Raw genomic sequence first — 72,089 nt, forward strand, 5'->3', positions numbered from 1 at the left:
CAAGATTACATAATATATTAGAATACATGTATAATACAATATAAGTTAGCTAGGATATGATTAATATAGATTTGTTACCAATTTTCACGTTGCTACAACAAGAAAAATTATCCAATCTTGTTTTACCCATAACTTCTTCATTTTAAATCCGTTTTGAGTGAATCAAATTGTTATGGTTTCATATTGAACTCTATTTTATGAATCTAAATAGAAAAAGTATAGGTTTATAGTCAGAAATATAAGTTACAAGTCATTTTTGTAAAGGTAGTCATTTCAGTCGAAAGAACGACGTCTAGATGACCATTTTAGAAAACATATTTCCACCTTGAGTTTAACCATGATTTTTGGATATAGTTTCATGTTCATAATAAAAATCATTTTTCCTAGAAGAACAACTTTTAAATCAAAGTTTATCATAGTTTTTAATTAACTAACCCAAAATAGCCCGCGGTGTCACTACGACGGCGTATGTCCGGTTTTACAGTGTTCTTCGTGTTTTCAGGTTTTAAATCATTAAGTTAGCATATCATATAGATATAGAACATGCGTTTAGTTGATTTTAAAAGTCAAGTTAGAAGGATTAACTTTTGTTTGCGAACAAGTTTAGAATTAACTAAACTATGTTCTAGTTATTACAAGTTTAAACCTTCGAATAAGATAGCTTTATATGTATGAATCAAATGATGTTATGAACATCATTACTACCTCAAGTTTTCTGGATAAAGCTACTGGAAATGAGAAAAATAGATCTAGCTTCAAAGGATCCTTGGATGGCTTGAAAGTTCTTGAAGCAGAATCATGACACGAAAACAAGTTCAAGTAATATTTCCACTCAAAATAAGATTGTTATAGTTATAGAAATTGAATCAAAGTTTGAGTATTGAGTATTACCTTGTATTAGAAAGATATCTTACTGTAATAATAAAGATTTCTTGAGGTTGGATGATCACTCTACAAGATTGGAAGTAAGCTAGCAAACTTGGAAGTATTCTTGATTTTATGAAACTAGAACTTGTAGAATTTATGAAGAACACTTAGAACTTGAAGATAGAACTTGAGAGAGATTAATTAGATGAAGAAAATTGAAGAATGAAAGTGTTTGTAGGTGTTTTTGGTCGTTGGTATATGGATTAGATATAAAGGATGTGTAATTTTGTTTACATGTAAATAAGTCATGAATGATTACTCATATTTTTGTAATTTTATGAGATATTTCATGCTAGTTGCCAAATGATGGTTCCCACATGTGTTAGGTGACTCACATGGGCTGCTAAGAGCTGATCATTGGAGTGTATATATATCAATAGTACATACATCTAAAAGTTGTGTATTGTACGAGTACGAATACGGGTGCATACGAGTAGAATTGTTGATGAAACTGAACGAGGATGTAATTGTAAGCATTTTTGTTAAGTAGAAGTATTTTGATAAGTGTCTTGAAGTCTTTCAAGAGTGTATGAATACATATTAAAACACTACATGTATATACATTTTAACTGAGTCGTTAAGTCATCGTTAGTCGTTACATGTAAGTGTTGTTTTGAAACCTTTAGGTTAACGATCTTGTTAAATGTTGTTAACCCATTGTTTATTAAATCAAATGAGATGTTAAATTATTACATTATCATGATATCATGATGTATTAATATATCTTAATATGATATATATACATTAAATGTCGTTACAACGATAATCGTTACATATATGTCTCGTTTCAAAATCATTAAGTTAGTAGTCTTGTTTTTACATATGTAGTTCATTGTTAATATACTTAATGATATGTTTACTTATCATAATATCATGTTAACTATATATATATATATATATATATATATATATATATATATATATATATATATATATATATATATATATATATATATATATATATATATATATATATATATATATGTCATCATATAGTTTTACAAGTTTTAACGTTCGTGAATCGCCGGTCAACTTGGGTGGTCAATTGTCTATATGAAACCTATTTTAATTAATCAAGTCTTAACAAGTTTGATTGCTTAACATGTTGGAAACATTTAATCATGTAAATATCAATTTCATTTAATATATAAAAACATGGAAAAGTTCGGGTCACTACAGACATAATCTGTACGCTTTACAATGGTTTGACCAAAGATGATAAGTCTTTCCTAGACATGGCCTCGCAAGGCAATTTCATGTCCCGAACAGCAGACTAAGCATGGAATCTCTTGAACACAATAGCTGCACAACAGGAAGATTGGAACAATGAAGCTGCTGAGAAGGATGACGTCTTCGCTCACACGGTAAAAATAATGGAAACCAGGTTACAAGATCTCACCCTCACTCTTCAAAATTTACCAATTCCTATAAACTCCGATGCTACTAGAACCAATCTAAGGTATCCTTACCCTAGATAGGCACATAAACAGCAAAATAGCTCGGATCATAATATAATCTTCCCGTTGCACAAACCTACTCTCCACTCTAGGGAAATTTTAGTTGAATTTATGAAAACGCAATACACGATAAACCTTCAAGTCATAAAATGTCAGAATAAGTTCGACACTTTGATAAAGACTTTTGAAGAATTAATCACCAATTTTCAACTTTCGCTTAAACGATTAACCACTAAAGTTGATATATAGTGTAGTGAGTTTGATGCCCTAGTAATTACTAGAGGAGGGAAGGAAACGACTGTCAATATACCCATACAAGATTTTTCCGATAAGGAACCTGTGTCAATTGACCCAGTTGTCAATCCACCGAAACCTATCTCTCCTAAGGCCCCGGAGATTATTCCGCGCGCCCACATATCTTTCCCAGGTAGGCTTAGGAAGGAAAAACAAGAAGTGCAATTCGCTAAGTATTGGGATATTATTAAGAATTTGCATTTGAATGTACGACTAGTAGATGCTTTAGTAGAAATGCCAAACTGCGCTAATTTTTCAAAGAACTGCTTTCAAACAATGAGAGATTAAGAGAGATAGTTAGCTTGCCCTTAAGTGAAGAATGCTCGTTAGTGTTACAACATGGAATTCCCCCTAAGTTGGAAGATACAGGAATATTTACGGTACCTTGCTACCTGCAAGATGTCCAAATTAGCAATGCATTAGCAGACTTAGGAGCCAGTGTAAACCTAATGCCCTATTCGTTATTCAAAAAGTTAGGATTAAATGACTTAAGGCCTACCAGAATGACTATCCAACTCGCGGATAGATCAGTTAAGATTCCTCGGGGAATAGCTGAAGATGTCCTAGTTAGAGTGGATAAGTTCGCGTTTTCCGTTGATTTCGTCATTATGGATATTGAGGAAGACACGAAGGTCCCACTCATTCTTGGCAGACCATTCCTAAATACTGCCAAGGCCTTAATTGACGTTCACGAGAAGTTATTGAAATTAAGGGTTGGAGGAGAAGAAATCACATTCAATGTTGATCGCCTCATGAACCATCCTAAAGAAGAAGATGTGAATCTCTCTGATTCGTTTCAAGAACTCGTCAACGAATACCTGGAAGAGACTATGGCTATATGTAGTCAGGATCAAATTTCTAAGGATCTATTCTTTACACCTCCTAAAGGAAATCTCGACAACCATTCAGCCATAAACTTTAGTCAACACATATTTCCCCTCTCTGAAAGTAACTTTCTTGGCAAGACTATTCAAATAGCACCGCTAGGACAAGGCATTCCTTTACCTCTACTAAGGAGAAGACCGAATGAAGAAACAGACTTCATTTCGGTACATCAGGAACCCCAGTCAAAGGAGGACTGTGAGGAGTTTCCCGAACCTACCTTCGAAATTAAAGAAGACGTTTCTGAAGAGGAAGCATTAAGAAGGACAATTTCCAGAAATAAAGAACAGATAGCACAGTGACCGTTACCGAAGAATCAGAATTCCATGAGAAGTATGACTCATTAGACCGAATGGAGATAGCTAGGATGAAGCCATCTATCGAGGAACCTTCGGAATTGGAATTAAAGAAGTTGCCCGACAATCTGGAGTATGCATTCTTAGAAGGAGACTCGCAACTCCCTGTAATCATCACGAAAGACCTCACGCCACAAGAGAAGGAAAAATTGATTCAAGTATTGAAATCAAATAAGAAGGCAATTGCTTGGAAGATCTCCGACATCAAAGGGATCAGCCCCAACTATTGCACCCATAAGATCTTCATGGAAGATGATTTCAATCCTTCAGTTTAGAGGCAAAGAAGGGGCAACCCTATGATTCAAGAAGTCGTCAAGAAAGAAGTAATCAAACTTCTGGACGCTGGTCTGATCTATCCTATCTCTGATTCGCCATTGGTTAGTCATGTTCAAGTGGTACCCAAAAAAGGAGGGACAACCGTAATTCAAAATGAGAATAATGAGCTTATTCCAACTCGGGAAGTCACCGGTTGGAGGGTTTGCATAGATTATCGTAAACTAAACGATGCAACCCGAAAGGATCATTTTCCATTACCTTTCATCGATCAAATGTTGGAACGTCTATTAGGATATGAATACTACTTTTCCTTGACGGTTTTTCCTGGTACTTTCAAATTCCCCTCGATCCAAAGGACCAAGAAAAAACAACCTTTACTTGTCCTTATGGAACATTTGCTTATCGACGCATGCCCTTTGGGTTATGCAATGCGCCAGCTACATTCCAGCAATGCATGGTAGCAATATTTCACGACATGATTGAACGTTGTATGGAAGTATTCATGGAGGACTTCTCAGTCTTTGGTAGTACCTTTGATTCATGCCTTTCAAACCTTGACAAGATGCTCACCCGGTGTGAAGAGTCAAATTTAGTTCTGAATTGGGAAAAATGTCACTTCATGGTTAAAGAAGGGATAGTTTTAGGACATAAGATTTCAAAAGCAGGAATAGAAGTTGATAAGGCTAAGATTGAGACCATTACTAAACTTCCAGAACCTACCACAGTAAGAGCGGTAAGGAGTTTCCTAGGACACGCCAGTTTCTACCGATGTTTCATTAAGGATTTTTCAAAGGTCACACGACCTCTCACTCATCTCCTAGGAAAGGAAGTCCCGTTTGTCTTCGATGGAGAATGTCGGATAGCATTCAACTATCTGAAAGAACAGCTAACACGTGTGCCCATCATAATAGCTCCTGACTGGAGTCTACCATTTGAAATCATGTGTGATGCGAGTGATTTCGCAGTTGGATCTGTGCTTGGATAACGGGTAGATAAGCACTTTCACCCAATCTATTATGCAAGAAAAACCTTAACCAGAGCTCAAGAGAATTACACTACCACAGAAAAGGAGCTGCTAACTGTAGTATTCGCCTTTGACAAATTCCATTCCTATCTCATCCTGTCCAAAACTAAAGTGTATACAGATCATTCAGCCCTCAAATATCTATTCACTAAGCAAGACGCGAAACCAAGACTCCTACGATGGATCTTACTCCTTCAGGAATTCGATATTGAGATTAAAGATAAGAAAGGAGCAGAGAACGTCGCAGCAGACCATCTTAGTCATTTGGAGAACCCAGCGATGGAAAGACTTGCTGAACAAGATATTAGAGATAAATTTCCAGAAGAACAGCTTATGAATTTAGGACAACCTCACATAGGATCACAATTTACTGACACTTCTTGGTATGCTGACATGGCCAACTACCTAGTTGCCGGAGTAGTACAAAAGGGAATGAGTACCTCCCGAAGAAGGAAGTTCTTCAGGGATGCCAAGTACTACTACTGGGAAGATCCTTACTTGTTTAGAATTTGCCCTGATCAGATAATCAGGAGGTGCGTAGACGAAAAACAAGCAGCAGGGATTCTTCACCAATGTCACCATAGACCAACTGGAGGTCATCATGAAGCAACCTTAACCGCAAGAAATGTCTACGAATCAGGATTCTATTGGCCATCTATATTCCAAGATGCGCAAGAGCTTGTAAAGCATTGTGACGCATGCCAAATGCAAGGTATTATCTCTATGAAGAATGAGATGCCTCGGACTAATATCCAAGCTTGCGAGATCTTCGATATATGGGGATTAGACTTCATGGGCCCATTCCCAAAGTCTAATGGGAAAGAATATGTCCTCGTAGTAGTAGATTACGTCTCCAGATGGGTCGAAGCCCAAGCATTTCCAACTAATGATGCCAAAGTCGTCACCAACTTCCTGAAGAGACTCTTCTACAGATTTGGAGCTCCCCGTGCTATAATAAGTGATAGAGGCACCCACTTCTGTAATACTCGATTTATGAAGGTGATGCAACAATACGGAGTTACCCACAAAATCTCCACTGCCTATCTTCCGCAGACCAACGGACAAGTGAGGTCACAAACAGAGCACTCAAAAGAATCTTAGAAAGAACTGTCGGCTATCATGGAAATAAATGGGCCGAAAACTAGATGATGCTCTGTGGGCATTCCGGACTGCTTACAAGAATCCTCTAGGAACTACACCCTACCGCATGATCTATGGAAAAGCCTGTCACATTCCGCTGGAACTTGAATATAAAGCTCTCTGGGCGCTGAAGACCTGCAACCTCGATCCCTCAGTTACCGCAAAAAATCGGAAGATGCAAATAAACGAACTCGCCTAATTAAGAGACCATGCATACGAAACGTCATACATCTACAAGGAACGGATGAAGCTTACACATGATGCAAAATTAATTCCTACAAAGTTCGCCCCTGGAGATAAAGTTCTACTCTTCAATTCTCGGTTCAAGAAGTTTACTGGAAAATTTAGATCAAGATGGAGTGGCCCATACAAAGTTGTACATGCTTTTTCACATGGAGCCGTGGAATTGGAAGGACCTACTAGCAACTTCAAAGTCAACGGCCAGTGGTTGAAAGCTTATCTAGAAGACCACGATAAGAAGGAGCATCTCTTCTCCTTCGATCCATTCTAAAGATCTGACAAAGAAAAGTTGAGCTGTAACAACTTGATAAACAAAGCGCTCTTGGGAGGCACCCCTTGCTTATCCTTTTACTTTTATTTATTTTTTTATTTCAATTATTTTCAGTCTTAAGATATTATCTCTGTGTACTAACAACTAAGCGCCGTACTTGCGCTTAGTACTTACAAGTTTGTTGAATGTGTTCAGGCAAAAATGCCAAATTCAGGCGCTTCAGTTTACATCCCATTTCGCATGAGGAGGACTCCTAGTGTTTACTCATCTGGAAGCAGTGCTAATCAGAACATGCCATCAACAGGGCAATTAGGCCCAAGGTGATTGATATTGGAGAGCGTTGAGGAGGATATCGGCGCAGCACCACCAGCTCCTCCCGTTCGACGATCTAGACGTTTAGCCAGGAGACCAGCCGAGCACACACAGCTACCAGAGATACATGAGCCACAGACAGTGATACACTATGGAGCCACTTTAAGTGACCCTGATGTTTCATGGGCACTACTCAGAGACTAGCAGAGGCTCTACCGAGCTCTTAGAGCATACCTTCAGCGTAAGGGGATGCCGCGCAGTATTCTGGGTCCGTCTTCATTTAGGCTAGCGTGCCGTATTCAGCCGACACGACAAGCTACGCCCAGGCGTTCCACACCGGCCTCAGTTCACTCAGTTACCTCAGCTGCCATGCCTGCACATGCTACTCCTATTCCCATCACGCCGCCTGCTCCAATTACCGAGCCAGTTCCAGTCACTGAGCTACCTGAGGGTTGTCACTTAGTCATTATTCCCATTTCAGTTGAGCCACCAACGGCCCAGGCATTTGAGATCACTGGGAGCATACCTGACGAGGAGCCTTTCCCGAGCCCATCCCATCTGGAGTTGTCGTCAGACCTATGTCTGGATTCACTACTAGGCCCTGAATTGGATATAGGGAAACCTGTCGAGTATTTGCCGAGACTAGAGGATGATGATGATATCTTCAGATACTTCGCAGTGCCGACTCAGCACATTGACCAGGATAGTATCCCATAGACTACTTCACTTTACTTTTAGTTTTATCTTTTTCAAGCATTGTACTAAAAAAGTAATATATATATATATATATATATATATATATATATATATATATATATATATATATATATATATATATATATATATATATATATATTGGAAATGCGGCCTTTCTCTTTTTGTTCTTCATGCAGAAATATTATCAAAAGAGACTGGTCCCTAGAAGATTGACCGTAGGAAGGCCCAGCACTAGAAAAGTAACACGATCATAGGGGAGTAATCCTTCCTCAAACCTATTTCGATTATAACGCACTAAAATCTCTAAGTTTGGGGTAACCCCCGCAACTAACTTAGAATTTTAGAAGTCAATGTCCTTAATTTATAAAGTATTAAAATATTCTTTCTAGAGAACATTAGGGACAATGTTCTTCTAAGTGTGGGTTAATGGGTAAAGGTTTTAAAGGTCAAAGGTTTTAAAAGTCGAGTAACCATAAAACGCCAAGTTTTGAAAAATTCTTTTGTCCAAAAGTAATTAAGCAATGGATATTGGGTAATTTTGAAAAATTCTTACCTTGTTTTTGCCCAAAAGATCTAATAAAATTGCTAGAAATCGGTTTTCAGAACATTTATTAGAACGGAACAATTAAGCTGAAACTTATGTTTTGTGTCAAAAGATTTCTTTTAAGAAAATATGTAAAAGGCTACGCATGATCAATCACGACCCCTACTCCCCAAAAGGTAAGGAATCTTGGACCCAAAGTATCTGTATGACCCATCAAATCTACAGTACTTTGTTATTTCAATTGATGAGCGTGCCAGTGTACGGTTCAAGTTAGAACTTGGTTCAGACATACATTTCAAGACCAATGGTTAATGAGCGCCATACGTGGTGCAGGTGCGATACTCCTTCCGAAATCATTCTGAATAGAGAAGACAAAAAGCCATCTGTTTCCGTTTCCACTCCACGCAATTTAAACCGACCAATTCAGATAAAGAGTTGATGAATCAGAAATATTCACTCCCAAAATTCACCATTTACCATTCACTTCCCTTTCCATTCATCAAAAGATCCAGAGATTAATAAAGAGATAGATCGATCAAATTCTCTTCAAAAGCACTTGTTGAAAGATTCCGAACCCCTGATTGTTTTTGATAGGTCAAAGACCTATTTTCAGTGGATTATCACTTCCTCTCTGGACACCAGGAACGAAAGACAAAAGTTATGAAGAAAGAGTATGCCGGAAAATAAATTATGAAATAGCAAAGTCTCTATGAATAAGGCAAAGAAAAACCCGAGAAGTTGCCCTAAAGAAGGATGCCGAAAGAGCCAAAGAAAATTCTAGACAAAGTCCTAGCAAAATCCGCCTCTTTCGAAGAAAACTTTTACGGAATTCGAGCCGTTCTCTATCCAAAATGGATACTCTGAAAAATCAAAGTCTATCAAATCTCTCAAAGAATCAAAAGATCTGGATACCTTTCACCGATCTATAAATTTCCAACCAAACTCTATAACCCGTCCTCCTCTTGAAAGAATGCTTAGGAAGAAGATCAGTGACGTCCTTACTTAACCGATGGAGATATCGATGCTTTACCAAGCCTATGATGAGAACTGTTACACGACTGGCTTCTGAGCGACAATACAATTAGAATAGGACACCCTAAACACTTGAGTAATATGAGTGATCCACTAGTGAGGAGCCTGATCATGTATACTCTACATCTGAGAGTTGGAAAGTACGTATTTTTCACTATGGACACAATTGAAATCTAGCGACCAAACCATCGAAGCTCGAAACTTTTTCTAATACGTTCAAAAGATGTGCCGACTTCTGATAAAGGCATAATAAAAAGATCTACGAGTGGGGCAAGGGAGAATCTATTAGAAAGATCCTTATATTCCCGCTTTTTGCTTGAGGACAAGCAAAGCCAAGTGTGGGGTATTTGATATCGGGCAAAAAGTCACATTTTATCCCCAATATTAAGCCCTAGAACAATAAAGATTTAAACTTTGTAGGCAAAATTATCACTTTTTCGATTGATTTTGTAGATTAAGTAATTACGAAGGCGATGCAAAAAGAATCAAGTAAAACGGAGCTAAAACGAAGATTCTAGAGCGAAAACGGTGAAAAGGCAAGAAATCAAGTTACGATCCAGTGAAATCAGGCTGACCAGGCCAGCAAACGGCCTGCCAAACGGCTTGCCAAACGGCCTGCCAGTATGGCAAACGGCCTTCCAAACGGTCAGAGCAAACGGACTCGATAAACGGCTTGCCTTAGCAAACGGCCTCCAAAAATGGCCTGCCAAACGGCCTGTCAGCCGTTTGCAGACAAAAATCAAGTCTATTTAAAGGGCTCTCTCCATCCATTTCAACACACACTCAAATTGTAATTCATTTCATATTTTTAAACGTTTAGTTAGACTTTAGTAGTAGTTAGCTTAGCTTTTATTTTCCGGAGAATATCCCGGCGAGTCCCTGCGATCTCAGTCAGATTTCTTCAGCCTTTTTAGGTTTTTATCCGAAACGCTTGTCTTTTGTATTAAACATGTGTTCTTACTTTTTATGTTTAATAATGCGTTCCGATATTACCATGATAGCTTAATTAATCTGTATGTTGCCATGATAGAAGTTTGGGTTAGCGTAATTATGTTAATTTAGTACGATTACTGTTATAATACTGAACTAGGAAGTCTGATAGATTTGTATGCTAGCATCTTAAGGATTGACCAACCTAGGTTGTGATCAGGACTTGTCCACCTATATGAAATTACCTACTTTATAGGAATAAGACCCCTGGTTATACTGTATCTGAAGATTCTATGAACTCGGTATGGCCGGAGTTCCCGAGAGGCATATAATGCACTTTTAGGACACGAAACTTAGGAATTGAGACATGAATGACCTAGTATGCCTATTGACTGTTCCAAAGAGACCTCTTAGGAGCTGTTAAGATCTAGTTAGTGTCTTTACTGCGTGACCCAAGCCTATTGCATGTTCTTGTTTGATTGTTGCCTTAGGTTTTAGTCATATCAACTGTTTAGGTATTCATTAGGTTTCTATCTGCTTTACTATCAGTATGCTAACTGTGATGCTGTATAATGCTTGAATTGTTATGATCTCATTAGTATGATGGAATGGTTGTTAGTTTTCATTTAAGGTTTTGCCAACTTAAATCGACGGATTCCTTCCGTTTGTGATCAGTGTTCAATCAACACGGCACGTTGTTATTCAGTTACCTAAACTGATAACGAGGGTTAGGATTAGAGCTTAACTCACTAATAAACCTAGTACTTTACTGAGGATAACCTCCGAGGTATTGTTACCTTTCAATTATACGACCAAGTGACATACTTCTCACTGCTCAAAGAGAACTACGAGAGTTCAGAGATAAGTAGGTCTGTGTAATTGGCTCATCCAACCAGATCTACATCATTCCAAGCATAGTTTTAACATAAGCATAATTACCTTTCCCTAACCCAATACTGATATCTTGGTCAACATTTCCCTGATCTGCATACTCCGAATATCCTTCCACTTTATTTACTTTTCTGCATTTAGGACCTTTAGCTAAAATCAACTATTATCTTTTATCCAGGTAATTTAACTAAAAGATAATTATTCACTTGATCTTCAATTCGTTAATCAGCAAAAATTCGACACTAGGTTAACTTACACCTTCTACACCTTAGAAAGTAAAAGTAAATTTAGGCCCCGCACAATATAAATAAACAAAACCACTGTGTGCTACCTTGATCAACTGAATCAGACGTCCTGCGGCTTAACGACACCGCATGAATAAAACCGTCCGTTTCGGCCATATCAACTACCAAATGGTAGGCTTTTGCAGATTATGTCTTTTTTTCTTATTGGCTAATTTGTATTTGTTTGTCCTTTTTGTCTCATTTTCCTGTTTATGTTTTGTCTTCTCTAGAAAGTAGCTGTTATGCTTCTCCTATAAATAGAGAGCTCTTGTAATTGTAAAACTTGGTTGATTGATGAATGAATGAAAGTTTGATAGAGTTTATCTACTTAAAAATCTATGTGTCTTTACGAATCTTTGATTCTGGTGACTAGGAGTGGTTTCTTTATCAGTGCTTGTGGTGTTACTTTATCAAACATTGTGGTGAAATCCAAATCTTCATATCTGATATTATAGTTGTGGTGGAATCTTTATTAGCTATAATTGAAGGTTTGGAGTGTATCTAGATCTCTAATTGTAGTTGTATCTTTATCAATTGGGGTTTAGATTCTTTATCCTTTTGTGTTCTTATTTTCAGAGTTTTATATGTTGTTGTTACAAATTGATTTGTTCTAAACTGTATTTTTAAAGTCATAATTACGCATCTATATAACAAGGGCCATATAAGAGGGACTATAAAGACTAGAGTATTTTTTTTTTTAAAAGCAAACAAGCTTCATTATATACTTAATCAAGGAACAGTGACAGCAAGAAAACTTGGGCATTGAGCCCATGAGAATACCTGCTACCACTAAACAATAACAACACGAAATGAAAACTACACGAAGGCTGTAGAGATTGCAGCCACTAAATACAAAAGACTATAAGCATTTAAGATCATAGGTTAAAGCTTACATTATACAAATTACTCAACATAAGAAACTATAATTTTTAACAACGCAATAGTTTCGCTTTAACATTTAAGAGTTCACCAATTTTACACTCTCGGGACCGGTACCAAACCCGGTAAATGCTGGTACCGTACTAAAAGTACCGCATTCAAATTTTTTTAATATTTAAGTACCGAATACCATACCGATTGTAGCGGTAATACGGTATCGGTAATTCGGGTACTAATGCTCACCCCTACTGACACGAGTGATTTAGTTCACTCGACACGAGTACTAAAGTTTTAATAGTTGAAGGCAAGACAACTATGTGTCTTTACGAATCACCGATTCCAGTGACTAAGAGTGATTTCTTATCAGTGTTTGTGGTGTTCGCTTTATCAAAATTTGTGGTAAAATCTCAAATCTTCATTTCTAATTTTAAAGTTGTGGTGAAAACTTTATCAATTATAATTGAAGTTTTTGGAGTGTTTCTAAATCTTTGATTGGGGTGAAAACTTTATCTATTAGAGTTTTGATTCTTTATTCTTCGTGTTCTTATCTCTTAAGTTTTATACTCTGTTTTTAAGAGTTTTGCTATACAATTTAGGAGTTTCTGTTGAGATCTGGTTAAAGAAAGCTTTTTGAAATTGTTGTTTCTTGGTGAGAAATACGCATGACTTGATTGCTAACAGAAATACATATAAAGTAGAGATTTAATTCGTACTGGTTTTGTTAGTTTAGCCTCAATGTAAGGAAACCTTGTCAAGTACTTAAAACATCATTTCTTCTTTTATCAATGCTAAAATTTGATTCTGTTTTCACCTCCATAACTCATAAAATGCTACTTAAATATTGAATATATGGATGGATAATCATGTGTACATTCAATTTAAGTGAAGATCAAAATTAAGAGTGCAATAATGCGGTCATGAAAATTGTTAACCACAAAATAAAAAATTGAAGACTTGCAGCATTCAAGGTAAACAAGAACAAATTACAAGTAAGAGAAGTAGCCATTTGAACAGTCAAACTTTCAATTACATAAACAAAGATCATGTCGGCTTGTAATATTTTGTCGCCACAAAGGGCATTTTAGTAATTGAACCATCATACGTTTTCCCTCTGATTGCAATCTTAACTTTAGTACCTGGTTTGTGCAACCCAGACTTAACATACCCCATAGCTATGTTCTTCTTCAAGCACGGACTGAACCCTCCACTAGTAACCTCACCAATATTCTCCCCATTCTCATTTTGAATCTCACTATGACTACGGCCTGGTGGGCCCACTGAAAAAATCCCAACCCGCCTAATAGCGGGCCCATCAGCAATTTGCTTGAGGATGACATCAGCTCCAAGAAAACCACCTTCGGCCCTTCTTCTCTTACCTATGGCCCACGTAAGCCCGGCCTCCACAGGGGTTATATGTTGCTCCATATCATTACCATATAGGCACAACCCGGCTTCAAGACGAAGACTGTCACGAGCACCAAGACCCGTCAACCGTACTTTCCCTTCAGATTTTTCAAGAATCGCCTTTGCAAGATCAACTGCGTTTTCGGACGGAACCGAGATTTCAAATCCATCTTCTCCGGTGTACCTATATAAGAGCAGAATTAAGGGTGTGTTTGGATATGTAACTAATTATTGTAACTTCAAGTCGCAGTGTAGGGAGTGTGACATACAGATTATCGAGCAAAATGTAAAAGTTACTAAAGGATTTTTCACTATAAGCAACCTACCCGGTTCTAGTTAAAAAACATTTGGAGCCATTGATATCAATGATACGGAAGTCCCCAAAGTACATTTTACTCAAATCCTCTTTTGTCAAGTACTGAAGTGTCGAACCTGCAAGAGGACCCTGCACGACAAAAACAAAACGGAAAATGGAATAGTCATATGAATAGATAATAATGTGGATCTCAACACATTCATTAACAAAAGCTAACTAACCACCCAATAATAAAAATGACTTTTTTAAAAACAACATGTCATCATACGGTTAAAGTTGACTTTTTACATGACGGTTATTAAAAAGGTAAAGTCTTTTAGGATGTCATTAGAAAAATCCTAATAAAAATCAAAGATTTTAAGAAAATTAATTCTCAAGTTTGAAGTATTAACCTGAAGAGCCAAAAGAGATCGCTCATCATATATTTGCCAGCTTACATCTCCACCTTTAGATTTAAATGCCTTCATATGTTCTTCAATGTGAGCCAAATCCTTATCTCTACATCCCGCATTAACAACCAAGTAAATATGATCATCAGTCACTTTAGTGATAACCGAATCATCAATAGCTCCACCTTTCTCATTTGTGAATACGGTCAGTGAGCCAGTACCAGGGGGAAGTGATGCCACATCAGCAACAACGAGCTTTTCAAGAAACGTAACACAATCTTTCCCTTTAAGACTTAGGCCACACATATGAGAAACATCAAAAAGACTACCGTTTTCCCTGCAGTTTAGAGTGGATTCCATGATTGAATCTTTGTATTGAATAGGCATACTCCAACCGGCAAAAGGAACCATCTTTCCACCATGGGCAACGTGGAAATCGTACAACACGGTTTTCTTTAAGTCAGCCTCTGATGCGTAACATCTACGAACGATGGTCTTCTTATCAGATTGACCAAGGCGACGAGTGATCGATTGCCCTAGTTGCCATAGTCCTCCCCTCATTGTGCTTTATGCTTCCCAAACAAATAGAAAAATAAAAATCATAATTAGGTTAAATCAAAGTCTTGTGAATTCATCATTCTTAACTAAAGGTGCCAAAGATTAACCCTTATTTGCTTGTGAACAATATAATCAAATTAATAATAACTTTAGATTGATTATAGGGAGCAGATTCAGAATCACAATCATGATTTTCATTGATCAAGCACAACTGGATCGATAAAGATCAGCATGCCATTAACGAATCATATAGTAGCATTTAAGGATATACACATTGGAAAAAATCTATGATTATCAGCAATCACCAGTTAACAATTTACAGTTTACAAGCCCTGCAATAAAAGCAAAAACTACAACCCTCCATCCTTCTTCCCTTACAAGTATACTTTATGAACTTTTTTAACGTTGAAAAAACAATCACTAAAGCTGTGAACTTTTTATATCAATCCATTGTCTACCAAGACATGTGACAAATTTAAAAAAATGTCGATCAGAACATCAAATCCTCAATCAACAAAGATACAATCTTTTCAACTATTCGTAAAAAGGTTTTGTTCCAGATGAGCAAAGATTCAATCTTTTCATAAAATTACAATCGAGAAACACTTTTTTTACCCAACCCACACAGAACTTATACATTGAATGACCAGAAAAGAGGAAAGAAAAAATATTATAAAAATGAACTTACAATTCAACTCAGAGAGAGTGCACTAAAAAGAAAAGCAAATCTGGATGAGTTTTGCAAGTGTTTTTAAAATTTATTTGTACATATGCGGATGAATAATTTGATAGCATGTAAAAGTTAAAATGAATAACAATTAAAGTTGACGAAAATATAAATAAAATGAGACGGATTGGTGGGTAAAAAGAAATGGGTGGAGGAGGGCTTCTGGTGACAAATCGAACCCCATCGTTGGTGAGTGGTGCTGAAGTTGGTAAGCCCTTGTCGTCGATAAGGGTTTGTGGAATTGTGGGATGTCGAAAATACATTCATTTCATATTTTATTTATTTGATTATTGAATTTGATTTAATTATTAAATTTTATTTTAAAATATATTTATATTTATACTTATACTTATATTTAATTAATATTTATATTTATATTATATGCTTTATTCTCCAATTTCAAATAGGCCAAATAGTTGTCGGGCAAATACTTAGCCACAATTTTGAGTCTTGGATGCTCATATCCTTAAACCAACGTAGGAGAAATTCTTTTAAGACCGTAGGAGAAATCTTTTTAAAGACATAATAGGTGAAATGTCTCGTTCATATTGATTATAAACGTTCCATATTAATTGATTTCGTTGCGAGTTTTGACCTCTATATGAGACGTTTTTCAAAGACTGCATTCATTTTTAAAACAACCATAATCTTTATTTTATCAATAAAGGTTTCAAAAGCATTACGTAGATTATCAAATAATGATAATCTAAAATATACTGTTTACACACGACCATTACATAATGGTTTACAATAGAAATATATTACATCGACATATGTTTCTTGAATGCAGTTTTTACATAATATCATACAAACATGGACTTCAAATCTTGTCCTTATTTTAGTATGCAACAGCGGAAGCTCTTAATATTCACCTGAGAATAAACATGCTTTAAACGTCAACAAAAATGTTGGTGAGTTATAGGTTTAACCTATATATATCAAATCGTAACAATAGACCACAAGATTTCATATTTCAATATACATCCCATACATAGAGATAAAAATCATTCATATGGTGAACACCTGGTAACCGACATTAACAAGATGCATATATAAGAATATCCCCATCATTCCTGGACACCCTTCGGATATGATATAAATTTCGAAGTACTAAAGCATCCGGTACTTTGGATGGGGTTTGTTAGGCCCAATAGATCTATCTTTAGGATTCGCGTCAATTAGGGTGTATGTTCCCTAATTCTTAGATTACCAGACTTAATAAAAAGGGGCATATTCGATTTCGATAATTCAACCATAGAATGTAGTTTCACGTACTTGTGTCTATTTTGTAAATGATTTATAAAACCTGCATGTATTCTCATCCCAAAAATATTAGATTTTAAAAGTGGGACTATAACTCACTTTCACAGATTTTTTACTTCGTCGGGAAGTAAGACTTGGCCAATGGTTGATTCACGAACCTATAACAATATATACATATATATCAAAGTATGTTCAAAATATATTTACAATACTTTTAATACATTTTGATGTTTTAAGTTTATTAAGTCAGCTGTCATCGTTAGTAACCTACAACTAGTTGTCCACAGTTAGATGTACAGAAATAAATCGATAAATATTATCTTGAATCAATTCACGACCCAGTGTATACGTATCTCAGTATTGATCACAACTCAAACTACATATATATTTTGGAATCAACCTCAACCCTGTATAGCTAACTTCAACATTCACATATAGAGTGTCTATGGTTGTTCCGCAATATATATATAGATGGGTCGACATGATAGGTCGAAACATTGTATACGTGTCTATGGTATCTCAAGATTACATAATATACAATATAAGTTGATTAGGTTATGGTTGGAATAGATTTATTACTAACTTTCACGTAGGTAAAATGAGTAGTTTTTATCTATCTTGTTTTACTCGCCATTTCTTCGTTTCTAATCCGTTTTGAGTGATTCCAGTGGCCACGGTTTCGTATTGAACTTAACTTTATGAATCTAAATAGAAAAAGTATAGGTTTATAGTCGAAAATACAAGTTACAAGTCGTTTTTGAAAGAGGTAGTCATTTCCGTCGAAAGAACGACATCTTGATGACCATTTTGAAAAACATACTTTCACTTTGAGTTTAACCATGATTTTTGGATATAGTTTCATGTTCATAAGAAAAATCATTTTTCCAGAAGTATAGCTTTTAAATCAAAGTTCTTCTTAGCTTTTAATTATCCCAACCAAAACAGCCCCCGGTTTTACTACGACGGCGTATATCCAGTTTTATGGTGTTTATCGTGTTTTCGGGTTTTAAATCATTAAGTTAGCATATCATATAGATATAGAACATGTGTTTAGTTGATTTTAAAAGTCTAGTTAGAAGTATTAACTTTATTTGCGAACAAGTTTAGAATTAACTAAACTATGTTCTAGTGATTACAAGTTTATAACGTTGAATAAGACAGCTTTTTATGTATGAATCGAATGATGTTATGAACATCATTACTACCTCAAGTTCCTTGGATAAACCTACTGGAAATGCGAAAAATATATCTAGCTGCAAAGGATCCTTGGATGGCTTGAAAGTTCTTGAAGCAGAATCATGACACGAAAACAATTTCAAGTAAGATTTCCACTCGAAATAAGATTGTTATAGTTATAGAAATTGAATTAAAGTTTGAATATGATTATTACCTTGTATTATAAATATAACCTACTATAAGTAACAAAGGTTTCTTGATCTTGGATGATTACTTGGAATGGATTTAGAAAACTTAGAAGTAAACTTGCAATCTTGGAAGTATTCTTGATTTTATGAAACTAGAACTTTTGGAATTTATGAAGAACACTTAGAACTTGAAGATAGAACTTGAGAGAGATCAATTAGATGAAGAAAATTGAAGAATGAAAGTGTTTGTAGGTGTTTTTGGTCGTTGGTGTATGGATTAGATATAAAGGATATGTAATTTTGTTTTCATGTAAATAAGTCATGAATGATTACTCAAATTTTTGTAATTATATGAGATATTTCATGCTAGTTGCCAAATGATGGTTCCCACATGTGTTAGGTGACTCACATGGGATGCTAAGAGCTGATCATTGGAGTGTATATACCAATAGTACATACATCTAAAAGCTGTGTATTGTACGAGTACGAATACGGATGCATACGAGTAGATTTGTTGATGAAACTGAACGAGGATGTAATTGTAAGCATTTTTGTTAAGTAGAAGTATTTTGATAAGTGTCTTGAAGTCTTTAAAAAGTGTATGAATACATATTAAAACACTACATGTATATACATTTTAACTGAGTCGTTAAGTCATCGTTAGTCGTTACATGTAAATGTTGTTTTGAAACCTTTAGGTTAACGATCTTGTTAAATGTTGTTAACTCAATGTTTATAATATCAAATGAGATTTTAAATTATTATATTATCATGATATTATGATGTACTAATATATCTTAATATGATCTATATACATTAAATGTTGTTACAACGATAATCGTTACATATATGTCTCGTTTCAAAATCATTAAGTTAGTAGTCTTATTTTTACATATGTAGTTCATTGTTAATACACTTAATGATATATTTACTTATCATTTAACATAATTAACCAAGTGTATCAATATCTTAATATGATTCATATGTACCTAGTAAGACGTTATAACGATAATCGTTATATATATCGTTTTCGAGTTTTTAATTTAATAGTCTCATTTTTATGTATATAACTCATTGTTAAAATACCTAATGAGATACATACTTATAATAAAATCATGTTAACTATATATATAACCATATATATGTCATCGTATAGTTTTTACAAGTTTTAATGTTCGTGAATCAACGGTCAACTTGGGTGGTCATTTGTCTATATGAAACTTATTCCAATTAATCAAGTCTTAATAAGTTTGATTGCTTAACATGTTGGAAACACTTAATCATATAAATATCAATTTTATTTAATATATATAAACATGGAAAAGTTCGGGTCACTACAGTACCTACCCGTTAAATAAATTTCGTCCCGAAATTTTAAGTTGTTGAAAGTGTTGACGAATCTTCTAGAAATAGATGCGGGTATTTCTTCTTCATCTGATCTTCACGCTCCCAGGTGAACTCGGGTCCTCTACAAGCATTCCATCGAACCTTAACAATCGGTATCTTGTTTTGTTTAAGTCTCTTAACCTCACGATCCATTATTTCGACGGGTTCTTCAATGAATTGAAGTTTTTCATTGATTTGGATTTCGTCCAACGGAATAGTGAGATCTTCTTTAGCAAAACATTTCTTCAAATTTGAGACGTGGAAAGTGTTATGTACAGCCGCGAGTTGTTGAGGTAGCTCCAGTTGGTAAGCTACTGGTCCGACGCGATCTATAATCTTGAATGGTCCAATGTACCTTGGATTTAGTTTCCCCCGTTTACCAAATCGAACAACGCCTTTCCAAGGTGAAACCTTAAGCATGACCATTTCTCCAATTTCAAACTCTATATCTTTTCTTTTACTGTCCGCGTAGCTCTTTTGTCGACTCTGGGCGGTTTTCAATCTTTGTTGAATTTGGATGATTTTCTAGGTAGTTTCTTGTATTATCTCCGGACCCGTAATCTGTCTATCCCCCACTTCATTCCAACAAATCGGAGACCTGCACTTTCTACCATAAAGTGCCTCAAACGGAGCCATCTCAATACTAGAATGATAACTGTTGTTGTAGGAAAATTCTGCTAACGGTAGGTGTCAATCCCAACTGTTTCTGAAATTAATAACACATGCTCGTAGCATGTCTTCAAGCGTTTGTATCGTCCTTTCGCTCTGCCCATCAGTTTGTGGATGATAGGTAGTACTCATGTCTAGACGAGTTCCTAATGCTTGCTGTAATGTCTGCCAGAATCTTGAAATAAATCTGCCATCCCTATCAGAGATAATAGAGATTGGTATTCCATGTCTGGAGACGACTTCCTTCAAATACAGTCGTGCTAACTTATCCATCTTGTCATCTTCTCTTATTGGCAGGAAGTGTGCTGATTTGGTGAGACGATCAACTATTACCCGAATAGTATCAAAACCACTTACAGTCCTTGGCAATTTAGTGATGAAATCCATGGTAATGTTTTTCCATTTTCATTCCGGTATTTCGGGTTGTTGAAGTAGACCTGATGGTTTCTGATGCTCAGCTTTGACCTTAGAATACGTCAAACATTCTCCTACGTATTTAGCAACATCAGCGTTCATACCCGGCCACCAAAAATGTTTCCTGAGATCCTTGTACATCTTCCCCGTTCCAGGATGTATTGAGTATCTGGTTTTATGAGCTTTTCTAAGTACCATTTCTCTCATATTTCCAAATTTTGGTACCCAAATCCTTTCAGTCCTATACCGGGTTCCGTCTTCCTGAATATTAAGATGCTTCTCCGATCCTTTGGGTATTTCATCCTTTAAATTTCCCTCTTTTAAAACTCCTTGTTGCGCCTCCTTTATTTGAGTAGTAAGGTTAGTGTGGATCATTATATTCATAGATTTTACTCAAATGGGTTCCCTGTCCTTTCTGCTCAAGGCGTCGGCTACCACATTTGCCTTCCCCGGGTGGTAACGAATCTCAAAGTCGTAATCATTCAACAATTCAATCCACCTACGCTGCCTCATATTCAGTTGTTTCTGATTAAATATGTGTTGAAGACTTTTGTGGTCAGTATATATAATACTTTTGACCCCATATAAGTAGTGCCTCCAAGTCTTTAATGCAAAAACAACCGCGCCTAATTCCAAATCATGCGTCGTATAATTTTGTTCGTGAATCTTCAATTGTCTAGACGCATAAGCAATCACCTTCGTTCGATGCATTAATACACAACCGAGACCTTGGTTTGATGCATCACAATAAATCACAAAATCATCATTCCCTTCAGGCAATGACAATATAGGTGCCGTAGTTAGCTTTTTCTTCAATAGCTGAAACGCTTTCTCTTGTTCATCCTTCCATTCAAATTTCTTCCCTTTATGCGTTAATGCAGTCAAGGGTTTTGCTATTCTGGAAAAGTCTTGGATGAACCTTCTGTAGTAACCAGCTAGTCCTAAAAACTGGCGTATGTGTTTCGGAGTTTTCGGGGTTTCCCACTTTTCAACAGTTTCTATCTTTGTCGGATCCACCTTAATACCTTCTTTGTTCACAATGTGACCGAGGAATTGAACTTCTTCCAACCAAAATGCACACTTTGAAAATTTAGCGTACAATTCTTCCTTCCTCAATACTTCTAACACCTTTCTCAAATGTTCACCGTGTTCTTGGTCATTCTTTGAGTAAATAAGTATGTCATCAATGAAAACAATGACAAACTTGTCAAGGTATGGTCCACACACTCGGTTCATAAGGTCCATGAACACAGCTGGTGCATTAGTTAAACCAAACGGCATGACCATAAACTCGTAATGACCGTAACGTGTTCTGAAAGCAGTCTTTGGAATATCATCTTCTTTCACCCGCATTTGATGATACCCGGAACGTAAGTCAATCTTTGAATATCAGACTGTAACATCCCGCCTTTTTCCGTTTACTTTTCCGTTATACTATTTTAAACTCCGTTATATGCTTATAACATCTCCCGTTAATACGCGTTTTAAATTATCTCGTTTAGGTAATTCACGCACCCGAACGAAAGTTGAGGGACTAAACTTGACAAGGGATCAAACCCTTGACTAGGTCAAAGGGTCAAAACCCTTTCATCCATTCATTTTCATCCTCATCTTTTACTACTTCCAAATCCTCTCAACATTCAATCCTTAATTCATCATCTAAATTCGATTTTGGAGGCTAACATCAAAACAAATTACATATTTGGAATCCTCTCTTCATTCTCTACGTTTTGATACTAATTTCATCTCGATTGGGTAATTTTCTAAAAACTCTAAATTTCATAATCTTAGTGTTCTTGACTTAAAAGTGTGTTAATTAGTGTCTATGGCTCATTGTGATGTCGTATATGTAATTTGTATGCTCGATCTTGTGATTTGACATAACTAGCATGAACTTGAAAAAGTGTTTGTTAAATCTTTGATTTTGGATGATGAAATGTGTTTAGATGTTAATGTTTGTATGTTCAAAGTGTTAGTTACTTCATTAGCTTCGTTTTGGTATGTTGTTTGACATGAAAACCTTACATTAACATGATTATTGGTTTTGAGATTTTGGTTAGGGTTTGATAGGCTTTATATGAACTTTTGATGCATCAAATGCTATGAGATGTTTTTGATAAGTGTTTGGTTGCAATGTGTGTTTGATTACCTTCAAAACGGCATATCATATGTGTAAATTGGTTTCCCGAAACTTAAAATGCATTTGATGAACTTGAAACATTGATTTTGAACGTTTAACGATCATTCGACGAGGTTTTTGTTGTCTTAAATGATGAACTTGATTTAGAAAATGTATCAACTTGTGTTCCTTGTCAAAAGAGATTTCCGATGATATAAGATACATGTTTTGGTTGTTTGCGGATCATAAAATGTGTTAGTTTGGTTTTTGGTTCGTGCACTTAGGAGTTTTCTGCATCAGACTTGAATACCAATCTGGACGCCGTCCCGATCTTTGGACGCCGTCCCAGATTTCAAAGCTGGACGCCGTCCAGATCTTTGGACGCCGTCCCAGCCTTCAAAGCTGGACTCCGTCCAGACAATCTGGACGCCGTCCAGATACACTGGCAGGCTACTGTCTTCGTTGGTCATTTTACGGAAAATGTTTGCTATGCTATGGACCTCCGATTCACATGTAACTTGTTCTAACATGCTCATATATGATTAAAAACCTCAGAAAAATAGTTCGGGACCCGACCCGAACGTGTTGACTTTTTCATTGACTTTGACCCGGCCTAAGTTGACTTTTAATCAAACTTAACCAAATGTTTGTGCAATCGTTCTAACATGCTTTTATACTTGTACCTTGCATGAAACATGACAATTTGATTCACATGCTATTATGATCGAGTCTTAACGAGCCATAGGACTAATTGAACATCTTTGACCAATCGTAACTATCGTTATTGATACAACCTATTTGTTTAGGTCAAGACTAGCATTGTTCTTTGCACACGTTACTTGTCGAAGTACTTATGTGCCCTTGCTCTCAATGTGAGATCATAGTCCGACTTTTACTCTTTTGCACTTACATTTGGGATGAGGAAACATAAACGTTTCTTTTTACTATGTGAACACAAGTACAGGAAAACAAACATTCTACATACGAGTTTGAACAAAAATCCTCAATTCGATTATCATTAGTTACACTTGCAGGGTGTAAGCGAGAACTTATGTTATATGGCCATATGGGTTTGACAAACCCTCATTCAAACGGTTCGCTACCGTTTACGAATGAAATATATTTTCGAGAAACAGTGTATGTTCTAACACTATTGTGATGGGGTTCTATGGAAGGAATGTTAAGCATTGATAATTGGGTGCTCGTGAAACAAACTTTTGAAATGTATTACTATTATATCATTGTTGCAAATCTTGTGGTTCACTTGTACTTACTTACTTAAACCTATGATTTCACCAACGTTTTCGTTGACAGATTTCTATGTTTTTCTCAGGTCCTTGAACATTTGTGTGATACATGCTTCCGCTCATTACTTTGATACTTGCTTGGATGTTGAGTATACATGCATACGTGGAGCGTCTTTTGGCTACTTTTAAATTGTGTCACATATGTTTAAATTGTACTTTAAACTTTGTAATGTAACTAGTTGTTGAACTACTTTGTAAACCTTGAAACATCTTTACTTTTGAAATGAATGCGACATACTTTTGGTCAAACGTTGTTTTAAAGACTTATGACCACGTAACGGGACCTAAGTAGACGGCGCCGTCAATGACGATTTTGTCGGGTCGCTACACAGACGAGCCTTGTAGTTGATCAAATAAGTCATCGATTCTCGGTAGTGGGAAGCGGTTCTTGATGGTAAGTTTGTTCAACTCTCGGTAGTCGATACACAACCTGAATGTACCATCTTTCTTCTTCACAAACAAAACAGGAGCTTCCCACGGTGATGTGCTTGGTCGAATGAAACCACGCTCTAAAATTTCTTGTAATTGGCTTTGCAGTTCTTTCATCTCGCTGGGTGCGATTCTGTAAGGAGCACGAGCTATTGGTGCAGCTCCTGGTACAAGATCTATTTGAAATTCAACGGATCGATGTGGGGGTAATCCCGGTAATTCTTTCGGAAATACATCGGGAAATTCTTTTGCGACGGGAACATCATTGATGCTCTTTTCTTCAGTTTGTACTTTCTCGACGTGTGCTAGAACAGCATAGCAACCTTTTCTTATTAGTTTTTGTGCCTTCAAATTACTAATAAGATGTAGTTTCGTGTTGCCCTTTTCTCCGTACACCATTAAGGGTTTTCCTTTTTCTCGTATAATGCGAATTACATTTTTGTAACAAACGATCTCTGCTTTCACTTCTTTCAACCAGTCCATACCGATTATCACATCAAAACTCCCTAACTCTACTGGTATCAAGTCAATCTTAAATATTTCGCTAACCAGTTTAATTTCTCGATTCCGACATATATTATCTGCTGAAATTAATTTACCATTTGCTAATTCGAGTAAAAATTTACTATCCAAAGGCGTCAATGGACAACTTAATTTAGCACAAAAATCTCTACTCATATAGCTTCTATCCGCACCCGAATCAAATAAAACGTAAGCAGATTTATTGTCAATAAGAAACGTACCCGTAACAAGCTCCGGGTCTTCCTGTGCCTCTGCCGTATTAATATTGAAAACTCTTCCATGGCCTTGTCCATTCGTGTTCTCCTGGTTCGGGCAATTTCTAATAATGTGGCCCGGTTTTCCACATTTATAACAAACTACATTGGCATAACTTGCTCCGACACTACTTGCTCCGCCATTACTCGTTCCGACACCATTTGTTCCTTTCGTTCTGTTAACCCCTAGTCCGTAGACCTCATACTTCGCCGTGATATGACGATTTATTTTACACTTGTTGCAAAATTTGGTGCAGAACCCCGAATGATACTTTTCACACCTTTGGCATAGCTGCTTCTGATTGTTGTTGTTGTTGCGGTTATTATTGTTGTCGGGATGATTGTTGTAGTTGTTGTTATTGTTGTTGTTGTTGTTAGGCTGTTTGTTGTAGTTGCGATTGATGTTGCGATTGTTGGGATAGTTGTTGCGATTGTTGGGCCGTTTGTCCCGTTTATATTGATTATAAACGTTCCATATTAATTGATTTCGTTGCGAGGTTTTGACCTCTATATGAGACATTTTTCAAAGACTGCATTCATTTTTAAAACAACCATAACCTTTATTTTATCAATAAAGGTTTCAAAAGCATTACGTAGATTATCAAATAATGATAATCTAAAATATACTATTTACACACGACCATTACATAATGGTTTACTATAGAAATATATTACATCGACATATGTTTCTTGAATGCAGTTTTTACATAATATCATACAAACATGGACTCCAAATCTTGTCCTTATTTTAGTATGCAACAGCGGAAGCTCTTAATATTCACCTGAGAATAAACATGCTTTAAACGTCAACAAAAATATTAGTGAGTTATAGGTTTAACCTATATATATCAAATCGTAATAATAGACTACAAGATTTCATATTTCAATATACATCCCATACATAGAGATAAAAATCATTCATATGGTGAACACCTGGTAACCGACATTAACAAGATGCATATATAAGAATATCCCCATCATTTCGGGACACCCTTCGGATATGATATAAATTTCGAAGTAATAAAGCATCCGGTACTTTGGATGGGGTTTGTTAGGCCCAATAGATCTATCTTTAGGATTCGCGTCAATTAGGGTGTCTGTTCCCTAATTCTTAGATTACCAGACTTAATAAAAAGGGGCATATTCGATTTTGATAATTCAACCATAGAATGTAGTTTCACGTACTTGTGTCTATTTTGTAAATCATTTATAAAACCTGCATGTATTCTCATCCCAAAAATATTAGATTTTAAAAGTGGGACTATAACTCACTTTCACAGATTTTTACTTCGTCGGGAAGTAAGACTTGGCCACTGGTTGATTCACGAACCTATAACAATATATACATATATATCAAAGTATGTTCAAAATATATTTACAATACTTTTAATACATTTTGATGTTTTAAGTTTATTAAGTCAGCTGTCCTCGTTAGTAACCTACAACTAGTTGTCCACAGTTAGATGTACAGAAATAAATCGATAAATATTATCTTGAATCAATCCACGACCCAGTGTATACGTATCTCAGTATTGATCACAACTCAAACTATATATATATATATTTTGGAATCAACCTCAACCCTGTATATCTAACTTCAACATTCACATATAGAGTGTCTATGGTTGTTCCGTAATATATATATATATATATAGATGGGTCGACACGATAGGTCGAAACATTGTATACGTGTCTATGGTATCTCAAGATTACATAATATACAATATAAGTTGATTAGGTTATGGTTGGAATAGATTTATTACTAACTTTCACGTAGGTAAAATGAGTAGTTTTTATCAATCTTGTTTTACTCGTCATTTCTTCGTTTCTAATCCGTTTTGAGTGATTCCAGTGGCCACTATTTCGTATTGAACTTAACTTTATGAATCTAAATAGAAAATGTATAAGTTTATAGTCGGAAATACAAGTTACAAGTCGTTTTTGAAAGAGGTAGTCATTTCCTTCGAAAGAACGACATCTTGATGACCATTTTGAAAAACATACTTTCACTTTGAGTTTAACCATGATTTTTGGATATAGTTTCATGTTCATAAGAAAAATCATTTTTCCAGAAGTATAGCTTTTAAATCAAAGTTCTTCTTAGCTTTTAATTATCCCAACCAAAACAGCCTCCGGTTTTACTACGACGGCGTATATCCAGTTTTATGGTGTTTATCGTGTTTCCGGGTTTTAAATCATTAAGTTAGCATATCATATAGATATAGAACAAGTGTTTAGTTGATTTTAAAAGTCTATTTAGAAGGATTAACTTTATTTGCGAACAAGTTTAGAATTAACTAAACTATGTTATAGTGATTACAAGTTTATAACGTTGAATAAGACAGCTTTTTATGTATGAATCGAATGATGTTATGAACATCATTACTACCTCAAGTTCCTTGGATAAACCTACTGAAAATGCGAAAAATGGATCTAGCTTCAAAAGATCCTTGGATGGCTTGAAAGTTCTTGAAGCAGAATCATGACACGAAAACAATTTCATGTAAGATTTTCACTCGAAATAAGATTGTTATAGTTATAGAAATTGAATTAAAGTTTGAATATGATTATTACCTTGTATTAGAAAGATAACCTACTGTAAGTAACAAAGGTTTCTTGATCTTGGATGATTACTTAGAATGGATTTAGAAAACTTGGAAGTAAACTTGCAATCTTGGAAGTATTCTTGATTTTATGAAACTAGAACTTTTGGAATTTATGAAGAACACTTAGAACTTGAAGATAGAACTTGAGAGAGATCAATTAGATGAAGAAAATTGAAGAATGAAAGTGTTTGTAGGTGTTTTTGGTCGTTGGTGTATGGATTAGATATAAAGGATATGTAATTTTGTTTTCATGTAAATAAGTCATGAATAATTACTCATATTTTTGTAATTTTATGAGATATTTCATGCTAGTTGCCAAATGATGGTTCTCACATGTGTTAGGTGACTCACATGGGCTGCTAAGAGCTGATCATTGGAGTGTATATACCAATAGTACATACATCTAAAAGCTGTGTATTGTACGAGTACGAATACGGGTGCATACGAGTAGATTTGTTGATGAAACTGAACGAGGATGTAATTGTAAGCATTTTTGTTAAGTAGAAGTATTTTGATAAGTGTCTTGAAGTCTTTCAAAAGTGTATGAATACATATTAAAACACTACATGTATATACATTTTAACTGAGTCGTTAAGTCATCGTTAGTCGTTACATGTAAATGTTGTTTTGAAACCTTTAGGTTAACGATCTTGTTAAATGTTGTTAACTCAATGTTTATAATATCAAATGAGATTTTAAATTATTATATTATCATGATATTATGATGTACGAATATCTCTTAATATGATCTATATACATTAAATGTCGTTACAACGATAATCGTTACATATATGTCTCGTTTCAAAATCATTAAGTTAGTAGTCTTATTTTTACATATGTAGTTCATTGTTAATACACTTAATGATATATTTACTTATCATTTAACATAATTAACCAAGTGTATCAATATCTTAATATGATTCATATGTACCTAGTAAGACGTTATAACGATAATCGTTATATATATCGTTTTCGAGTTTCTTAATTTAATAGTCTCATTTTCATGTATATAACTCATTGTTAAAATACCTAATGAGATACATACTTATAATAAAATCATGTTAACTATATATATATATATATAATCATATATATGTCATCGTATAGTTTTTACAAGTTTTAACGTTCGTGAATCACCAGTCAACTTGGGTAGTCATTTGTCTATATGAAACTTATTCCAATTAATCAAGTCTTAATAAGTTTGATTGCTTAACATGTTGGAAACACTTAATCATGTAAATATCAATTTCATTTAATATATATAAACATGGAAAAGTTCGGGTCACTACAATAGGCATGACCAGGGGCGGAGCCATGTTGTGCTTAATGGGGGCCCGTGACCCCACTAAACAGCCCATAAGTACACTAGTTAAGCAGTCCTTACACTTGTCTGATGGTTGGACTTTTATTAGTGACCCCATTAAAACTCCAGCAGCCCAATAGTTGGTGTCCTTAAAGCCCAGTTGTAATCTATTAGCAACCTATATAATGAGTCTGCCTAATAATAATCTGGACTATAATAGAGGAAAAGTAGTAAATGAAGAAGTATAACTAATTTATTTACTTTACGATAAAGGATCTTGACATTTAAAATACCCATTTATTTTATTCTAAGTTAGCTTACAGTGCCAAATCTTAAACTCTCATATATTTTAATTTACGTTTAGGGGTAGGTCTATTTGAAGAATAGTTTAATCAACATTGATGAATTTATTCATAGATGTAAATTTAAAAGTTCACTTAAGGTAATTATTTATAAATTTATAATCACACTTATAATTTTGAAAGGTCACTATGGATTGATGGTTGAAACTAGTTATTAAAGCTTGCTTTCCGGTTGCAACTGCAATGGTTGAGAGCTATTTTTGACAATGAAGCTTGTCTAATCAGATTTGCGTAATCAAATGAATGATGAATTTATGGACGATCGTCTTTTTGGCATAAAAAAAGAAGCACTTGCTAGTGTTACGGGTGAAGCAACTATGGATCATTTACATTGAAAGAACTATCGTCGAGAACATTTATGTTCGAAGATAACTTGTATTTTTAAGTTTATAGTTAATTATAGTTTGTCAATTGAATTTTTCGGTACATTTGTGACCCCAATGACATAGATTTCTGGCTCCGCCCCTGGGCATGACCCATGTTAAGTTTCGCCGTCTGAATAACGCTGTACAACTTTTAAACACCAAGACATTGGAGAAGCAAGTGGTCCGTTGATCGGATCCAGTAAGGCCTTTACAACTTCAGCAACTTTCTGATCATATTCATTTAGATGATGTATAGTATCCAAATTCCAACGACACTGTAGAATTAATTCCCCATGATAAAACTTGTTGGCGTACCGATCTTTCTTTGGTGAACTATGAAAAAAAATTGGCGCATTGTGCAACCAAATATCATTGCAAAATGAAATGAGTCTACCATTCCCAAGCCTCCATCTCTAATTTTGAGGTCCTAAAATTTAATACTGATTGTTCATATATTGTAACGCGACCAAGTGTTTCCATATAGAAAAATCCTACGAAGACCTTCAAGGAGTATTATAACCGTTTTTGGAGCTTTTATATAAAGACATGAACCATTACTATAAATACCCTTCAAAAGATAGACATCCTCTATTTCATCCTGATAACTTTTTTTGAGCTTGTCAATGATCAAATTAAAAGTAGAAATTTGTTTGCTGTTAGAACCAACCGGGTAGAACTTTGAAAAAAACAATAATAAAATATATATATATATATATATATATATATATATATATATATATATATATATATATATATATATATATATATATATATATATATATATATATAGGTTGCCCTTGCAAAGGAAAAACTCCGAAATGATCAAGTTGGAAGTCCTAGGCACAAAATAACAAGTTCTAAGGTTTTCTTTTGGGCTATTACTGCTAAACTTTGTTTTAGTCACCAAATTTTCACCGGAATCGAATCTATGATCTATCCGAAATGCTTAGCCTAGTGTAAAAAGATCATATGTAATGTTTTGGTTTGCTTGATAGAAGTCCTAGCTTCATTGGTTTCTGATGGAGGTACATTCGTTGTAATTGATTTATTGTATTTTGATTTAGTTAAGGATGACACCCACGAACGACACACACATACTTTATACACGTACCTACCCTCAAGATTGTATTTCACCCATCAAGGCCTAACTACCCGCCAACGGCCAAATTTTTTCGCCCATGCCAATTACTTGCAAATACCCACGACTCACCGACAAAATCGTGATTTTAAAAAATATACATATAAAAAAACAAAGTTTAAGTATATGAAACCCAGCATTTTTTTTAAAAACATATGTAAAATGTAGTTTTGTATCATACTACTATAATTTATCAAGAGTCTCTTCACATATCAAAAATAAGCCATTTTTTCGAGATTCTTTTATCAAACGCAGCCTAACAAGCCACTTGAAGAAAAATTTAGAGTATGGAGAAGTCCATGCTCAGTTCAATCTGTAGTAGCAGTAGTAGTCAACACCCCCTTTGTAGTTGTTTCAATGATTGTTTGTATGTGATAATATGTTTTAACATCAACATTATCAATCCATCATTAAAAAACATAACTAACATACTGTCATTATACTTCAATAAAACATTGGTTACAAAAGCTCAAAGTCTGACTTTCTGCAAAATTGTGAGTGATTCACAAATGCAAACCTCCCATTGGTTTAACTTGTTAAAATGTAGCATTGACTTTCAGTGTCTTCCGTGCCCGCCAATGCACAGCTGCAGCAGTTTCGGACGTCCCCATCTGCACACAAAAAACATATCATGTTTTCAGTTTTTTCCTTTCCTGCAAATTGATTATTGTGTGTGATTGTGGAAGCATTCTTAAACTTAAAATTTACCTTGGACTCCAAAGAATGATAATCTTGCCACAAACTCCCATCTTGGTCATATGCTGAAAGAGCAGCTTCGTATAACTTTCGGACTTCTACAAGGTTAACCTTAGCACCAGCAGATGATGCAACAAGGTTCAGTTCCATTTCAATGCAGTTTCTATACAAAGCAAGCCCAGGCCGAGGTAAAGCAAGAAACCTGTACATTGAAAGTAAGTGAATATATGTAATAAAAGGAACTTCAGGTTGCTTTGATGACTAGCCTGTCCCGTTTTGCCCAAATATTTCTAATTAGTCTGTCAACAATAATAGGTCAGGTCAAAGTAAATCCGAGTCTGTCTGAGTCAGTTCTGACTTGGTCAGAGTCAAAGTAAGTCAAAGTTGATCAAAGTCAAAGTTAGGTCAAAATTAGGTCAAAATTTAAAAGTTTTTATACTCAGAATAATAATACATATTGACTTAATGCCTTAATCCGAAAACCTAATTGTTATCTATCTTAAGTAACAGTTAATGGTTCAAGCGCTAAACTGATATTACTAGGAAAAATTGTAGCATGGACTTAATGACAGATATACAATTCAAAATATATAATGAGGGTTGAATGGGTTGGTAGATACCGCTTATACATGTCTCTTGCACTCTGTATTCCATTTCTTTGTAGAGCAAAATTTACTATCGCAGATGACAGAGAGAAACCGTCATCGCTACCACCATCTCTGATCAATGAACTTATAGATATCTCCACTAGCTTCTCAAAATATGATTTCTGATTTGAAAAATACTTCAACCCCTGCACAACAAATAATAAACATGCAGTAAATATTCCAAGTTTCTAGCTTTTAAGATTTGAACTCGTGGAAAATTACAAATAAATACATGTAACTGCCAAGTAAGTGACTAATGACAGTATAAACATATACCATAAGCCACAGGCTTTCAGCTTTATAAACAGAAATTTTTTTAAGAGGAACTTGCAAAAGATCAAACACAAACGACAGCTCAGCTTTGCTTGGAGTCCCGATACGTCTCGTCTCTATTGAGAGGCGTAGGACCCACAAATTAACTGCTTCTGAAAGTTCACCACAAAGCTTTTCTGCCAAATTTCTCCCATCGTCTACCCTACGCAAATCTAACAGAAATGATACGTGTTGGCACGCAAGATCTTCAGTAATGCACCCCTTTCTTTGAGCGTCTTCAAAGACGGTTAAAACATGTGCAACAGGATCTATATAATTGTCTGATGAATCAGAAATAATAGAGCTTTGACTGGTTCCAGTTTGACCAATCGCGTCCATCAAGAATTTGATACATAGATTGAACATAGTTGATGACGGTACAATCTCTAAACCCTCATTATATACCTACACACAGAAAACAATACAGAACTTTAAGCTCCCAAACTGAAATTATCATGGTTGGTCCCTAACGTTTGAATCAAAAATAAGATTAGGACCTAAAGTTTAAATTAATCATGTTTGGTTCCAAGTTTTAAGAATGGTAGACAGTTGGTCCCAGAAGTTCACGACGTTAACTTTATATAAGTAACATCAGTCACGAGAATTGCACACTATGGGCATTTTTGTCTTTTTGTTTGAACATCCTTATATCCTAGTTTATGTTTTAAATATACAACTGCACTTGTGACTTCACCCAAATCATATTCGTTCCCAATTTAAACAAACCCTAAATTCCAATCTGAATCAAATCGGTTCCCAATTGAAACTAGCATATTGGTGCCATCTTTTTTAGCTTCAGTTTGAATCAAATTCGTTCCCAATCAAATTCGTCCCCAATTCAACTTCTAAAATTTCGTTCGTTTGACTTCTGATTGGTGCTATCTTTTCTAATTGCAGGTTTATAGGTTGGTTAGAGCCACCAATGTGTGCTCATTCAATTTACATAATTCTAGGGTTGTTGAATGCGAGTAATGAACTAGAGACTAAATCAAGAAGGTTGCAGAGACTAAATCAAGAAGGTTGTAGTGGAATATAGTTTTAAATCAAGAAGGTTGCTGTTTATGTAATAATAAAGTAAAATAAGTTTGGTTGGTTAGTAATGTTTTCGTTTTGGATCCAAATTGAGATATTGTATTGTCTTGTGCTATCTAGGTTCTTAAAATAGTTCTGTTGTGATCTATATTTTCAAATGCTAAACTGCAGGTTCTGTATGCTGTGATATGTTGTGATATGCTAATGCATTAGCAGTAGTCAACTCTTGTATGCTGTGATAATGCAGTCAAAAGTAGTCAACAATAGTAAAAAAAACAAGAGTTTGCTAATTCGTATGTGTGTTGTGCTAAAAAGACAGTTTGCTAATAGGAAGATTCAACAGAACTATTTAAGAATGCATTAACAGGATTGTGCTAAAAGATAGTTGTGCTAAAAAGGCAGTTTGCTAATAGAAAGATTCAATGTGTTGGTGCAAATTAAGTCAAAATTTGTAAAGCTTGACAGGTATAAATTGTTTTACACTAAAATCAAGTTGACAAAGTATAACTGTTTTGACACTTATAACAAGTTTTTTTTTATCGAAAAATTGATTTATTTATTTCCAAACAAATACACGGGCAGGGAATAACCATAACCCACAACAGCAAACGACAAAACATACAATCAATCCAACCTAGGACTAAAATCAAATCAAGCCATAACAAGTTAACTAATAAGAATGCATTAACAATTTGTCCATTTTAACACTTTTGACTGTTTTGACACTTTCTGTATTTTGACTGTATTGACACTTTCAACAGTTTCATTGTATTGACAATTTCAACATTTTAACTGTAGTGACAAGTAATAACGCATTAAAATTTTTTTCCATTCGACTCTTTTGACTGTATTGACACTCTTAACACATTATAATTGTCAAACTGACTATAAGGTCAACATCAGTCAAACTATGTCAAATTATTGAAATTACACTTTTGGCACTATTGAGTATTGACTCTTTTGACATAGTACACTTATTATCTTTTGACCCAAACGTTTTTGACACTGTCATCAACATACTCCCAAAAACGAACATATTATGCATTAACTTACTTCCAAAAACAATCATTTTTTATATTTTGTGTCAAGCAGTTTTTTATACCTATTTTGAGTCGAACAATTTTATTTAACCTATTTTTGACCTTTATGGCCGCTGGCCACATATGGTAATCTTTGGTCAAATTGCTAAAGTCTGATTGTATTTGAATACTGATCATTTGGTAATCTTGATACACTAGCAAGTTAATGGAGCAAATATGAATACTTGTCATTTGACTGCATTTTCTAGTGTCTTGCTAATGTTTGACTGATACACTAGCAAATGTGGTCATTTGAACATTGTATCAGCCAAATGTGGTCAACTGATACACTAGTAAGTTAATGAAGCATGACCCTACAAAAACTGTTTGACTCAGGTGCAATCAAGATAGCTAAAAAAATTGTTTGACTCAAAAGAGGTATAAATTTTTTTATTTGACTCAGGTGCACTCGAGATAGGAAAAAAAAATACTGTGACTCAAAATAGGTAAAAGAATCTGTTTGACTCAAAATATAGTCAAAATAGTCAAATTTTGCATTCATAATAGGTCATCATAAGTCAATTATAGTCAAAATATTATCTTTTGACACAATTTATGCACACTTTTGACACTTTTTCTCGGCTCTAGTTATTGAGTCGACAACAAGCGTCGATTTATTGGCGACTTGACTGACTCTTAGTGCCTAAATTAAATTTCAGGCAGGATTTAAAACACATGGAAATTTGATTTTACCATTTTCATTTTCATGGTGTCTCAATTTTATTTTTAATTTGATTTTATTTTTAAAAAAAATTTCCTACTTATTGACCGGAGGTCCATTCGAAAGCAATCTCTCTATCCGTTGAATAGAGAGATGGATGACTTTCTCTAAAATCTACTTTTTTAGTGTTTTCACTCTGGGTGGAGCAATGACTTGTCTTTATTCTCGGATAGGGGAAGGATTGTCTACAACTCACCTCCCCCATACACCACCCCCATACACCACTTATGTGGTATTAGGTTTTGTTGTTGTTGTTGTTTTGACACTTTTGACTCTTTTGACATAGTACCACATTAACAGCCCAAACTGTTTTGACACTTTTAACAAAGTTTATACAAACTGTTTTGACACTTTCAACAAAGTCAACTATGCAGTTCAAATACAGTAAAGTTTTATATGCAGTTCAAACGACTTCAAATATGCAGACTCGCTGCAATTTTTAGCAAAAAATTCTGATAAAAAAAAATAGTTTAATTTCAGACAAAAGTCAAAATCAAAATCATTTAAAACAGTCACTAATAGTAAACAAAAAAGTCATAACAACTTAAATTCTGCAGATTCATTGCGTTTTTTTAGCATCAAGCCAACATAACATTGAAAAATACATTCATCAATCCATTGCATTTTTAGCATCAGTTTTAGCATCAATTCAAACATAACCTTCAAATAGGTAGATTCACCACCAATTAAACATAACATTCATCAATTTAAAATGATCTCTTCTCCTTCAGTTCTTATGCTGTATGATGATGCCATTAATGAATTGTTCAAAATTATTGCAGATTGTATATTTGTTAATGAAGGCAATGTAACAGTGATACGTAGCAGAGGAATACTAAAACCCGATTGTGATCAATTTTGGGTGGGTAATTGTAGGGTACGTGTGGTTACAAGAGGTAATACCCAGCATAATCCCATAATACAACGTAGGGTAATGTGTAGGGTAACTGCAGGTACTGTATTGTAGGCGAAATGACCATAATGACCATAATACCCAGCATGTCTTATGCACGTGAAGGACTTAACTGGGCACCACTAACGAGCTGTTAACTTAGGGACCAATCGTGTACAATGTTTATAACTTGGGACCAACCATGATCAAATTTAAAGTTTAGGTCCCATCTTGATTTTCGATACAAACGTTGGGGACCAACCATGAATTTTTTTCTCCCAAACTTAACATTGGCAAAACACAAAAGATATACAGGAAAAAGAGTTAAAGACTAACATACCTGAATCGCATTGTATAAACAACTTATCTCAAATTCTTTGTTAACAATTTTTGCATTATTACGTCCTGCTGCCACGTGTCGTGCAAGCCAGTCCCAGTATCCTGGTTCTTTACAAAATTCCTTCTTCATATCAGCAAGTATCTCATTTTGCATACTTTCAGAATTTGCCAAATTAGTTGCCTCTAATATTTCCAAAAACTGCGTTCTTAAGCCAAAACTAGATGGAATAGCTTCCACTGCACATTTGTAAATAGTTTGAAGAATGTTCAATCCTTGTTCCCGAAAGACATCAATTTTCTGCTTTAATTCCTCATTTTGTACATCTAGCTCTTTATAAACTTCATCTCCTTCATCAATAGACATAAATAATTCTTTATTTTCCTCTCGCCATTCTTTATCTTCAGGATCCCGATCACGAACCAACATTCCCACATCCTCTCCAAGTGCAGCCCTACGAGCACTTAACTTATTAAGGTATGTGAGTTCCATTCGAAGATATTCAACCCAAAGAGCTTCAGAATTTGGGCAAGATCTTAAACCACTTTGCATAAGCGCACGAGCAGCTGCAGCGTTTAAGTTATGATCAAACTCCCACATAGCAGCATATATCCAAACATCAGGTACTTTTGGATGAAATCTAATCACCTGAGCCAAAACCTGAAATACATAAAAAAAAAAAAATAATAATAATTGAAAGATTCACATTATAGCTATAGCTAAAACTATAATAACCAAACAATCTGAACTCAAAAACAAAAGTAATCTAACAAATTCTAAATATAAAACTTCTCTATAAGCATACTTTCAGCTTGTTTGAAGCACTGCATATAATCCAACGGCATGGTGCAAGAAAACTACATGTGTCTAACTTATCACGTATGAGTATTGTATTCAACATAATTCGAAACCTTCTTATGTGTGTAAAAAACTTTCATTTCTCACTATTATATGCATCATGTACCATTGCATATAACTAACTAATCAGGGATTTTTCAACTTTTGCAACCCTTGTTACTTAATCGAAAGCCTTATCGTCCTAACACAACGCTAAGGCTGCATTCTCAAGATTTTTTTTATAGAAGAAAGGAAAGGAGATCAAAGGATAAGTTACTAATTAACCATTCTTGAGTTTTTTTTTTTTAATGAAAGAAAGGAAATGGGAAGAAAAGGTTAGGAATGATAGCATATATGATTTTTGCTGTAATTACAATCAGCCCATTTTTGGGGTGATTGTAAAGGAAAAGGCATCTTCTTGTATCTGAAAGTACATATCCATAATTTTATTTTATACTTTATTATTTACTCCGTATTACTCTTCTTATTTATACATCAAATAGTACTCTCCTTCTTCAAAATTTACAGGTCACGGTACAACCTGTTTTGTTTTTCATTCTTCTATCACTCTTAATGATCAACACATACTCCGTATATACTATATCACTATATCAGTTGATTCAAACGAAAATGAATAAAATTAATAACAGATTATTAAATCTTAAATATCAGATCACTTTAGTATACAATCGAATATATTTGTATTATGTTTTAGTTCAATTTAAAACACTTTTTAATTCCTTGTTTTTTTAAAGCAAGAGATACAATTATACGGAGTATGAATTTTCGAAATTACAATGTTGTGAACTTGCTGTAAGAAGCAGAGGACACTATACAGCAGCAACAATTATATATACCAACGATTAATTCTAATTCTTTGTTAGTTAATTGTTTTATTTTCCTTTCTTTCGATTCCCTTCTAACTCGAGAATATGTGTCAAATAATTTAGACTACATTCTTTTTCTTCCTTTTATCCTCTTTTCTTTTCCATTCCATCCTTCTCCACCCAAAAAAATCTCGTGAATACAGCGTAAATCAAAAGTTTAACAGTTTTAAAAGGTTAGCTAAATCGAATAGTACACAATAAGTTAGATACATTAATGCCCTGATCCTAATTATTATCAATCAACAGTAAAAAAATAAAAAAATAAAAAAATAAAAAAATGCTATACACAAATATAATGAAACGGATAATCATGTTAAATTACGGAGTAGATATTTTCTGAATATATACCTTTTTCATATGTCCATTTCTCTTTTGCTTACAAAACTCGAGATACTGAAACCACAACTCAATATCACCTTTAAACCTGGTAGTAGCTAATCGATAAATATCAACAATTCTCGAAAGACCTGCGAAATCAGAAACTGACTGTTTCATCTTTACAACGCGTTTTCCGTCTTCACTTTTTTTATTATTATTGAGTTCACGCACCAACGATTTCTTACGAAGAATACGAAGCGCATCGAGAGATTTCTCATAATCGATGTAAGCTAAGTAATCTTCTTTTAACGGACTAGGACGTTTGAGTCTGTACTCAAATTTCCGGCGTTGTTTCACAATTTCGGCGATTTCACGACGGGAGAATAAGCCACGGCGTTCAAGGTCGTCGAGCTCATTTACCATACGCTCTAGTTTGTATTGTACTACGTCCGCCATGATTAGGTTGTCGGAATTAGATTATCGACAGCAGCGGTGAGTGGTTGCGAGAGTTAGGTTATCAACGGCGGCGGTGTTACATGAACGACAGCAGCGGTGAGTGTTTAGTTTGTTTTTCTTGTGTAGCCTCGCTTAATTTCTTGCCTGTTTAATTAGTAAACCCTAAAGTTTTGGGGATTCCTAATTTGGCCACAAAATAATTCGGATTTACATGAACGAACACTTTTATTCATCTTTATATCAACCTGGGCTTTTAGGGCCCATTTATGCAATGGCTATATGGTTGTTCTGTTTTGTATGCTTTTTATTTGGAATCGAACAAAACGCCCATTTTTCGAATGCATCGCAACGATTCGCCTTTAAAAGACAAAATCGTTAAAATGCCCTCGTAAGTTGTAAGGTAATGGTGTATCATATCGTATACACGCATAAAAGGCGTAATGGTTGCATAAAAGTAGCATCAGGAAGGCTGGAAACAACAGTTTTGTAGAGTTATCCGTCCAGCGTTCTCCGCTGTACAGGCTGCTCCGTCATGCGTAAACCCTGAAGGCCGCCTAGCGCGTAAGCCCTGGCCGGAAAACGCCACCTTCAGCGTAAATTTCGGATCACAAGTAACAGAACGTATCATCATCTGACACGTGTTCCCGAGCAATCTGGTGGATCTGACACTATAAATAGACCCCTTGGGTCGTCATTTGACATAGTTCAGACATTCTGACAACTTTAAGAGCTGAGACTTCACTTCTCTCTCTCTCTACTTTATCTCACTAGAAGTCATCCGGCTAGCACTTTTGCGCTCTACGGACGACAGATTGATTAAGCCACCCCACAAGTTTCTACACTTGTGAACCGGGTCTGCAGGGATTATTTCCCAAGGGTAAACATCAATCGGCAACACTCCGCCCTCCTAAAGCCATACTACTTCTAGTATTGAGTTGACACACTAAGCATTACCCCAAAAGGAAATAGGTGTTAACAATGGCGCCATCCACTAATGCAAAGAACACACGAAACGGAAAAGGAACAAAAACAACTGAAGCTCCATTTGTACTTGAAGCAGTCAATAATCCATCAACTGACGACATGATAACTGTTGAAGATGTACCTGTTCCGCCACTAGATGGTACGATTGAAGAAACAGTTGCTGAAACTGCAGAAAGACTTAAGCATTTGGCAACTAATTCTGAGAAAAGGCCAGTAATCGAAGAAACGACAACCAAAAGTGCAGAAAGACTTCCAAATTTTGTTACTAATCCAGAGCGACGACCATTGATGCAACCACGGCGGTGTCCATCGTTTATACCTTTTCGGCGGATGGCGGATGGCAAAGACAAGCAAATCATGAAAAGGCAATCTATATCAAAATACAAGTTATTCAGGCTACTTGACAAGCTGGGCAGTCTTATTGATGATTCTGTGGATGATAATGACCTGAGCTATGATAATAATGACTCTGATGATGAAATTAACAAAGATGAGTTCATGTCAGAGAAGCAGGCAGTGTTGCTTTTAAATGACATCCTTAAGCAGACAGCTCCGGCAAAATATAAGCAACGCTTAGCGCAACCCGCCGTCCGTGCTGTGGCTGTAGATAATTTCTTCGCCCTCATTACTGGAGAGCAAGCTACAAAGCCACCAGCTATGGCAGAATCCACTCAGTGTTTCATTGATCGAATTGCCAACTATTCGTTGCCCAGGAATCTTGGCATACCGGCAATTGGAGTTTATGATGGTACAACAGATCCTGAGGATTTCCTCACCATGCTTGAAGGCGCTATGAGGTTGCAGCATTGGGATGACGAGGTAGCTTGTCATATGTTTCCAATGGTGCTGCAGAAAATGGCAAGGGAATGGTTTGCTAGCTTGCCGCCAAGAAGCATCACCAGTTATTTGGACCTCCGTGCTAAGTTTGTTATGCAGTATCAAAACCTTCGAAGCTGTACTTTGACACATCTTGATGCACATGAGATCACAATGCATCACAATGAATCCTTGAGTAATTTCATGAAGCGATACACACTTGAAGCACAGAAGATACCTGATTGTTCAGAATCTCAGCTAGTATCTGGTTTTATTTTTTGTCTGGATCAGCGACTGTTTAGTGCACTTGTTCATGCGTTAAGGTATGACTTGCCAAAAACTCTACATCAGGCGTTGGAAGTTGCACAGAAGCATGTTCGAGCCGGTGAGCGGGGGATGAATAAGTTTGACGGCAGCAGCAGTAGCAAACCGCACAACGGAGGGCGGTACTTTGACAGAAATCAGAGGAGGAATGACAATTCCAATGGCGGATGGAGAGGCAACAATCATCCCAATGATTTTCATCACAATAGAAGGCCAATAGAGAGGCATCCGTTGATAATGGCGCTGACTAAAACTCCAAAAGAGATTCTTTTCACCGAACCAATTCGGACCACTTTCAATCCGCCGGCACCTATGGAGAAAAGAGAAGGTCCAAAAAGTGAACTATGGTGTGACTTTCATGAAGCATGGGGTCATGATACAGATAATTGCAAATCCCTGATGAGAGAGATCATCGCAAAGATCAAAGCAGGAGAGTTAAACCACTTGTTGCCAGGCAAACAATACAGGAGGAATGATCCTCGAAGGAAATTTGGATGGCAAAAGAATGATGGTGGAAGAGGTCGTCGAGGAGATAACAGAAGAAGGGAAGAGCATGGCGGAGGAGATAACAGAAACCAGTACGGAAACCGGATCACGGAGCGTGAGTCAACTCCAGACGTTGTAATCAAAATGGTGTGGTTGAATGGAAGTCACTATAAGGACGGTGAGCAGTCGGATAACAATGTTGATAGTTGGAGATATGCTCCAATTATTTTTCAACCAATTCAAAATTGGGCTTTGTCCGTTCAGCCAGTGGTCATTTCAGCAGAAATTGCAAGCAAGTTCATCAGCCATATTTACACAGATACAGGTAGTGAGGCTGACATCATTTATTGGCATTGTTTCAAGGCTTTTCCAAGGCATGTGCAGGTAAGAGCTAGGCGGACGAGTTTGAAGGTTTCAGGGCTAACAGGAGCGCCAGTGAATGCAATGGGAAGAGTTCATTTGGAGGTCGTTTTGGGAACATTTCCACTATTGAGAATCGAAACAATCGATTTCACTATTCTGGATGGCAACTCTCAATTTAATGTCCTTTTTGGACTGGCAGCGTTAGCTAAGTTTGGAGCGATAACATCAACGACTCATGCAGAGATTAGATTCCCAACTCCGAATGGAGTAGCCGCCATACATGTAACTGTATGTGGCACCAACAAGGGAACGTTCCACATTTGCAAGCTCACCAGAAGGCAATATGAATCCGAGGAGGCGTAATCGGTTGTTCAGTACGGATGAGGTTCAGGAGTTCTTTATAGCATGATCATGTGTTCAGGCCGGACAGCGCTAGGCGCTTGGCGTTTTAAGAAGCAAGTTCCAGCATTTTCTCAAGAACAAAATTTATCATTTCAATAAGAGCAGTTTGTTAGCATTTCTGAAGAACAGAATTTATCAATTTACTGTAGACCATTGTGGTCATCCTTACAGTGCATATGTTTTCAATTGCATACACTAAACGTTCATGACGTACTAATTAGGCTTGATCCACCTAAATTCGTCATCAATTGTTTATGTATTGCACAGTACTGATCAATAAAATTTTATATTTTTTCTTATGCAAAGTGCTGCCTGTGACAAATGTAAAACATTACATTTATATCCTGCCCTCAGAAGGAGAGTATTTTTATACCTCCGATGGCGGAAGCTTTTGTGCCGGCCAGCAAAGGCACAAGGGATCGGCTCGAAAACGTTAAAGGTTTACTAGAACGCACCGAGGCAAAATACAAAACTCAGATACTTGTCATGACAAACATTATAAAAACTTACTTCACAGAACGAAAGAAGTTTATATTTTATATGAAGGCCAAAAATATTACACAATTCTTCCTCATATATTTTATGACGGAAGGCGTATGACGGATAGGTCACTAACCCATAGCTAATCTTCACACAATATTTCAAAAGTTCTTCCTCATATATTTTATGACGGAAGGCATATGACGGAAAGCGTATAACAAATTACAAATGTCCTACAGCATGTTTAAAGACATAATGTTTGCAAAGTGAATTTTTTAAATGTTGCTCATTCAGCTGAAGATAACAGTGCAAAACATCCAAAAACGAATTACCTTAAATACTTGTCTAAGTGCTTCGCTTAGTTATACAGTGTACAGTTGTACATAACAAATTTATTATATGCTTCAGTGCATCACAGATTTGTTCTAAGCAGGAAACAACAAAATAATTGGAACAAGTATGTAAGGAGATACAATCATTAAAGCAATACATATTTATGGTATTCAAGTTATCAATGTTTATTACAAACAGTTGTTCATCAAATAGTTGCAAGTTTATGAAAATTGAACATTAAGTACATCCTGAGCAGATGACTCCTCTCTGCTACATACTTCACTATAAACATCTATCTTCAGATTAATCAATCTATCTCTAGCTTCATCAACCTTCTCCAGGGTTCCAGGAGGCATCAGATTCGTAATAGCAGCAGGGAGAGACTTGTTTGGAGCAAGGCGTCTGGTCAATTTATCTGTCACATCAGCAATAGCATGGGTGCGTATAGCGTCAACGTAATCATTGTAGGGATTCCCCACAAGACTGGATCCAAGCACCTTCGCTATCAAACCCGGTATACCCTTCTTAAGCTCAGCAAAATTACCCTCACCTTCCTCCGCCCTCCGGAGAAGCTCAGCAGATTTTTCCCTCTCTGCACTCAGCTGCTTCTCCAGCTCGCTTACTTTCACCTGCTCCTCCTCAAGTATTTTCTTCTCAGCATCCTTTTCCCCTTGCAGAGCAACAGCGGCATCTTGAGCACTTTTTAGCTCAACTTCTCTAGCCTTTATTGTTTTCTGAGCATCACTCAAGGCACGCTCAGCATCAGCAGCTCTCTTACGAGCATTTGCACCTTCAGCTATATCTTTAAGTGCTATAGCAAGAATAGACTCCTGATGCTTCTGCAGTTGCAAAACGGATTCTAGATGGTTAGTCAACAGTACATGAGCTGCAACAGTTGACTCCCTAAGTTGGTCAGAGCGGAGAGCGGTGAAATGTGGTTTTAGCTCAGGGATAGCATAACCCTGCAGAAGAAAAATTTTATGGTTAATTTCAAGCACCTCACATAAATAAATTGCAAGCATATACATGAAGGAAGTTTTATCATTCATACCTGAAGGAGAGCTGAAAATTCTGTATCCTTAGTAGCAGGGTTCTCAATGATCGCCTGCAATATCCTTACATGAGCTGGAAGGGATGGCTCTTGTACATTGGATGAGGTGATCGGAGGGATAGTAGAGCTAGGATGTGGAGAATGATAGGAGGCGTCGTCCTCCGTCCTTGAATCATGGAATTCGGATTCATTAAAAGGAGTAAAGTTTAGGTCAGGAGTTTTCAGACCCTTATCACCTTCACCTTCAAGGTTCTCCTCCGCCCTGCGCTCACCGCTTTCAGTAGCCTTTCCTTGGCTGTCATCAAATTCTGCTAAAATCACTAACAGAAACAAATTAGCATTATGAACAAGTATAACAGTTATGAGCAGAGACATGTGCATTATCAAGAAAGAGCAGAATGGACATACTTCTTCTGCGTTTCTGCTTTTGGCCCCCTCTGTACTTTTCACCCTCTTAGAGCCTATGCTCTTCTTCCTTGTCTTTTGGGTTGGAGGGGGTGGGGTTTGTTTCACCCGTGATATCAACCGAGCCTGATGTCTGCTGCTCGGCGGTGGTGGTGTCATCCGCTGTCCGTTCAGTATCTGTCTGTTCAGATCCAGACTCAGTATCAAAACTACTAAAAACAATTTCTTCACCCTTTTCTGTAGCAGCAGCATCAGCAGCAGCCTTAGCTTCAGCTGCAGCTCTCTCTGCCTCTAGCTCTTCAGCAGTTTTGTCACGAGCAGTGACCTCCACTTTGTAGTGACCCGAACTTTTCCATGTTTATATATATTAATTGAGATTGATATTTACATGATTAAATGTTTCCAACATGTTAAGCAATCAAACTTGTTAAGACTTGATTAATTGAAATATGTTTCATATAGACAATTGACCACCCAAGTTGACCGGTGATTCACGAACGTTAAAACTTGTAAAAACTATACGATGACATATATATGGTTATATATATAGTTAACATGTTTTTATTATAAGTATGTATCTCATTAGGTATTTTAACAATGAGTTATATACATAAAAATGAGACTATTAATTTAAGAAACTCGAAAACGATATATATAACGATTATCGTTATAACAACGTCTTACTAGGTACATATGAATCATATTAAGATATTGATACACTTGGTTAATTATGTTAAATGATAAGTAAATATATTATTAAGTGTATTAACAATGAAATACATATGTAAAAATAAGACTACTAACTTAATGATTTCGAAACGAGACATATATGTAACGATTATCGTTGTAACGACATTTAACTGTATATACATCATACTGAGATATATTATATATCATAATATCATGATAATATAACAATTTAATATCTCATTTGTTATAATAAACAATGGGTTAACAACATTCAACAAGATCGTTAACCTAAAGGTTTCAAAACAACATTTACATGTAACGACTAACGATGACTTAACGACTCAGTTAAAATGTATATACATGTAGTGTTTTAATATGTATTCATACACTTTTGAAAGACTTCAAGACACTTATCAAAATACTTCTACTTAACAAAAATGCTTACAATTACATCCTCGTTCAGTTTCATCAACAATTCTACTCGTATGCACCCGTATTCGTACTCGTACAATACACAGCTTTTAGATGTATGTACTATTGGTATATACACTCCAATGATCAGCTCTTAGCAGCCCATGTGAGTCACCTAACACATGTGGGAACCATCATTTGGCAACTAGCATGAAATATCTCATAAAATTACAAAAATATGAGTAATCATTCATGACTTATTTACATGAAAACAAAATTACATATCCTTTATATCTAATCCATACACCAACGACCAAAAATACCTACAAACACTTTCATTCTTCAATTTTCTTCATCTAATTGATCTCTCTCAAGTTCTATCTTCAAGTTCTAAGTGTTCTTCATAAATTCCAAAAGTTCTAGTTTCATAAAATCAAGAATACTTTCAAGTTTGCTAGCTCACTTCCAATCTTGTAAGGTGATCATCCAACCTCAAGAAATCTTTGTTTCTTACAGTAGGTTATCATTCTAATACAAGGTAATAATCATATTCAAACTTTGGTTCAATTTCTATAACTATAACAATCTTATTTCAAGTGATGATCTTACTTGAACTTGTTTTCGTGTCATGATTCTGCTTCAAGAACTTCGAGCCATCCAAGGATCCATTGAAGCTAGATCCACTTTTCTCTTTTCCAGTAGGTTTATCCAAGGAACTTAAGGTAGTAATGATGTTCATAACATCATTCGATTCATACATATAAAGCTATCTTATTCGAAGGTTTAAACTTGTAATCACTAGAACATAGTTTAGTTAATTCTAAACTTGTTCGCAAATAAAAGTTAATCCTTCTAACTTGACTTTTAAAATCAACTAAACACATGTTCTATATCTATATGATATGCTAACTTAATGATTTAAAACCTGGAAACACGAAAAACACCGTAAAACCGGATTTACGCCGTCGTAGTAACACCGCGGGCTGTTTTGGGTTAGTTAATTAAAAACTATGATAAACTTTGATTTAAAAGTTGTTATTCTGGGAAAATGATTTTTATTATGAACATGAAACTATATCCAAAAATTATGGTTAAACTCAAAGTGGAAGTATGTTTTCTAAAATGGTCATCTAGACGTCGTTCTTTCGACTGAAATGACTACCTTTACAAAAACGACTTGTAACTTATTTTTCCGACTATAAACCTATACTTTTCTGTTTAGATTCATAAAATAGAGTTCAATATGAAACCATATCAATTTGATTCACTCAAAACGGATTTAAAATGAAGAAGTTATGGGTAAAACAAGATTGGATAATTTTTCTCATTTTAGCTACGTGAAAATTGGTAACAAATCTATTCCAACCATAACTTAATCAACTTGTATTGTATATTATGTAATCTTGAGATACCATAGACACGTATACAATGTTTCGACCTATCATGTCGACACATCTATATATATTTCGGAACAACCATAGACACTCTATATGTGAATGTTGGAGTTAGCTATACAGGGTTGAGGTTGATTCCAAAATATATATAGTTTGAGTTGTGATCAATACTGAGATACGTATACACTGGGTTGTGGATTGATTCAAGATAATATTTATCGATTTATTTCTGTACATCTAACTGTGGACAACTAGTTGTAGGTTACTAACGAGGACAGCTGACTTAATAAACTTAAAACATCAAAATATATTAAAAGTGTTGTAAATATATTTTGAACATACTTTGATATATATGTATATATTGTTATAGGTTCGTGAATCAACCAGTGGCCAAGTCTTACTTCCCGACGAAGTAAAAATCTGTGAAAGTGAGTTATAGTCCCACTTTTAAAATCTAATATTTTTGGGATGAGAATACATGCAGGTTTTATAAATGATTTACAAAATAGACACAAGTACGTGAAACTACATTCTATGGTTGAATTATCGAAATCGAATATGCCCCTTTTTATTAAGTCTGGTAATCTATGAATTAGGGAACAGACACCCTAATTGACGCGAATCCTAAAGATAGATCTATTGGGCCTAACAAACCCCATCCAAAGTACTGGATGCTTTAGTACTTCGAAATTTATATCATATCCGAAGGGTGTCCCGGAATGATGGGGATATTCTTATATATGCATCTTGTTAATGTCGGTTACCAGGTGTTCACCATATGAATGATTTTTATCTCTATGTATGGGATGTGTATTGAAATATGAAATCTTGTGGTCTATTATTATGATTTGATATATATAGGTTAAACCTATAACTCACCAACATTTTTGTTGACGTTTTAAGCATGTTTATTCTCAGGTGATTATTAAGAGCTTCCGCTGTCGCATACTTAAATAAGGACGAGATTTGGAGTCCATGCTTGTATGATATTGTGTAAAAACTGCATTCAAGAAACTTATTTTGTTGTAACATATTTGTATTGTAAACCATTATGTAATGGTCGTGTGTAAACAGGATATTTTAGATTATCATTATTTGATAATCTACGTAAAGCTTTTTAAAACCTTTATCTATGAAATAAAGGTTATGGTTTGTTCTAAAAATGAATGCAGTCTTTGAAAAACGTCTCATATAGAGGTCAAAACCTCGCAACGAAATCAATTAATATGGAACGTTTTTAGTTAATAAGAACGGGACATTTCAGTTGGTATCCGAGCGTTGGTCTTAGAGAACCAGAATTTTGCATTAGTGTGTCTTATCGAGTTTGTTAGGATGCATTAGTGAGTCTGGACTTCGACCGTGTTTACTTGAAAAATGATTGCTTAACAAATTTTGTTGGAAACTATATATTTTTAACATGTGAATATTATGTGATATATTAATCTCTTAACGCGTTTGATATTATGTGATAGATGTCTACCTCTAGAACAAGTCCCATTGACTCACCTAATAATAATGAAGAGTCAAATGTAAATTGGAATGATTTGTGGACTGATTCACAAGTTCCCGAAGAGGAACCGGAAGAAGAGTCGGAACCGGAAGAAGAATCGGAACCGGAAGAAGAATCGGAACCGGATGAAGAAATAGAACCGGTGGGGGAAATAATAAAACGGTTAAGTAAAAGAAAATCCTCAACCAACCGACCAAGGTTAATTATGGTCAATGGTGTTTCCGCCGAGGAAGCAAAATATTGGGAGGATTACCAATTCTCCGATGAATCGGATTCCGACGAGAATTCCGATGATGTTATAGAAATTACCCCAACTGAATTTAAAAAGGCAAAAGAAAATAATAAGGGAAAGGGCATAAAAATAGAGAAATCTAATTCCAACCCCGATGAACTTTATATGTATCGTCAACCCCCGAAGTCCTTAAGTTGTAACAATGACCCGGGAACCTCTAAACCACCAGGTTTTTCTAAACCAATGTGGATCACGACGGCTCGTATTAGGGGAACATCATATATCCCTAGAAACTTGGCAAAACGAACCAAAACCGAAGAAGAAGAAACGAGCGAGTCGGAATAAGATAGTTGTATTCGTGTGGTGTAATATATGTAATATAGTGTTCGTATGCTTTATGATATATGTAAAAATTGCTTGTATTAATAAGTATTTTTTTAAGAATCTAACTCTTGTCTATTTTACAGTTTAAAAACACAAAATGGATAGACAACCCAATATTTTAAGAGACCTACCCGGAGACATGATTGATGAAATCTTGTCTAGAGTCGGCCAGAATTCCTTGGCACAACTATTTAAGGTGAGATCAGTTTGTAAGACATTCGAAGAACGTTCCAAGAATGTCTTGGTTTATAAGAGACTTTCGTTTGAAAGATGGGGGATATCACATTGGGAAACCCATAAGTTACGATGTGTTTACTTTGACGCATATATTGCGGGGAACCCAAATGCTATTTTACGCAACGGGTTAAGAAATTATTTTGACTCAATATATCCGAATATTGGACTTCGTGATTTAGAAAAAGAGGCTAACATGCAACATAAAGAAGCATGTTATGCTTACGGATTAGTAATGTTCGCTTCTCACCAAAGTGAGAACAAGAACATCGGGCTACAACTATTAAACAAAACGTTTCCACAAGTGACGGAGTCGGTAATTGGGGTAAGAAATGAGGTTTTTAGATTATTACGGGACTGTTGGACATTACGTAACCCTGGTCCCTTTGACGACGCTACAACACGCTGTCTTATCAACGGCCATAACGGTTATGTTGCACAAGACCAAGGATGGGAAGTAGTCCTAGTAAAACCAGAATGCATGACTTGTTTCTGGACGTATGAATTACGTGTCTTTATTGCCTTTGCTGAACGACTTGTGTACTAGCTAGAATTATCTTCACAACTATCTTGTATCAAAGTTATTGTGTGCTATATTTCATGCTTTATGTAAAATAAGCGGTATTGTAAGTTTGTAAAATATTGTATAAAAGTTTGAACGCGAAATATTATTATAATCAGTTTTTCATATAGAATTGTAGTAGTTGAATTGTATATTAGCTACTAAGTATGAACTTAACGGGTAGGTACTACCCGAATTTAAACTTATAAAACGCTAATATGAAGAAAAAGCTTTTATAAATGAGTTCATATTATGCTACGAAATACTATTAACTACTCTTAATATTCTGTATGATTAACTTGTTCCATTTAACTATTTTGAAGGAAATGGCACCGACTACTCGACACACCGTGAATATGAATGAAGAGGAATTCCGTACTTTTCTAGCTTCAAACATAGCCGCAGTACAGGCTGCGCTACATACCAACAATAACCTTGGATCTAGCAGTACGGGAAATCGTGTAGGATGTACCTACAAAGAATTCACTGCCTGCAAACCTTTGGAATTTGATGGAACCGAAGGACCGATCGGATTGAAACGGTGGACCGAGAAGGTCGAATCGGTGTTTGCCATAAGTAAGTGTACTGAAGAGGACAAAGTAAAGTACGCTACGCATACCTTCACAGGATCTGCGTTAACATGGTGGAATACCTATCTAGAGCAAGTGGGACAAGACGATGCGTACGCACTACCGTGGTCAGCATTCAAGCACTTGATGAACGAGAAGTACCGTCCCAGAACCGAGGTCAATAAGCTCAAGACAGAACTTAGAGGGTTACGAACCCAAGGATTTGATATTACCACGTACGAAAGACGATTCACAGAATTGTGCCTATTGTGTCCGGGAGCATTCGAAGATGAGGAAGAGAAGATCGACGCGTTTGTGAAAGGATTACCGGAAAGAATCCAAGAAGATATAAGTTCACACGAGCCCGCCTCCATACAACAGGCATGTAGAATGGCTCACAAACTCGTGAACCAAATTGAAGAAAGAATTAAAGAACAGACTGCTGAAGAGGCCAATGTGAAGCAAGTCAAAAGAAAGTGGGAGGAAAACGGTGATAAGAATCACCAATACAACAGCAACAGCAATTACAACAATAATCGCAACAATTATCCCAACAATCGCAACATCAATCGCAACTACAACAAACGGCCCAACAACAACAACAACAACAACAGCAACTACAACAATCATCCCAACAACAATAATAACCGCAACAACAACAACAATCAGAAGCAGCTATGCCAAAGGTGTGAAAAGAATCACTCGGGGTTCTGCACCAAATTTTGCAACAAGTGTAAAAGAAATGGTCATAGCGCGGCGAAGTGTGAGGTCTACGGACCAGGGGTTAATAGAACGAAAGGAACAAATGGTGTCGGAACGAGTAATGGCGGAGCAAGTAGTGTCGGAGCAAGTTATGCCAATGTAGTTTGTTATAAATGTGGAAAACCGGGCCACATTATTAGAAATTGCCCGAACCAGGAGAACACGAATGGACAAGGCCGTGGAAGAGTTTTCAATATTAATGCGGCAGAGGCACAGGAAGACCCGGAGCTTGTTACGGGTACGTTTCTTATTGACAATAAATCTGCTTACGTTTTATTTGATTCGGGTGCGGATAAAAGCTATATGAGTAGAGATTTTTGTGCTAAATTAAGTTGTCCATTGATGCCTTTGGATAGTAAATTTTTACTCGAATTAGCAAATGGTAAATTAATTTCAGCAGATAATATATGTCGGAATCGAGAAATTAAACTGGTTAGCGAAACATTTAAGATTGATTTGATACCAGTAGAGTTAGGGAGTTTTGATGTGATAATCGGTATGGACTGGTTGAAAGAAGTGAAAGCGGAGATCGTTTGTTACAAAAATGCAATTCGCATTATACGAGAAAAAGGAAAACCCTTAATGGTGTACGGAGAAAAGGGCAACACGAAGCTACATCTTATTAGTAATTTGAAAGCACAAAAACTAATAAGAAAAGGTTGCTATGCTGTTCTAGCACACGTCGAGAAAGTACAAACTGAAGAAAAGAGCATCAATGATGTTCCCGTCGCAAAAGAATTTCCTGATGTATTTCCGAAAGAATTACCGGGATTACCCCCACATCGATCCGTTGAATTTCAAATAGATCTTGTACCAGGAGCTGCACCAATAGCTCGTGCTCCTTACAGACTCGCACCCAGCGAGATGAAAGAACTACAAAGCCAATTACAAGAACTTTTAGAGCGTGGTTTCATTCGACCAAGCACATCACCGTGGGGAGCTCCTGTTTTGTTTGTCAAGAAGAAAGATGGTACATTCAGGTTGTGTATCGACTACCGAGAGTTGAACAAACTTACCATCAAGAACCGCTACCCACTACCGAGAATCGATGACTTATTTGATCAACTACAAGGCTCGTCTGTTTATTCAAAGATTGACTTACGTTCCGGGTATCATCAAATGCGGGTGAAAGAAGATGATATTCCAAAGACTGCTTTCAGAACACGTTACGGTCATTACGAGTTTATGGTCATGCCGTTTGGTTTAACTAATGCACCAGCTGTGTTCATGGACCTTATGAACCGAGTGTGTGGACCATACCTTGACAAGTTTGTCATTGTTTTCATTGATGACATACTTATTTACTCAAAGAATGACCAAGAACACGGTGAACATTTGAGAAAGGTGTTAGAAGTATTGAGGAAGGAAGAATTGTACGCTAAGTTTTCAAAGTGTGCATTTTGGTTGGAAGAAGTTCAATTCCTCGGTCACATAGTGAACAAAGAAGGTATTAAGGTGGATCCGGCAAAGATAGAAACTGTTGAAAAGTGGGAAACCCCGAAAACTCCGAAACACATACGCCAGTTTTTAGGACTAGCTGGTTACTACAGAAGGTTCATCCAAGACTTTTCCAGAATAGCAAAACCCTTGACTGCATTAACGCATAAAGGGAAGAAATTTGAATGGAATGATGAACAAGAGAAAGCGTTTCATTTATTGAAGAAAAAGCTAACTACGGCACCTATATTGTCATTGCCTGAAGGGAATGATGATTTTGTGATTTATTGTGATGCATCAAAGCAAGGTCTCGGTTGTGTATTAATGCAACGAATGAAGGTGATTGCTTATGCGTCTAGACAATTGAAGATTCACGAACAAAATTATACGATGCATGATTTGGAATTAGGCGCGGTTGTTTTTGCATTAAAGACTTGGAGGCACTACTTATATGGGGTCAAAAGTATTATATATACCGACCACAAAAGTCTTCAACACATATTTAATCAGAAACAACTGAATATGAGGCAGCGTAGGTGGATTGAATTATTGAATGATTACGACTTTGAGATTCGTTACCACCCGGGGAAGGCAAATGTGGTAGCCGATGCCTTGAGCAGGAAGGACAGAGAACCCATTCGAGTAAAATCTATGAATATAATTTCATAATAACCTTACTACTCAAATAAAGGAGGCGCAACAAGGAGTTTTAAAAGAGGGAAATTTAAAGGATGAAATACCCAAAGGATCGGAGAAGCATCTTAATATTCGGGAAGACGGAACCCGGTATAGGGCTGAAAGGATATGGGTACCAAAATTTGGAGATATGAGAGAAATGGTACTTAGAGAAGCTCATAAAACCAGATACTCAATACATCCTGGAACGGGGAAGATGTACAAGGATCTCAAGAAACATTTTTGGTGGCCGGGTATGAAAGCCGATGTTGCTAAATACGTAGGAGAATGTTTGACGTGTTCTAAGGTCAAAGCTGAGCATCAGAAACCATCAGGTCTACTTCAACAACCCGAAATCCCGGAATGGAAATGGGAAAACATTACCATGGATTTCATCACTAAATTGCCAAGGACTGCAAGTGGTTTTGATACTATTTGGGTAATAGTTGATCGTCTCACCAAATCAGCACACTTCCTGCCAATAAGAGAAGATGACAAGATGGAGAAGTTAGCACGACTGTATTTGAAGGAAGTCGTCTCCAGACATGGAATACCAATCTCTATTATCTCTGATAGGGATGGCAGATTTATTTCAAGATTCTGGCAGACATTACAGCAAGCATTAGGAACTCATCTAGACATGAGTACTGCCTATCATCCACAAACTGATGGGCAGAGCGAAAGGACGATACAAACGCTTGAAGACATGCTACGAGCATGTGTTATTGATTTCGGAAACAGTTGGGATCGACATCTACCGTTAGCAGAATTTTCCTACAACAACAGCTACCATTCAAGCATTGAGATGGCGCCGTTTGAAGCACTTTATGGTAGAAAGTGCAGGTCTCCGATTTGTTGGAGTGAAGTGGGGGATAGACAGATTACGGGTCCGGAGATTATACAAGAAACTACCGAGAAGATCATCCAAATTCAACAACGGTTGAAAACCGCCCAAAGTCGACAAAAGAGCTACGCTGACATTAAAAGAAAAGATATAGAATTTGAAATTGGAGAGATGGTCATGCTTAAAGTTGCACCTTGGAAAGGCGTTTTTCGATTTGGTAAACGAGGGAAATTAAATCCAAGGTATATTGGACCATTCAAGATTATTGATCGTGTCGGACCAGTAGCTTACAGACTTGAGTTACCTCAACAACTCGCGGCTGTACATAACACTTTCCACGTCTCGATTTTGAAGAAATGTTTTGCTAAAGAAGATCTCACTATTCCGTTAGATGAAATCCAAATCAACGAAAAACTTCAATTCATCGAAGAACCCGTCGAAATAATGGATCGTGAGGTTAAAAGACTTAAGCAAAACAAGATACCAATTGTTAAGGTTCGATGGAATGCTCGTAGAGGATCCGAGTTCACCTGGGAGCGTGAAGATCAGATGAAGAAGAAATACCCGCATCTATTTCCAGAAGATTCGTCAACACCTTCAACAGCTTAAAATTTCGGGACGAAATTTATTTAACGGGTAGGTACTGTAGTGACCCGAACTTTTCCATGTTTATATATATTAATTGAGATTGATATTTACATGATTAAATGTTTCCAACATGTTAAGCAATCAAACTTGTTAAGACTTGATTAATTGAAATATGTTTCATATAGACAATTGACCACCCAAGTTGACCGGTGATTCACGAACGTTAAAACTTGTAAAAACTATACGATGACATATATATGGTTATATATATAGTTAACATGTTTTTATTATAAGTATGTATCTCATTAGGTATTTTAACAATGAGTTATATACATAAAAATGAGACTATTAATTTAAGAAACTCGAAAACGATATATATAACGATTATCGTTATAACAACGTCTTACTAGGTACATATGAATCATATTAAGATATTGATACACTTGGTTAATTATGTTAAATGATAAGTAAATATATTATTAAGTGTATTAACAATGAAATACATATGTAAAAATAAGACTACTAACTTAATGATTTCGAAACGAGACGTATATGTAACGATTATCGTTGTAACGACATTTAACTGTATATACATCATACTGAGATATATTATATATCATAATATCATGATAATATAACAATTTAATATCTCATTTGTTATAATAAACAATGGGTTAACAACATTCAACAAGATCGTTAACCTAAAGGTTTCAAAACAACATTTACATGTAACGACTAACGATGACTTAACGACTCAGTTAAAATGTATATACATGTAGTGTTTTAATATGTATTCATACACTTTTGAAAGACTTCAAGACACTTATCAAAATACTTCTACTTAACAAAAATGCTTACAATTACATCCTCGTTCAGTTTCATCAACAATTCTACTCGTATGCACCCGTATTCGTACTCGTACAATACACAGCTTTTAGATGTATGTACTATTGGTATATACACTCCAATGATCAGCTCTTAGCAGCCCATGTGAGTCACCTAACACATGTGGGAACCATCATTTGGCAACTAGCATGAAATATCTCATAAAATTACAAAAATATGAGTAATCATTCATGACTTATTTACATGAAAACAAAATTACATATCCTTTATATCTAATCCATACACCAACGACCAAAAACACCTACAAACACTTTCATTCTTCAATTTTCTTCATCTAATTGATCTCTCTCAAGTTCTATCTTCAAGTTCTAAGTGTTCTTCATAAATTCCAAAAGTTCTAGTTTCATAAAATCAAGAATACTTTCAAGTTTGCTAGCTCACTTCCAATCTTGTAAGGTGATCATCCAACCTCAAGAAATCTTTGTTTCTTACAGTAGGTTATCATTCTAATACAAGGTAATAATCATATTCAAACTTTGGTTCAATTTCTATAACTATAACAATCTTATTTCAAGTGATGATCTTACTTGAACTTGTTTTCGTGTCATGATTCTGCTTCAAGAACTTCGAGCCATCCAAGGATCCATTGAAGCTAGATCCACTTTTCTCTTTTCCAGTAGGTTTATCCAAGGAACTTAAGGTAGTAATGATGTTCATAACATCATTCGATTCATACATATAAAGCTATCTTATTCGAAGGTTTAAACTTGTAATCACTAGAACATAGTTTAGTTAATTCTAAACTTGTTCGCAAATAAAAGTTAATCCTTCTAACTTGACTTTTAAAATCAACTAAACACATGTTCTATATCTATATGATATGCTAACTTAATGATTTAAAACCTGGAAACACGAAAAACACCGTAAAACCGGATTTACGCCGTCGTAGTAACACCGCGGGCTGTTTTGGGTTAGTTAATTAAAAACTATGATAAACTTTGATTTAAAAGTTGTTATTCTGGGAAAATGATTTTTATTATGAACATGAAACTATATCCAAAAATTATGGTTAAACTCAAAGTGGAAGTATGTTTTCTAAAATGGTCATCTAGACGTCGTTCTTTCGACTGAAATGACTACCTTTACAAAAATGACTTGTAACTTATTTTTCCGACTATAAACCTATACTTTTCTGTTTAGATTCATAAAATAGAGTTCAATATGAAACCATAGCAATTTGATTCACTCAAAACGGATTTAAAATGAAGAAGTTATGGGTAAAACAAGATTGGATAATTTTTCTCATTTTAGCTACGTGAAAATTGGTAACAAATCTATTCCAACCATAACTTAATCAACTTGTATTGTATATTATGTAATCTTGAGATACCATAGACACGTATACAATGTTTCGACCTATCATGTCTACACATCTATATATATTTCGGAACAACCATAGACACTCTATATGTGAATGTTGGAGTTAGCTATACAGGGTTGAGGTTGATTCCAAAATATATATAGTTTGAGTTGTGATCAATACTGAGATACGTATACACTGGGTCGTGGATTGATTCAAGATAATATTTATCGATTTATTTCTGTACATCTAACTGTGGACAACTAGTTGTACGTTACTAACGAGGACAGCTGACTTAATAAACTTAAAACATCAAAATATATTAAAAGTGTTGTAAATATATTTTGAACATACTTTGATATATATGTATATATTGTTATAGGTTCGTGAATCAACCAGTGGCCAAGTCTTACTTCCCGACGAAGTAAAAATCTGTGAAAGTGAGTTATAGTTCCACTTTTAAAATCTAATATTTTTGGGATGAGAATACATGCAGGTTTTATAAATGATTTACAAAATAGACACAAGTACGTGAAACTACATTCTATGGTTGAATTATCGAAATCGAATATGCCTCTTTTTATTAAGTCTGGTAATCTAAGAATTAGGGAACAGACACCCTAATTGACGCGAATCCTAAAGATAGATCTATTGGGCCTAACAAACCCCATCCAAAGTACCGGATGCTTTAGTACTTCGAAATTTATATCATATCCGAAGGGTGTCCCGGAATGATGGGGATATTCTTATATATGCATCTTGTTATTGTCGGTTACCAGGTGTTCACCATATGAATGATTTTTATCTCTATGTATGGGATGTGTATTGAAATATGAAATCTTGTGGTCTATTGTTACGATTTGATATATATAGGTTAAACCTATAACTCACCAACATTTTTTGTTGACGTTTAAAGCATGTTTATTCTCAGGTGAATACTAAGAGCTTCCGCTGTTGCATACTAAAATAAGGACAAGATTTGGAGTCCATGTTTGTATGATATTGTGTAAAAACTGCATTCAAGAAACTGATTTCGATGTAACATATTTGTATTGTAAACCATTATGTAATGGTCGTGTGTAAACAGGATATTTTAGATTATCATTATTTGATAATCTACGTAAAGCTTTTTAAACCTTTATTTATGAAATAAAGGTTATGGTTTGTTTTAAAAATGAATGCTGATAGTGCTCTAAATGAACATATATTTAGTATCAATATCCTTCCGAAATGACAAGATTTTAGTTGTAATTGTTCCATATTCAAGTAATATTCGTTTATATTAAATAAGTGCGAAGACAAAAGGCGAAAACGAGATTTGAAGACGGAAAGGTCCAAAATGCTCAAATGTACAAGATACAATTAAAATGGTTCAAATTATTGATGAGGAACGTCTAAAAATAACAAGAGTACAAGTTACGAAACGCAAAGTACACGATATAAAATAGTACGCAAGGACGTCCGAAAATCCGGAACCGGGACCCGAGCCAAGAAGAAACGCCCGACGCAATGGACCAAAAATATCTAGTCTACTATGCACATAAATATAATATAATATATAAATAATTATTAAAATTATTTATATTTTATATATATTTAATAAATATGTCGACGAACAAGAAGACAAAAGATATGTGAGCTGTCCAGCGTGGCCATGCGAGTCGCATGGCAAATAGGCATAAACCCATACGAGTCGCATGAGGATCAGAATCAGCTCACATTCTATAAATTGCCAGTTTTTCGTTCGTTTTTGACAACACACACATAATAATAATAATACTCTGTAATAAATAAATATATATATAATATATATAGTATAGTGTAGTTTTATATTAGATTAGTTCGGGTTATGTAAAGGTTATTTTACAGGTTTTAAAGTCGGAGCTCTGTCCGTGTAACACTACGCGATAAATAATCAATGTAAGCTATGTTCTTCTTTTTAAATTAATGTCTCGTACTTAAGTTATTATTATGCTTATTTGAGCCAAAGTAATCATGATGTTGGACTAAATATTAAAGACGGGGTTATTGGGCTTTGTACCTTAATTGGGGTTTGGACAAAAGAACGACACTTGTGGAAATTAGACTATGGGCTATTAATGGGCTTTATATTTGTTTAACTAAATGAAAGTTTGTTAATGTTAATATAAAGATTTACAATTGGGCGTCCCTATAAATTACCATATACACTCAATCGGACACGATGGGCGGGGTATTTATATGTACGAATAATCGTTCATTTAACCGGACACGGGAATGGATTAATAGCCACTAGAATAATTAAAACAGGGGTGAAATTACATTCAAGGGTAATTGGTGTAATTGCTAACAAAGTAGTAAAACCTTGGTTTACACGCAGTCGATAACCTGGTGTATTCATTAAACAAAGTATTAAAACCTTGTTACAATTCGAATCCCCAATTAGTTGGAATATTTAACTTCGGGTATAAGGATAATTTGACGAGGACACTCGCACTTTATATTTATGACTGATGGACTGTTATGGACAAAAACCAGACGGACATATTAAATAATCCAGGACAAAGGACAATTAACCCATGGGCATAAAACTAAAATTAATACGCCGAACATCATGATCATGGAAGTTTAAATAAGCATAATCCCTTTTATTTCATATTTAATTGCACTTTTAATTTTCGCACTTTAATTTCTGTCATTTTAATTATCGTCATTTACTTTACTCTTTAAATTAAGTTTTTAGTTATTTTTAATATTTTGCATTAGCTTTTAATTGTGACTTTAAAATATAAAATCGACAAACCGGTCATTAAACGGTAAAACCCCCCTTTTTATATTTATATTTATATATTGTTATATAAAAATAAAGTGTTTCATAAGCCCGTCTCCCTGTGGAACGAACCGGACTTACTAAAAACTATACTACTTCGCAACTAGGTACACTGCCTATTGTGTTGTAGCAAGGTTTTGGTATATCCATTTTGTAAATATTTAATTAAAACTTGTTAAATTTTGTAGCATTCCGTATTAAAAATATAGTATATTTCGTAACCCCACGCTACACACATCAAGTTTTTGGCGCCGCTGCCGGGGAGTCGGCGAAATTTTTATATTTTGTTTTTAGAAAAACAATATAAAATCTTTAAAAAAAAAAAAAAAAATTAAAAATTTTTAAAACCGAAAAAAAAAAATTATATATATATATATAAATCTATTTTTATGTTTTTATTATAAAGTATTTTTATTTTATTTTAGTTTGTAAAATTAAGTTTTTATTTAAATTATATATATATTTTATATATTATATATTAAAACAGAAAAATTAAAAATTAGAAAAACAGAAAATAAAAATAAATATAAATTAAATACAAATTGAACCTTTGTTTGAACCCCCATTTGAACCGGCTCTGCAGGTCATGCGACTCGCATGACCGTAGCCTGAACCCCATGCGAGTCGCATGATGGATGCTGACAGGCCAGGTTTTACCCTAGTTACGCATTAATTACGGTGTAATATTATATTATTATTATTAAAACCCTATTTAGGTTATTTGTTTAATATTATTTAGTTTTATTAATTTATAATATTTACTTATAATTAGTTTATTAAATATATAAAATTAATACTTTTATAATTTAAAATATAAAAATAATATTTTTATAAAAATATATAATTTTATAACTTTTTATTTCTTTTTCTATTTTGTATCTTTTTAATCGTTTAGCGTAATATTTGTATTTTGTCGTTCGTACTTAGTTTTAAATATAGATTTTGCCGTAGTTTATTTTTATATTTCTAGATTTTTATGTTTGCCGTAAAATCCCTTAAGTACTTATTCCTTAGACTAAGATTTAGGTGCTTTAGAATTTTGCGACGCCATTTTTCGTACGACTTTCTTACTTTTATATTTCGACGTCTATTTTTCTACCTTTTTATTTTTCGACACTTTTCGACGAGCAATCTATTTCTTTCTATTTTCTCGACACTCTAGTTTTTAGGACCTAGAATTTTCTCTATTTCTTATCTAAATTCTCAAAACGGAAAGAAAAATTATTTAAGCGGTTAAGTTAATGGACGTTGACATTTTTCTGGTTCGTAGTAATAGTTGGATTTGTTAGTGGCTAGTTGTGGGCTTCCGATTTAAAGGGTCCTGGCTACCTGCTGCATCTTTTGGCTATTCGAAACGTGGGCAAAAATCAGAAAAGTCTATTAATTGGACAACTTATATAAGTTTTTCTATTTTTATAACTAATAGGATCATTTGTGAATGTAGCTAAAATTTGGCCGTCGCAATAAAATGGAAAATTTTGAAAACAAGGCCTTGGAAACTCTTTTTGAACTCCAAAATCAATTAAATCAATACTCTCAACCGAGTGTTGATGACAATTCGTTCAGTCAATCTTGGATCACAAATGACGAAACAATAACTGGTTGTGAAATCTGTGGAGATTATCACTCAACATGGGAATGTTATTATTACGTTCCTATGGAAAATTACGTACCCACAGAACCTGAATGGAACGATTATGAAGAACGCAATTCAAACTGGGATTATTCCCAAGAATATATCCAAACTCAACAACCAGAAGACGAGGAAAATTACGTGTCCGAAAATTCTTTAGACAATATGAAAATCAAACTCGAAGAACTTGATGCTCAAAAGGAACAAATGAGAGAGTTTGTAAACCGGCAAGCTGAAACTCTATCAGATTACACACCTGTTGATCTGAGGAGTATTGTTCAAGAAAATCTCAAATCATCGAATTTTGATGAATTCGAGAGCTCCAAAATCACCAACTATCCCGATGATACTTTTTATTCAGCTTTACCAATTTCACAACATATTGACACATTAGCCTCTACCGACGAAATCATCGATCCATCAATGGATAAAGAAGAAGTAAGGGTGACAAATTGGTACTCTTGGGAATACGATAACGTTGAAAATTTTACCCCCGAGGCCAAACCTAACTTCACCATTCCACAACCTTCCAACCCAATATTCTCAATAGACGAGTCATCTACTAAAGATGAACTACAAGCTGTAATAGATAATGACACCTCGGATTTCACCCAATCGGGTAATAGAGGTGAAAACTTTGATCTCGAGAATAAAAGGAAGGAAATGTTAGGAATTGTCCGCCCTATAATATGTATGTCGATGTATATCGATCCATTTGACCAAGAACCAGAAAAGAGACATATCTATTTACTAAAAGCTACACTTAAAAAAGAATTAAGTAGTGATATTCGGGTGGGTCTAAACTTTAAAACCGTTGATATATTATATACCACTCGAGATGTAAATAACTGGCTCACTATTTTAATTCTTGGAACTTATTCTACCGACTTCACATATCGTCAGCTAAAGTGTGGGGAAGTCTAACCCCACTTAACGTTAAATTAGGGGTTCAGGTTAGTGCATAACTCGTTAATAAAAATGCATGATAAGTTAGGGTAAAAGACGCATTTTCAAAAATTATCAAACAGTTCAGAAAAGCAACCATTTTTGAAGAAAAACATGTGTGATAATACAAGAAGGAATGAACGATGAGGCGCGCCATCTATCATTCGTCGAGCTTTGTAAGTACAAACTAGGTATTCTTAATCACTTTTCTACACTAATCACCCTCATGAATTTATAATTAGAGTCTGATTTCATGCAAATGAGGGCATTGCATGATCTCAAGTGTGGGGAAGGGTTATAAATTCTCTCGGGTTTACACTTAGTTTATTTGCCAAATTTTGTGAAAATTTGAAAAATTTTCAATTAAATGAAGTCAAAATCATGTTTATATATATTTATGAACGATGAAAACTAGGTGTTAATACCGAAATTATCGTTACCTCGAAAAGGACATAAATTGAGAAACAACCCAAAATGCTTGAATTCATTTAAGAATGGAATAAAGGAGAATAAAAAGGCAAAGAAAGAAACTAAGTGTGGGGAGAATATACCAAGTCATTCAATTAAGAACTATCTATCACATGTTTCTGTAAAGTTATTGCAGGTGTTTTGTTTTGGACTAAATTAACTGTTTTACCCGATTTACTGTAATGAGAGATGGATCTACACGATGAATCAATTCCATCATTAGAAGGAAGTAAAGTCTTCCGAAAAAGACACGCGCTTCTTGATTTAGGTCATGAAGTTGTCGTCCAGACCAGCTGTAGGTTGACGAAAAATCTAGAAAAGTCATCACTAAAATCGGCTGGAAATCCACGGACCTCAGCATCAAACAGGGTCGCCAAGTGGTCAGATTTATCCTAACCATGAGAAGGATTTATCTCGTACAATGGGGGGGCACCGTGCAAATTAGCTTGATAAGACTAATGAATCAGATCCCCAGAAAGGATAATCTCCTTAAAGATTAAAAATCAGCTTTTAAGACTGATATTACTCAATCCTTGAGATTGACCTTAAAGATTGAGAATTCAAACTCATGGAATTCAATGATATCTAAACTCGAGCTTGAACGAGAAAATATTTTGATCAAAAATACAAACCGATTTGTTTTCTGAAAATCCATTTTCAATGCGTTCATTACCATTGAACGTTAAATCCTAGGAATTCACCTGGAATTCATTAGGTCACCTGAACCAAATCGGGTGTCAACCGTAAGAACGGTGGTTGCATAGCATGGTCGGAGACAGGACCTTGTGCCAGACCGAAAAATCATAGGATGATCTTTACTATTGCTCCTACCAAGGATAGTACTAGCATCCGACACGTAATTAGACCATGAACAAATGCATGTCACGGGACATTGCCTTAACAGTTTCTTGTTCATCGCTTTCCTTTACAACCGGACGGTAGTTTACCGAAAGGTAATATACGGAACAAGTAAACTGGATGTGTGCTTTCCGATACCGGGATAGCAGTGGATTACACGAACCTAAAAGTTTTTAGCCAAAATATTGATCCACAAATATATTTTGCAACACCGATGGTGGGTCAAATCAGAAAACTTGTCTAGGGTAAAAGCTAGAATGAATTTTCAAAAGATCAAATGTTTTCATAAAGATCCAATTTCCTTAAGGATCTAAATTTTTATAGTCATGTGGGACTGTAAACCGCCTTTCAAATGTGCACTTTGCTTTGGAAACCGAAAGTAAATCGGCTATTTGATTGCCAGTGTCGTTGACCTAAACCCGAGGCAACTATAAAAGACACACCCACCTTTAACCACATCGTTACTATCATTGTTTATACCGCTCTATCAAAATCACTGATGTACAAAGTGTGAAGAATAAAGAAGTGATTCGTATGTTTTTATTTCAAGACTGTATTGCTTGAGGACAAGCAACGTTCAAGTGTGGGGATATTTGATAGTGCTCTAAATGAACATATATTTAGTATCAATATCCTTCCGAAATGACAAGATTTTAGTTGTAATTGTTCCATATTCAAGTAATATTCGTTTATATTAAATAAGTGCGAAGACAAAAGGCGAAAACGAGATTTGAAGACGGAAAGGTCCAAAATGCTCAAATGTACAAGATACAATTAAAATGGTTCAAATTATTGATGAGGAACGTCTAAAAATAACAAGAGTACAAGTTACGAAACGCAAAGTACACGATATAAAATAGTACGCAAGGACGTCCGAAAATCCGGAACCGGGACCCGAGCCAAGAAGAAACGCCCGACGCAATGGACCAAAAATATCTAGTCTACTATGCACATAAATATAATATAATATATAAATAATTATTAAAATTATTTATATTTTATATATATTTAATAAATATGTCGACGAACAAGAAGACAAAAGATATGTGAGCTGTCCAGTGTGGCCATGCGAGTCGCATGGCAAATAGGCATAAACCCATGCGAGTCGCATGAGGATCAGAATCAGCTCACATTCTATAAATTGCCAGTTTTTCGTTCGTTTTTGACAACACACACATAATAATAATAATACTCTGTAATAAATAAATATATATATAATATATATAGTATAGTGTAGTTTTATATTAGATTAGTTCGGGTTATGTAAAGGTTATTTTACGGGTTTTAAAGTCGGAGCTCTGTCCGTGTAACACTACGCGATAAATAATCAATGTAAGCTATGTTCTTCTTTTTAAATTAATGTCTCGTACTTAAGTTATTATTATGCTTATTTGAGCCAAAGTAATCATGATGTTGGACTAAATATTAAAGACGGGGTTATTGGGCTTTGTACCTTAATTGGGGTTTGGACAAAAGAACGACACTTGTGGAAATTAGACTATGGGCTATTAATGGGCTTTATATTTGTTTAACTAAATGAAAGTTTGTTAATGTTAATATAAAGATTTACAATTGGGCGTCCCTATAAATTACCATATACACTCAATCGGACACGATGGGCGGGGTATTTATATGTACGAATAATCGTTCATTTAACCGGACACGGGAATGGATTAATAGCCACTAGAATAATTAAAACAGGGGTGAAATTACATTCAAGGGTAATTGATGTAATTGCTAACAAAGTAGTAAAACCTTGGTTTACACGCAGTCGATAACCTGGTGTATTCATTAAACAAAGTATTAAAACCTTGTTACAATTCGAATCCCCAATTAGTTGGAATATTTAACTTCGGGTATAAGGATAATTTGACGAGGACACTCGCACTTTATATTTATGACTGATGGACTGTTATGGACAAAAACCAGACGGACATATTAAATAATCCAGGACAAAGGACAATTAACCCATGGGCATAAAACTAAAATTAATACGCCGAACATCATGATCATGGAAGTTTAAATAAGCATAATCCCTTTTATTTCATATTTAATTGCACTTTTAATTTTCGCACTTTAATTTCTGTCATTTTAATTATCGTCATTTACTTTACTCTTTAAATTAAGTTTTTAGTTATTTTTAATATTTTACATTAGCTTTTAATTGTGACTTTAAAATATAAAATCGACAAACCGGTCATTAAACGGTAAAACCCCCCTTTTTATATTTATATTTATATATTGTTATATAAAAATAAAGTGTTTCATAAGCCCGTCTCCCTGTGGAACGAACCGGACTTACTAAAAACTATACTACTTCGCAACTAGGTACACTGCCTATTGTGTTGTAGCAAGGTTTTGGTATATCCATTTTGTAAATATTTAATTAAAACTTGTTAAATTTTGTAGCATTCCGTATTAAAAATATAGTATATTTCGTAACCCCACGCTACACACATCAAATGCAGTCTTTGAAAAACGTCTCATATAGAGGTCAAAACCTCGCAACGAAATCAATTAATATGGAACGTTTTTAGTCAATAAGAACGGGACATTTCACACTTCATCATCAAGATCGACGGATAAAAGTGCAGAACGAACCTGCATCACGGAGTTGGCTGCAAAAATTAAACATAAACAGCAATATAAGCAACATGACAAACAATAGACACGCATTTATATATAATAGGATGATCATATCACATCCTACCCTGGTTTTTCTCACGGAGTACTGGCACAGAAGTGCTCGGCCATTCTTGAATCACTTTGCACAGCACAAGAATTCCCTCATACTTCTCGTATGATCTGGGCGGAAGGCGGAGCTCTTTCAAGTTATTTACTATCCACTGCTCTGCGGCAGAAATATTAACACCCTTTCCTACACCAGTATCAATAGCACCACATTCCCGGACAACGGAGTACTCCTCCGGAATAACAGTCTCATCAACAAAGAAAAATGGACTTTTTCAGTCCTTCAAGTTTGATACTCTATTTGTACCAACAAAATGAGTATTTCGTTTACTATCAATAGTAAGCCAGCAGTCACTAATTGTGCGAATTCTAAACAAAGAGATAAAAACTTTAATGCGAGGCTTTATATTAGTAGCATTGCAGTACATTTTTAAAAGGATGATTTTTTGAAGGCCATGGGGATGTATTTGACTAAGACAGGCCTTATAATATCTAAGAAGGCGAAGGAGAATGTTAGTAAGGGGAACACGGAGGTTGCCGTGGGTAATTTGTAAGGCGTATAAAGTAATTTTTCCATCAGGAGGGTTGTCAGCAGTTTGTTTGTTGGTAGGAAGAACATGGTTGTATTGATTAAGATGGCGGAAGGCAATCTTTAAACCATCTAAATATTCACTTGTCAGTGATGAAGCCATCGTGCTAACTTCTGGAATGTCAGCGGTATTTGACGAAGAAGGCTTTGCGTGTTCTTGGCCAGTACTCGGAGTAGAAGCCATGATAAAACAGTAAAAAGATATCAACAAGAAGAAAATAGCAGAAGGATGAAGTATAACTGACCTTGGAAGATGCTAAACCTTAAAAAGTTGAAAATTGAAGAATGCGATGAAGATTTGGGGAGAAATATGCTTTTCTGATCTTGGCAAAGGTAAAAAAGTGAAGGTAAAATGGTTATGACGGTTTATATAGGAGTTCATCGATGCAATTTTTATGGCCACAATTAAGACAGGTGTACGGGTGAGTTTAAACGTGGGGTACGAAATAACACTTTTACAGCTGGAGGCGAGTGGAGGATCTCAACCGTGCAAAATTAATCATAACAGCGTCAGTAAAATTCATCTGCATTTAATGCATGTAATGTTTTTCCCGATGCAAATGGGCAATGAGCAGGCTAGTTTGGCATGTGTTATCAAAAGTTTAATAACTTAAACATTTTTCAAATGCTTAAGTCATTAAACTGGGGGGACTTAATGGTGTATCTTATCGTATACACGCATAAAAGGCGTAATGGTTGCATAAAAGTAGCATCAGGAAGGCTGGAAACAACAGTTTTGTGGAGTTATCTGTCCAGCGTTCTCCGCTGTACAGGCTGCTCCGTCATGCGTAAGCCCTGAAGGCCGCCTAGCGCGTAAGCCCTGGCCGGAAAACGCCACCTTCAGCGTAAATTTCGGATCACAAGTAACAGAACGTATCATCATCTGACACGTGTTCCCGAGCAATCTGGTGGATCTGACACTATAAATAGACCCCTTGGGGTCGTCATTTGACATAGTTCAGACATTCTGACAACTTTGAGAGCTGAGACTTCACTTCTCTCTCTCTCTCTACTTTCTCTCACTAGAAGTCATCCGGCTAGCACTTTTACGCTCTACGGACGACAGATTGATTAAGCCACCCCACAAGTTTCTACACTTGTGAACCGGGTCTGCAGGGATTATTTCCCAAGGGTAAACATCAATCGGCAACACTCCGCCCTCCTAAAGCCAGACTACTTCTAGTATTGAGTTGACACACTAAGCCTTACCCCATAAGAAAATAGGTGTTAACATAAGGTCTTGCAACCTGTACTTGCGACCTCTTGCGACTAGCATGACCCAGGCAAACGTAAAATTTTGAAACGTCATATATTTTAATTTGTTGCTCCAATTGGCACCGATTATTTGAAAATCATGTATTTTTTCGAAAATCGCCAAAGGCGGTTTGTCATAACAATATTTCGAAAATCGGCCTCGGATGTAGTGACCCGAACTTTTCCATGTTTATATATATATATTAAATGAAATTGTTATTTACATGATTAAGTGTTTCCAACATGTTAAGCAATCAAACTTGTTAAGACTTGATTAATTGAAATAGGTTTCATATAGACAATTGACCACCCAAGTTGACCGGTGATTCACGAACGTTAAAACTTGTAAAAACTATACGATGACATATATATGGTTATATATATAGTTAACATGATTTTATTATAAGTATGTATCTCATTAGGTATTTTAACAATGAGTTATATACATAAAAATGAGACTATTAATTTAAGAAACTCGAAAACGATATATATAACGATTATCGTTATAACAACGTCTTACTAGGTACATATGAATCATATTAAGATATTGATACACTTGGTTAATTAAGTTAAATGATAAGTAAATATATTATTAATTGTATTAACAATGAAATACATATGTAAAAATAAGACTACTAACTTAATGATTTCGAAACGAGACATATATGTAACGATTATCGTTGTAACGACATTTAACTGTATATATATCATACTAAGATATATTATATATCATAATATCATGATAATATAACAATTTAACATCTCATTTGTTATTATAATAAATAATGGGTTAACAACATTCAACAAGATCGTTAACCTAAAGGTTTCAAAACAACATTTACATGTAACGACTAACGATGACTTAACGACTCACTTAAAATGTATATACATGTAGTGTTTTAATATGTATTCATACACTTTTGAAAGACTTCAAGACACTTATCAAAATACTTCTACTTAACAAAAATGCTTACAATTACATCCTCGTTCAGTTTCATCAACAATTCTACTCGTATGCACCCGTATTCGTACTCGTACAATACACAGCTTTTAGATGTATGTACTATTGGTATATACACTCCAATGATTAGCTCTTAGCAGCCCATGTGAGTCACCTAACACATGTGGGAACCATCATTTGGCAACTAGCATGAAATATCTCATAAAATTACAAAAATATGAGTAATCATTCATGACTTATTTACATGAAAACAAAATTACATATCCTTTATATCTAATCCATACACCAACGACCAAAAACACCTACAAACACTTTCATTCTTAAATTTTCTTCATCTAATTGATCTCTCTCAAGTTCTATCTTCAAGTTCTAAGTGTTCTTCATAAATTCCAAAAGTTCTAGTTTCATAAAATCAAGAATACTTCCAAGATTGCAAGTTTACTTCCAAGTTTTCTAAATCCATTCCAAGTAATCATCCAAGATCAAGAAAACTTTGTTACTTACAGTTGGTTATCTTTATAATACAAGGTAATAATCATATTCAAACTTTAATTCAATTTCTATAACTATAACAATCTTATTTAAAGTGGAAATCTTACTTGAAATTGATTTCGTATCATGATTCTGCTTCAAGAACTTTCAAGCCATCCAAGGATCCTTTGAAGCTAGATCTATTTTTCTCATTTCCAGTAGGTTTATCCAAGGAACTTGAGGTAGTAATGATGTTCATAACGTCATTCGATTCATACATATAAAGCTATCTTATTCGAAGGTTTAAACTTGTAATCACTAGAACATAGTTTAGTTAATTCTAAACTTGTTCGCAAATAAAAGTTAATCCTTCTAACTTAACTTTTAAAATCAACTAAACACATGTTCTATATCTATATGATATGCTAACTTAATGATTTAAAACCTGGAAACACGAAAACACCGTAAAACCGGATTTACGCCGTCGTAGTAACACCGCGGGCTGTTTTGGGTTAGTTAATTAAAAACTATGATAAACTTTGATTTAAAAGTTGTTATTCTGGGAAAATGATTTTTATTATGAACATGAAACTATATCCAAAAATTATGGTTAAACTCAAAGTGGAAGTATGTTTTCTAAAATGGTCATCTAGACGTCGTTCTTTCGACTGAAATGACTACCTTTACAAAAACGACTTGTAACTTATTTTTCCGACTATAAACCTATACTTTTTCTGTTTAGATTCATAAAATAGAGTTCAATATGAAAACATAGCAATTTGATTCACTCAAAACGGATTTAAAATGAAGAAGTTATGGGTAAAACAAGATTGGATAATTTTTCTCATTTTAGCTACGTGAAAATTGGTAACAAATCTATTCCAACCATAACTTAATCAACTTGTATTGTATATTATGTAATCTTGAGATACCATAGACACGTATACAATGTTTCGACCTATCATGTCGACACATCTATATATATTTCGGAACAACCATAGGCACTCTATATGTGAATGTTGGAGTTAGCTATACAGGGTTGAGGTTGATTCCAAAATATATATAGTTTGAGTTGTGATCAATACTGAGATACGTATACACTGGGTCGTGGATTGATTCAAGATAATATTTATCGATTTATTTCTGTACATCTAACTGTGGACAACTAGTTGTACGTTACTAACGAGGACAGCTGACTTAATAAACTTAAAACATCAAAATATATTAAAAGTGTTGTAAATATATTTTGAACATACTTTGATATATATGTATATATTGTTATAGGTTCGTGAATCAACCAGTGGCCAAGTCTTACTTCCCGACGAAGTAAAAATCTGTGAAAGTGAGTTATAGTCCCACTTTTAAAAGCTAATATTTTTGGGATGAGAATACATGCAGGTTTTATAAATGATTTACAAAATAGACACAAGTACGTGAAACTACATTCTATGGTTGAAATATCGAAATCGAATATGCCCCTTTTTATTAAGTCTGGTAATCTAAGAATTAGGGAACAGACACCCTAATTGACGCGAATCCTAAAGATAGATCTATTGGGCCTAACAAACTCCATCCAAAGTACCGGATGCTTTAGTACTTCGAAATTTATATCATATCCGAAGGGTGTCCCGGAATGATGGAGATATTCTTATATATGCATCTTGTTAATGTCGGTTACCAGGTGTTCACCATATGAATGATTT

The 72,089-nt window shown here is 35.2% G+C and overlaps 2 protein-coding genes across 2 annotated transcripts; both read right to left on the reverse strand.

Annotated features, from left to right (window-relative positions):
- Positions 1-13,312: 13,312 nt before the first annotated feature.
- On the reverse strand, positions 13,313-16,024 carry LOC139870077 (aminomethyltransferase, mitochondrial-like). The gene is made up of 4 exons (XM_071857930.1): positions 15,812-16,024; positions 14,569-15,137; positions 14,187-14,305; positions 13,313-14,044 (listed from the first exon to the last, which is right to left on the reverse strand). The coding sequence occupies exons 2-4, from the start codon at positions 15,124-15,126 to the stop codon at positions 13,498-13,500; spliced, it is 1,224 nt and encodes a 407-aa protein (XP_071714031.1). The 5' UTR covers positions 15,127-15,137; positions 15,812-16,024; the 3' UTR covers positions 13,313-13,497.
- A 15,628-nt stretch (positions 16,025-31,652) lies between these two features.
- Positions 31,653-39,671, reverse strand: LOC139870084 (uncharacterized). The gene is made up of 6 exons (XM_071857939.1): positions 39,140-39,671; positions 37,071-37,727; positions 32,971-33,411; positions 32,668-32,840; positions 32,060-32,249; positions 31,653-31,962 (listed from the first exon to the last, which is right to left on the reverse strand). Exons 1-6 carry the CDS (start codon positions 39,563-39,565, stop codon positions 31,888-31,890), a joined length of 1,962 nt encoding a protein of 653 aa, XP_071714040.1. The 5' UTR covers positions 39,566-39,671; the 3' UTR covers positions 31,653-31,887.
- Positions 39,672-72,089: the final 32,418 nt, after the last annotated feature.

This window comes from Rutidosis leptorrhynchoides, chromosome 1 (assembly GCF_046630445.1).
Source record: "Rutidosis leptorrhynchoides isolate AG116_Rl617_1_P2 chromosome 1, CSIRO_AGI_Rlap_v1, whole genome shotgun sequence".
NCBI lineage: Eukaryota > Viridiplantae > Streptophyta > Magnoliopsida > Asterales > Asteraceae > Rutidosis > Rutidosis leptorrhynchoides.

What these genes read in the sequence shown, in the direction of transcription:
- LOC139870077 (XM_071857930.1), bottom strand. Translation starts at nt 15,126, where the DNA reads ATGAGGGGAGGACTATGGCAACTAGGGCAATCGATCACTCGTCGCCTT. An exon ending in GATCTCTTTTGGCTCTTCAG is followed by an intron (nt 14,306 to 14,568) that starts GTTAATACTTCA and finishes TTTGTCGTGCAG; the next exon opens with GGTCCTCTTGCAGGTTCGAC. An exon ending in TGTTTTTTAACTAGAACCGG is followed by an intron (nt 14,045 to 14,186) that starts GTAGGTTGCTTA and finishes GCTCTTATATAG; the next exon opens with GTACACCGGAGAAGATGGAT.
- LOC139870084 (XM_071857939.1), bottom strand. Translation starts at nt 39,565, where the DNA reads ATGGCGGACGTAGTACAATACAAACTAGAGCGTATGGTAAATGAGCTC. An exon ending in GAAATGGACATATGAAAAAG is followed by an intron (nt 37,728 to 39,139) that starts GTATATATTCAG and finishes TATGTATTTCAG; the next exon opens with GTTTTGGCTCAGGTGATTAG. An exon ending in CTGAAAGCCTGTGGCTTATG is followed by an intron (nt 32,841 to 32,970) that starts GTATATGTTTAT and finishes TTTGTTGTGCAG; the next exon opens with GGGTTGAAGTATTTTTCAAA.